Genomic DNA, 72,089 nt, shown 5'->3' on the forward strand with positions numbered 1-72,089 from the left:
GACAATAGAAGGACATGCGCTGGGCTGCATGGCTAGGATAGCAATAGAAAGGGTTGAAGCTTATGAGCCATCATCAAGTGGTTTGTGTTAGTCTTCCCAGGCTGCCGTAACAAAATGCCACAGACTAGGTGGGTTAAACAACAAATTTATTATCTCAGTTCTGGAAGTCCAAGCTCAAAGTGCCAGCAGATTCAGTTCCTTTTGAGGGCTCTTTTGCTGGCTTACAGAGTGTTGCCTTGCTGTTTTGTCCTCACTTGCTGTTTTTCTACGCATGGGGAGAAAGAGAGCTCCAGCGTCTCTTTCCTTGTTTTTAAGGACCAGTCATAGTGGATTAGGGTCTCGTCCTCTGACTTCATTTAACCACAATTATCTCCTTAAAGCCCCTATCTCCAAATACAGTTATATTAGGGGTGAGGATTTAAACATAATAATTTTGAGAGGAAACAATTTAGTCCACAACATTGTTGAATTGTAATACCAGATATGAATAGATGTGGCTCACTGATCTCATGAGTTATGTGTATATGTATATTTTGTATTTCCACATAGCTCAGTTCAGCTGAAATATCTAGTGTTTCTCACAGATGAAGTTGCATATGAGTCAACACAAAATTTTCATTATGCTCAAATTGCTTTCCATTCTATCAATGGAGTTGAAACAAATCAGTGTTTTCAAAACAACTGTTGTAGGAAAGCTAATTGCGCTCGTTCATTCAATCAATAAATATTACCTGAAATTATAAAACTACTGGAAGAAATGCTGCACAGCATAATCTTTATAGGATAAACCTGTGCTGGGCAAAATATTTTTAAGTAAGACCTCCAAAGCACAGCCAACAGAAGCAAAAATAGACAAATGGGATTACATCAAATGGAAATCTATGAGCTAGGAGAACATATTTGTAAACTATATTTCTGACAAGGAATTAATGCCCGGTATATAAAGGAAACTCAAACAACAACAAAAAACAAAACAACAAAAACAAACAAACAAAAAACCCCAAATAATCCAATTTAAAAATAGGCAAAAGACCATTTTTAGTAGACTTTGAAGACAAACAAATGGCCAACAGGTATGTGAAAAAAATGCTGAATGTCATTAATCATTTGTGCTAAATACAAATGAAAACCACAGCAAGATACCACCTCACTCTAGTTAGAATGGCCATTATCAGAAAAGAGGAAAGAAAACTGTTGGCAAGGATGTGAAGACAAGGGAACATTGATGCATGGTTTGGGGCACTGTAAATTAGTACAGCAGTTATGAAACACAGAAGGAAATTTCCTCAAAATATCAAAAACAAAACTACCCTATTGTCCAGCAATCTCCCTACTAGGGATATATCCAAAAGAAATACATGTGTTGAAGACATATTTGCACTCCCATGTTCATTGCAGCACTATTTACAATAGCTAAGATATGGAACCAAATAAGTGTCCAACAATGGATAAACATATAAAGAAAATGTGGTAAATATACGTAATGAAATACTTTTCAGCCATAAAGGAAAATGAAACCCTGTTATCTGGACACCATGAATGAACCTGGAGAATATAATGTTATGTGAAATAAGTCAAATACAGAAAGGCAAATAAGAAAAATTGATATTATAGAAGCAGGGAGTGGAACAGTAATAACCAGAGACTGGATAGGGAGGGGAGGGAGGAAGGAAAGATGAGGAGATGTAGATCAACAGGCACGAAGTTACAATTAGATAGAAGGAATAAGTTCTAATGTTTGTTGCACAATAGGGTACCTATGTTAACAATAATGTGTTGTATAATACAAAATATCTAGAAGAGAGGCTTTTGAATGTTGTCACCACAAAAAAGTCATAAATATATGAGATGATGGATATGCTACCTACCCTAATTTGATCATTATAAGACATATATTTGTATTGAAACATCAGATTGTATCCCATAAATATGTACAGTTGTGTGTCAATTACATTTTTTAATAGTAGAAACAGAAAAGTATAATATTCATATTACTTTTGGTGGATTATCCTAAAATTAATCAAAGAGTAGTTATATATTTGCATATTTGTTGATGAATGTCTCAGTTTTAGGCCATACAGATATTTATTAATATTAATATGCTATTTTGTGCTGAGCTCTTAACTGTTTATCATAAAGCAGATCCTTAGAGTCTTGACCACATCCAGCAAGGGCATAGAAAATTGTCTAGGGGAGCTTGCAAACATGGTGATACCACATTAGGGTTTAAGGATTTCCTAACCCTTCTACAAAATTTACCTTACTGAAGAATCAGTGAATCGTTGTGAGGTTTTTTATGTTTGGCCAGAGAATGAATTGCACTTTCAGACAAACTTAGTATTCCAGTTGGAGAGCTTATTAGAATTAAAGCTTGACCACTCATTCTGGCTAATTGTGTAGTTCACTTTCAACCCCCTAGCCTTTTCTAGAATAGAGAATGTTGTCATTCCAATAAATAAATAAATAAATAAATATCGAGTACCTCCTTTGTGGCAGGTCCACACCAGGCACCAGAAATCCTGCAGTGAAGAAGCCAAGCAAAGTGTCTTTACACAAGGTGTTTACAGCCTACTTGGGGGGAGGGGCGGGGAACAGACTACTTATATAACCCTGAGGAAGTCAGTGAACACAAAGTGTACAAGATAATTAAGGAGCATGAAAAATACGCTAAGAAAAATAGGAAGGGGATGAGATCGAGTAAGTGGGCGAAGACACTTCAAGCAGTCATCAGGGAAGCCATCTCTGAGGAGGGAAAGAGTAGAGTAGCTGAACAACTGGGGGAAAGGCGTTCCAGGCATTGGGTTAAAGCAGAGTTAGTGAGGTCAAAGAGACTGGGGAATTTAACAAGAGAGTGAGGAAAGGACTAGACCCATCTTAGTGGGCTGGGAAGCCACTGAAGAGTTCTGAGCAGGAAAAAGACGTGATTTCTGTTTTTAAAATTTCACTTCGTCTTCTCTGTAAAATCCACTACAGTGAGAAGATGAGAGACCAGTTGAGAGACTATAGCGACAGATCAAGCCAAAGATGGGGTATGGAGTAGAGACAGACAAAAGCGACAGAACTCAGAATTTGTTTAAAAGTTTAGCCAAAGGAGTTGCTGGTGTACTGGATGAGGGTTATGAGAGAAAGGAAAGGCACAAGAATGATTCTTAGATTTTTGGCTCGAGTCACTGGATAAATCATCGTGCTGTTTATTAAATGGTAGAAGTCTGGAAGCTTAACCGGTTTGGGAACAAGAGTGGAGTTTTGAACATGTTAAGCTTCAGATGCCTGTTAGATATCCTGTAGCCATATAGAATTGCTACAACAGGCAGTTGGCTACCGGAATGTGGAATTCTGGGAGAGGTTGAGACTAGCGATTTAAATGTGGAAGTCGTCAGCATACATCTGGTATGTAAGGCAGAGGTGAGATCATATGGGAAGTGAGTTTACAGAGTGAACACAAAAGAGGCAAAAACTGAGCCCTGGGGTCCTGCAAGGTTTACAGTTCAGGTAAAACAGGAGCTTGCCAAAAAGACCAAAAAGATACAGCTGCTGAGATAGCAGAAAGGCCAGGTGCATGTGGCACTTTGTAAAACAGGTAAAAAATGTGTTTTATGAAGAAAGGATGATCAGCTTTTTGAGACTTTCAGAAATATCAGTATTAAGTCGCAAATTGATCACATGCCTCGTATAATTTAGGAAAGACAGTCCATGTGCATTAGTATTATATGTACAAACACACACAGCTAATATTTTGGGAGGTTGAGCAAAGAATTAAGCCCTCAAGATCACGCTTTGAATAAAGAATATTTTAGGCTTCGTATGGCCACTGAAACTTTTGAAGTTTGCCTTGCTTATGCGTATAAACTTCTTTATGCCCATGAGAATCTTGAAATGTGCTCCCATCCCCAGTTATAGAAAGAGGATCCTCTCTTCTTATTCCCCTCACACTTTTCCTTGGCAGTCCAGGCCACTCTCTTGTGTTTCCTGACCACAGCACATTTTCCCGGAGAATGGATTGCCCTGCAACACTCTGAGGCTGAGAGTAGCACACAGCAGGTTCACAGGGAGTGACCATCAGAGTTACATTTGTGCATAGTAGCGCCAGACCTAGCAAATAAAAATACAGGATACCTATGCAATATTCGGAGTATATTTATACAAAAAAATTATTCATTGTTTATCTGGAATTCAAATTTAACTGAAAGTATTGTCCTATATCTGCATTGCTACACATAAGGAAGTAAAAAACGCAGGGTGGAGGGAGAAAATTATCCTCTCTATGTTGGCAACTGAGGCTTCAGCTGATTCTAGAGGTGCTTTGAAGCTGCTACGGCCCTTCATATTGATTAGAATCGTGGCAAGGAGGTCAGGCCATTGTATTTCTGAATCAGCTAGTTATTGGCCTCAGGGTACCCTGGGAGTGAATGTCACCTTGGCAGTTCCCTAAGGGTAAGGGGCACAGCTTTGACCAGCTGCATATTCAGCAGCTGAGTTATGAGCACTGAAGAGGGAATCTGGACCAAGCATCAGGTTATCCTAGGTTTAAATGCTAACATCTTCAAAACCATTCATTTCCTTTTAGGTGGTTTACTTCTATATCTAATTTGGCAAGGCAGCTAAATATATTCTGAATGCTCTAAGTGCTACATTAAAACTAAAAAGGGCTGTTCAAAAGTAAGATGGCAGTACTTATTACAATAGTCCAGCTCTTCCCCATGGGATATATAGAGCATATTTGTTTAATTGTTCATCCTCTCATCTAGGCTACAATCTTCTTGAGGAAAGAAACCGGGTCTTATTTATCTCTGCATCCTTCACTTAGTGGCATATTTGGCATATAGTCGGTACTCAAACAATGTGGAAAACAGACAGGGAATAACTAAGCAAGCCATCCAAATGATAATTTACAGGAGTTAGACCCATCCTCTGTGAGGACGGAGGGAAGTGATATTAGGCCCCCAAATCAACGTGTGACATCATTTTAATTTTTCCTTTTTTTTTCTTAAGCAAAGCAAACCTGGTTCTGTGCTCCCTGGCCTTTGGGTCTCTTTTATAAGCAACTAATAAATCTTGACCAATCTCTGAATCATTCCGTTCACTAGATGTTTACTCAGTCACTGAGTACATTATTGTTTGAATGTATGATTCATGACATGTTTTATAGAGTTAAAGAGACATGGATCTTTTCTCACTTGGGTCCGTTTTGGAACTTTAGGAAACTTCTGGAAACTTTGATGATCTCCTTTCTAAAGGGAAGAGAACATTCTACATTCTGGTGAGAAGAACAAGAGGCTTCTATTTCTCTCTTAACCTGAAACCTCACCTCTTATGAATGTTTCCTTCCATTAATCCTTGAGTGAGTCACACTGATCCTTGATGATAATCCTCTGGTGGACATGCTTTCTCTCTTAGAATGAGTGTTAATATAAAGTAGTCTCCAGATTCCCTAAAGCCAGACTAGTGATCCCAAATTTTAACCACACTGGGTCTTGCCTGCACATCCTGCCTCTGGCTGCACACCCACCTTTACGCCTACAGCATGAAGCTGTGACCACAGAGGCAGACACTTGCAGGGTGGTCTTCTGAGCACACCCTAGGGGAAAGAAACATGAAATATTTATTGACTGCAGGCCAATGTTACAGGAGGGCTGGCTGAAACTATTGCAAGGGTGCCTCTATAACAACCAAAGTAGACACAGCAACATTTGCCAACCCCCTTAAATGTCCTGGGGGAGGTTTGTTTGCACTAATCCTAGCACTCCAAAAAGGAGCAGCTGTTCTCAGAGGAAGTCTGATATATATAATCCTTTATTTAAGACCAACAGTGGGAGGTGGTGTTTAATAAAAAAGGTGCTAAATTGTTAACAATTTTCTTGCTTCCAGGAAACAGGTTGAAAAAGAGCTGAAATGTTAAGCAAGACTCAGGATTATCTTTAATAATACATCTTGATTTTTTTAATTTATGCAATTGTTTCTGTGCTATAGACATCCTTGTCTTGGGAAATAAATTTGAAAAGCACCGATCAGTTTTTTTCCAATTTCTGAGCAATCTTGAAATCAGATCATATTGGTTTTCCAATCCCAGCTGTAAGGTATGTTTGTTATAGCAGATGGAGTTAGAAAAGCCTACAGACAATTTTCTTTTGTTTTATTAAATATCTATCTTTAAATAAGCATAGAAACATCTTGCATCTTTGATAACATCCTATAAGTTATTAAACAATTCAAAAATGCTAAAAATTCCCAAAAGAAGCATAAAAAAACTTGGGATTTACTTCTAAAATGTGTAATGTAAAGTACAGCTTAAGCTTTGGGGTCTATCCTGCTCAACAGTGACCCAACATACTAAATTCCTTAGGCAAGAATAAATGTCATTTTTAACCAACCAAGAACTGGATATCATGTTCTAAAGCTATGGTTCACTTCCCTAATATTATAAGGAAGAATGTAAATTTCCCTCAAAACAATGTTTTTAATTATATTCCCACAACCCCAGCATAATGCCAGGTATAAGGGGTTAAATGAACACTGGATGCTTTATGAGAAAATTATCAGTCGTTTCTGCCATAAATTATTAGCAATCAAGAAATCATTATTCTTTTAGTTTGCTTGGCTCCTTTGGACCTTGGAGTTTTCCTACACTGAGTTGATTTTGTATCATTAAACATTAAACTCCCTTGACTAGTCGAGAGATCTTGTAGTTTGTGCTCTGCACCAGCAAGGTGGGATGTGCGTGTATTTTTCTCATTTGTTCACTCCATCACTAAATGGTAAATGCTGAGAATCTTAGGCACACGATATCTAAACTCTCTGCCAGAGGTGATCTTTGTTTTACACAGTGATACAACTAATGTGGCAACATAATTAAATGGGCATGACTTTTCCTCCTAATCATAATTTACAGGAACTTCAGATCACAGATAAAATTTATGGTAGTTATTGCCATCACTGTTACTCTTTCATTACTTAAACAGAAAACATATTTTTATCCCCTTTGAAATGCATCTTTTATGCAAAAAACACAAGAATTGACTGAAACATACACTTTAACATTACTTTATGGTTCCAGAATTGGAACTTATTCTCTCACATGCTCCATTAAGATGGTGACTGTTAGAGAAGTCTTTGTATATTCTCCTTGTATAATTAATATTCTAGTATACAGGTACACTTAATCACAGACATTCTTTATTGAGACGAATGTAGGACAGCTAGCTAACTTTTAAAAATGTAAATATATAACCTGTGTCTGAGTATAGAAACAAGTTATAGAATGCCCACATCCTACAAAGACAGCCCTATCATAAAATGGAGTACTGTTGGGGAAGCTCAGCCATAATTGCACTCCAGAAAGTAAAAGACATTGTATTGCCTCCTCAGCAGAATTTCGCCTCCCTGTATACGAAAATCTGATAAATTGTCCAGTTTCCCGCAGAGGGAACGACAGAGAATTTAATGAGAAACACACTGGAACTGGACCTGTCACTGTGTGATTATGCATTCACTAATCTCTCTGTAGGGTACAGAAAAATGTCAGTCTTTTCTGAGAGAGTTTATCTAGGGAAAGGGAAAAACACATCTAGAAATAAATTACCAAAAAGAAATGTCTTTACTTTCCCACTGATACCTACTGGCATCCAACTAGACTGCTTGTTTGGCCTACAAATAGCAAAAGCATTGAGATTTGCATAGTAACCTATTTTTATGATTGCTAATGAAATCGAAGTGTCATATGATGACATGCATTGATACTTAAATGCAGCTGCAAGTGCCTGATATGTTTAGTTTGGTCTAAAAATTTGTGTTTGAGAACTTCAAGTACACGAGGAGGGGCAGTGAATGTTCTTACTTTTATTGTAGAAGATATTTTATATTTAACATGGGGTTCTCTTACTCATCATCATCATTTTTGTCCAGTAAATTTTATTCAGCACCTATATACATTGTAAAAGCATTTCTGAGCAACTAACATATGCCAGGAACCTATAATTATAATTATACATTAAGTTTTATGAATAACTAGAATATCCAATAGCTCTACAAAGTGTTTAAATCAGAGGAACACATTATTCAAATTTGCTTTTAGCTAAAAGCATTTATTAAGTTATTTTTATTAGCCTGATCTTAGGGTGGGAAATGAGAAATGATCGCAGATATATTCCCTCCAGAAGTTCAAAATATGAGAGTACATTGATGTAAATATCCACAAAGAACTACTAAAGAAGCACTGAGCAAGTCGAAGAGTGTCTTACTAGCTGAGTGCCTTATGCAAGGAGGGATCTCAGAAAACACTTCCTCAATTTTTGGGAAAATGAGAGAATGGTGACATAAAATTGTGTCCTGAGCTATCCTTATTTGGAGGAGTGATGTCAATAAGAATTACTCACATTTCTTCAAGAATTTCCAGAAGGGTTCATGGAGAATGGGAAACTTTAATCACAAAAGAGGTGTTTTTAAAATTGCATGTTTAATTAAGTAGAGCTATTTATTATCAACAATGATACCACTCTGACCATTCCCCCTTCAGGTTAATTAAAATTTTTTACATCCTTTATAAAATGTTAAGCCCAGAATTGATCCCAGCTTTGTAAATGTCTTAATCAAATCTCATACACTTACTCAGTGGATTCGTTTTTGAAACTAAGAAAAGGTCTTTTAAAGAGATCTATGTTTGTAACTTCATTGACAGCTTTTTTTTTTTTTTTTTAATGTGGTTGTCCATTTTCATCTGGACATAGATTTAATTTCATCAGAGGAGGAACCATGTCCCTTTTATGATCTCACAGAACTTTCAACATTTTATGACTCCTACAATCCCTGGCGATAAATCTGGAAATCAAGTTAGAGATCAAATGGTGAAGGACAAAACAGGTGTGAGAGTGACTTGTGGTATTTATGTCTGAATAAAGACAAAAACAATTTAAAAAACTAAAACATAAATGAGAGTTCTTGATTTATAATCTAATATTATTTGTATTGCATAAAATTGCTGAAGTACTGATTGATAATGTGTAGCACAGTTGACAGATTCAATGTCATAAAGATTCTTAGATGTAAAGATGCCTCAACTCAGGTTGGGTTGGCTTCTTGTTCCCTTCTCTACCCTGAGGCTTTCAAACAGGGCAGAGTAAGATGGGGGAGGTAACTCTTTTTCTCTACTAATACCTAATCATATAATCTTATTTCAAAAACTGGCCAGTACAATTGGATTGACAGAAAAAAAAAAAATAGGCCTTGTCCATTTATTCAGAAGTTTCTTTCAAAACTATTTAAAAATTTTATTGGCTTAACATAGATTTTACTTTATCAGAATTTAGATGTAGCAATGAATTAAATCTTAAAGGAGCTGTAGAATTCCTTTAAGAAGTTATTGTTTGCTTTCCATTGCAGCAATGTCTGCAATATTACTTTTTTTTTTTTTAATGAGTTCTAGAGACAATTTGCTGAGACTGTAAAAATGATGCCAGAAGGCAAGTTTTTGGTTAGTGCAATAGTTTCATTTTGTTATTGAAAATGGGATAAGTCATGATTTATTCTCTGCCTCCTTTGGAAGGTAAAAAATATGCTAATGCTAAGAAAATCATTATGTTTTCTATTTCAAGATTGATTTCATAAGAAATTTATCTATCAGATTTATGATGTTTTATCTTTAGCCACAATAAATACAAGCTTAAAAATAAAATAAATAAAACTCTTAGTTTTATATATGTAACTTTTATAATATATATATATAAACTTAGGAATAACTTCTATCAGTATCCCTCATTATTGTCACATGATTTTGAACTTCTGGACCAATATAATTCAGCTGAAATAATCAAGAAAATCAATATACACTTATATTCTCAAATTTGTTTCTTTAGAAGGAAGTGAAAATAGACTCTGTGAAAGAAACATAACAGTGTTGCTAAATCTTATTGAAAACCTCTATTTATCTCTATAGATGTTCCATATAAAGAAATCTTAAATAATTAAACATAATATAATTGATAAAACTGACATGTTATTCTGGAGGTGTTTGTCACCTATAGGCAAAATAGGCTTTTAAATATTAATATAAAATTTATTGTGTTTAGATGAACATAACCATAATCAAATAATTTTATTCAGTATTGGGTGGTTCTAGTTATTTAAAATAATAAAAAGCTACATAAGCAAGAACCCTTTTAGAATGTTGTAAGCATTAGTATAGACATATATTTATACATAGTTTATTTAATTTTTTTTCTGTACATAGTTTATTTAATTAATTGATGTAGGTAACTTAATGCTTAACTGAGCAATAATTAAACATCATTGTGCCTGTAATCCCACCACTTTGGGAGGCCAATTCGGGTGGATCACAAGGTCGGGAGATAGAGACCATCCTAGCCAACATGATGAAACCCCGTCTCTACTAAAAATATAAAAAGTAGCTGGATGTGGGAGCGCGTGCTTGTAATCTCAGCTACTCGGGAGGCTGAGGCAAGAGAGTCTCTTGAATCACGAGTTGGAGGTTGCAGTGAGCTGAGATCGTGCCACTGCACTCCAGCCTGGCAACAGAGTGAGACTCTGGCTCAAAAAAAAAAAAAGAAAAATTCATTGTGTATGGTGAGTAAAGAGAAGTGTAATTTAATATATTTTTTTAAATTTTAGCTTGGCTTTAAATTTTGAAATTAATGATTCCTGACTTGCATAATATATTTGGTAGCTATCTTTCACATTCATATGCTAATCAAATCAAACTAGGAGTATAAGGTAAACGATTACTTTTTAGATTAATGTAGACTACAAGCAACATTTAGCCTATACAACTTATGCATTAATGTGGCTTGCTGTTGACCATCATAATCACCTCTCCCTTCCCTAGTTAGGAACTTATGTTTATTAGTTTCTGTTTTACAACTTAAATTTTTCATGTGCCCTAAGAACTTGGTATACAGTGTGCAATGCTTAACAATAGATTAGAATCAACTAGAGTCATATTTTTAGTTTTATACTGTGTAAACACATAAAATGCCATTTGGATGAGAGTTGGACATATCTTTGTTTTAAAAATTTCATTGTTTTGTTTGTCCCAGAAATAGTTTAAAGTATAAATTAATTCAATTTTTTGTAGCTTTTAACTTTATTCCATTTAAAAATCATACATTAAGTGCAAAGAATGTTTAATGAGATAATTGGCTTTATAACAAAACACTATACTAATGTATACATGTGTTTTAGTTGATGGATGAGTTTTTTAAATTTATTATATATATATATATATATATATATATATGCACTGTTTTTCCATCAAATTAAAGCAAACTGCTTATATGGTAGCTAGTTCAATTTTGATGTTTCCACTTTGTGTTTGTGCACTGAAATAAACCGTAGTTTGCTTTAAGAAAAAAACAGTTTGTAAGTATACTTTAAACATGTTTAAATGCAAACCATGAAATTTCTATGAACTCTTTCGCTCTTACTATGAAAGCCATACATTTACCCATTAGCTATATGGTTTTCTTTTTTTGCTACATTTCTGAATGTAAGATAAACATTTGCATTTTGCAGAACTTTATTAAAATGATTACCTGAGAATAAATTTTATAAATTTTCTAAAGTTAAATTTTCTGTGATTTATATGTCCAGCAGTCAGTATTTACATTGAAATTAAATGCCATTTTCAACACATTGAATTCCCAAATTAGTTACCTCAATCAAAAGGCCAGTTTTTAAAATAAACATCAGAAGTTTCCTTATAAAAGGGCACATCTATTCACTGGAATGGCTATCTTCAGGAAGGCAAGCTCAAAGAGTGTTTGACTGAGTAATAAGAATATGCCTGACAATGGGACTTGGCATGGATAACTGTTAAACCATTCATCTCCTTCAGTTCTCTGTCATTTCTCTCTAAGTGTTTGCTCCCTGTGGATCTATACAGTGGGATAACAGAGTCATAGAAGTATTTTTAAGCACTCCAATTTCATAGTGTAGACTTGACGGACAGAACAAAATTTATTCCTCCAGCTGTTCAAGAATGAGGGCAAGGGGTATATCAAAAGGGAAATGAAGGCAAGACAGACGTAGATCTCAATAAATGTTGCAAACTTAATGTACTTTTACCTCTAAATCCTTTTCCTTACCTCCCAAATTTAATTCCATCAAAATGTCCTTATATTTTATCCTTGCTTCTAACCCATCATATTCCAGCCACCAAAGGTGTAGGATTCCACATAATGTCATGAATTTACATACACATACACACAAATCCAAGCTGAGCCTTTGGTGCCATGAAAAAAGAATTTAAACATATTAAAATGTAAAAGTAAATATATTATCTGAGGTATGGCTAGAAAAAAAAAGTAAAAAAGTGCAGTGAATAGGAAAAATGTAAAAGAGTTCCACATTACAAATTAGCTATAAACACATTTGTAATTCATAAACAGCATAAAATGATTGCTTATGTCATATTAATTAAAATAATAAAAGTAAGAAAATAACGCTCAATGCAGAGGTACTTTTAAGGAAACAAAACAAAAAACAAAAGTTAACAAAATATTTTATCTGCATCAAAATATTCTTTGGAAACCAAAAATAAAAAATGTTTCATGTATGTTCTTTCAGGTTGATCTGTAAAAGTCAGAAAAATACATAGCCCATGTTATTTAACTTTCCAAAAATACAAAGTTCTAAATATCCCTTAAGCATAAAGCAAAAGGCTTTATGTCTTGCTGAACTGAAGCAATGTGCTCCCTGTATTAGACAAAGAATTCCAGTTTTCTTCCTATCAAAATACGTTTTGTTTCCGTCACACTGAAACAAATGATGTGACTTCAACACAGTGTAAGTATAGCCGAAGCTGTGTCCAGAAATGTTTCTTCAGAACTCTGAAGACACCTATAGAAACTCTTGAGGGGAAAGAATGATTTCTCACAAGGCCAAGAGGAATATTATCCAAAGCGAAACTTGAGTCTGTATTTCACTGTGTTGGGAGTTTTCCGAGGTGCAGAAAGGGGAACCTTTGGCTTGATAGGGCTAGGTGGCTTTTTTTTTTCAGGAACAGTCACCGTGAAAGAGAGTTCTGGCTGCTCGGAATGCTTGAATCTTGGCAGAAAATGGGTAGAGATGTGCTGGGGTTTCACCCGGGGGCTGCACCCTCGTTTGGCTTTTCCTCTTTTATTCAGGGCTACGTACCACTCCCGCCCTGTTTTTTCAGTTCTGTGTATTGCTGAGGCGTAAGTATTATAGCTGTTTTCTTGAAAACGCTCCCTGAACTTGCAGTCATCTGTGAACTTGGCCTAGGGAGGAGAAAAAAAAGGAAATTCAAGTTGTGGCAATATTTTCAGTATGTAATAAAATATAAGAGCTTGTAGAAAAAAAAAAGAATTTTGTTGATGTCAGTGCCTTCTACTCCATTTCCCTTTATAAAGATATATTTGCTTCTTTTAAAGTTGCTTTAAAATTACTACTTTTGTATCTATATTTCTACTTCATTTATCTTTGTATCACATTTCTGTTCACTACCTACTTGGTGACACTAATATCAATGAATATAAAAATAACCAGAACCCTTGATACATTTAAACCCGTTACTATTGTTTAAATACTTTGAAACTTATAGTCACAAATCTTTTAACATACTGTTTTTCTTCCTAACTCACCAAGAAAATAAATAGAACTATACTATTAAGAAACAATTGCCTGGTAAAATATAAATTCCTGTTCAGAGAAACAGGGTCAAAATGATTCCTTTGAAACAAGCATGCATTTCTTCAATATTATCAGTGTGATTCATGCCGCTGAGAGAGAAGTAGCAAACAGCCCCCATTAATATTGCCCGTGTTAGAGATGTTTAGGGAAAAAAAGGTATCTTTATTCAGGCAATACAGGAAAGTATATCTGACTCCAGGAAGGAAAAAAGTCATTGAAGTCACTAACAATACTTTGTCCAGATCTTACACACACACACACAAAAATCTGCCCTTGAAATACTTACAGAATAGTGGAAAAGCAGACAAGTAGACATCCGTCATGGTGCAGCTTGATAAATGGAATTATGACAGCGGTATGCAGAGGGTACAATGACAGCATAGAGGAAGGGCATCTAAGAGGGTGGAGGTGGCCAAGAAGAGGGCAGAAAAGTCTTCCTATAAAAGGTGACATTTGAGCTGAGTTTTCAAGTACAACTAGGCATTAGGGAGGCAGGCAAAATAAGAAAGGATTTTCAGGGAGAAGGAACAGTGTGTTCAAAGGTCAGCATGACACTTTCAAATACCTGTAAGTAGTTCAGCCTGACCTCTACTTGAGATGTATGTGAGAAGTAAGGAGATGAGCCTGCCAATGTAGGTCACCACCAGCTCTGAAAGGGCTTAGTTAGCCATGTTGTGAAATCTGAAGGAATTTGTGGGAGAATGGGGGAAGAGTGTGAACTTAGAGTCAGACATTCAATCAAAAACCATTTCTGCCAATTAAGCTCTTCGCCTTAGCTTCCTTATCCATAAACCTTATGCCAATAGAGCTATTATAATAATCCAGATATTTTTCTAGGGAGGAATCTGTAGCTTTCACCAAACTTGAAAGAGTCCATAACCCCCAAAGAAATAAGAATTCCCGTACTAGTTCAGACTACTAGGTTTTATAATTTCAAGGAGTACTATTTACACAGAATTCCTGTGTTTGAGAATATAAAATACTTTGTCCCCTATATATAAAAGCACTAAAAGCTACATACTTCTATGTCAAATCAAGAAGATTTATACGGAAATAAAATGGCCTTTTTCCCCTTGCTTTTTCAATAATGCCAAACTTTTCTTTGGAATACTGATCATAACACTGAAATCCAAATATCTGAATATTGCAAGGCAATCTACATAGATCCACTGTTTTAAGTCCACATGGAATTTTTGAGTAGTGCAAGGTACTGACAGTATTAGAAGTCAACCAATATCAGAGAATTTCCAACTGCACATTAACTTTATGTATAATAGTTTACTGGAGTTACTTATATTTAAGTGTAGTTCAGTCAACAAAGTTCTATTTGGGGGTTATGAAGCCGTATATGTAGATCTTCGACAAGTCTACTAGTGAATCTCTGGATAGGATCTCAAGCAGGCTGAAGACAGGTGTTTTTTGTTTGTTTGTTTTGTTCTGTTTTTGTTTTTTCTTAAGACAGAGTCTCACTCTGTGGGCCAGGCTGGAGTGCAGTGGCACAATCTCTGCTCACTGCAACCTCTGTCTCCTGGGCTCAAGCAATTCTCCTGCCTCAGCCTCTCAAGTAGCTGGGATTACAGGCACACACCACCATGCCCAGCTAATTTTTGTATTTTTAATAGAGACAGGGTTTTACCGTGTTGGCCAGGCTGGTCTCGAACTCCTGACCTCAGATAATCCACCTGCCTCGGCCTCCCAAAGTGCTGGGATTATAGCTGAAGGCAGGTATTTTAAAGAATCACCACCTAGGTGTGGCATCCCTCTCAACCTGTCTTACAATACACCTTGCCAGCCTGTGTTTAGGCCAGGACTGCTATGCTGACATCAGTTTTGAAGATCACACATTGACTACTCCTGTGTTTTATTAGAAAGACTTGCTTACAAATTCATTGTAGATTTGTCTACAGCTGCTTAGTTCTTAAAAGGTCTTTCCCATTTAAGTAGATAATCCCAATATATTGTTTTAAAATAAAAGCTATAGACATCTGGAATGTTTCTGGCTCTATAAAAGGATAAGAATTTAAGGAAGTTGTGAAACATTTCATTTAAAAAAGTATCATCAGGTATGTTTACCTTGTCTCAGGTTTGTTTTTTTTTTCTTAAAATGAAATTGAATGGCATTTTTGAAAATGCATAATACATTATGCCTTGACCTGACTTCTACCTCTGTTTCACAAAAACAGCGGTGATTGCTTTAGTCAATTTTGACAGTTAGGTTTTTAAAATGTACTACATTATTTAATATTTTCCCCCAACAGTGTTCAAGAAAATAAAGAAAGAACATGTCATTTTTTAATTGATGCAGATGACAGGCACACATAGGCATGCACAGGTGCATGTACAGACACACTCCACAGCATTTTCTTTAAAAGAAATCTATATCATTTCCATTTTCGAGTCTTTCATTTGAGTGAAACCAACTGCCCCACCCCCTAAAATTATTTCATCTGAAATCTTTCTGTTTTCCTCCTCAATATTCACATTCTAAAGTTCTTTCTCATGAGGAGCCCTTTAAGGAGATGGCTATTCGGACTTTAGATTTTTCAAAGGTCACCTAACTGTTACCCAGCGTAGAAATGTCTGGAGTTCTAAGAACCCACACACTACACACAGCCCGTCAGCCATCCAAATCCTACATTCTACATTAATATGGGAGTAAATGCAATCAGACTGGTTTGGCTTTCTAAATTGACTTTTAATTTAATGTTTTGTTTGAAAAATTCTTCCAGCTATGATGGAACACAGAATCATTTGAAACAAATATTTCAGTGAATTTATATATCTTGAAGGATTGACTATTTCTGTTAATATTCCAGGTCATACTCAGACAAGATGATGACCCTAAGCAGGTCATAGGTCTTAGCTACAGATAGTGAAATACATACCTTTACCGTTAGAAAATTTTGGATAATAAATTTTCCAGGCCGATTTTTATTTTTTAAATCTTCTTTTAACTATAAGAAATGCTTTAATAAAATATACACCTTTAAAATAATAGGAGCCAGGTGCGGTGGCTCACACATGTAATCCCAGCACTTTCACAGGCCAAGGCAGGCAGATCACAATGTCAAGATACTCAGACCATCCTGGCCAACACGGTGAAAACCGCATAAAATAATAGAACTGCATTACTTTTTTCAGAAAAAAAGAAAAAACTGAAGTTGACAAACAGACTTTTTCTATAGTTAAGAGTATGAAGCAGAGAGGTGAATCAAAATTCAGATAAGTTGCTGAAATCGAGATTCCTTCATTTAATTGTTTTACTACCATCAGCCACTACAATGAAAGCAATTGTTTAAATATTTGTTTTTTTTTAAATGCTATCTTTGTTTTATATTTATTTTTCACTAATTTATTCCACAGATGTTTATTGACTGTTTATCATTTGCTAGGCACTGTGCTAGGTGCCACTTTTACAGTGGAAATCAATATTGGCATGGCCCTGCCGATATCGTTAATGTAATTTAAGTTTTTGTTGACTTAAATTACATTAAAATTTCTTTCATTTCTCCTAGATCTGGCAAGAATAAAAACAAGTTACATTCAACAAGCCATAATTGCAAAACTAAAATGAAATGTTTATAATAGGCATTTTTTATAGTTTAGTACACTCCTAATTGACCAAAAAAAAAAAAAAAAAACCAACAACAACAACTTAAATCAAACTATTTTTTCTCGAATATCCAAATTATTACAAGGAGAGGAAACACACTACTATTGAGGGAAATAAGAACTTTCTGCTGGCCATGGTGGTTCACACCTGTAATCCCTGCACTTTGGGAGGCTGAGGTGAGAGAATCACTTGAGGTCAGGAGTTTGAGGCCACCCTGACCAACATGGTGAAACCTCATCTCTACTAAAAATATAAAATCAGCCAGGTGTGGTGGTGCATGTCTGCAATCCCAGCTACTTGGGAGGGAGAGGCAGGAGAATCGCTTGAACTTGGGAAGCGGAGGTTGCAATGAGCCAGAATTGTACCATTGCACTCCAGCCCAGGAAACAAGAGCAAACCCCGCCTTAAAAAAAAAAAAAAAGAAAGAAAGAAAAACAAAAAAACAAAAAAAACTTTTTTACTAGAAGGAAACTGTCTTGGCTTTACTCATGTCTTCTTAAGGTGAAGGATCCATTTTAAACAATGTATATTTTTTGAAAGGTCAAATTAAATTCAAAGAAAATACAACTCTGATTAACTACAATATTCCAGAAATGACTAATTCTACCAAGTTGGAATTAAACAGAAGTTCAATTAAACCAAATAAATTGTTTATAAAATGATATTAAAAAAAAAAAACTCCCTACATCTCTTCTTGTAGTTTTGTTCTTTAGTAAATATCACATTCTATGATGATTGAGCAGCTTGTATGGTATGAATTAAAGCTGTGCAAATACCAACTCTCATGTGCAACTACAGAAGTAAATATGCAGTATATGAGATGTAGAAACAGGAGTGATTTTGAACAGACACCAGTGTAAACTTTGGAATTTGTGTGTATTTAATCAATTTTAATAATTTATTTCATTTTGTTTCCTTTGATTTGCTTCTTTCTCCTGAAAAACCTTATAAAGTTAAGAAAAAAATAACCGAATCTAAATAATTAAAATGTTGTTATAGACTATAATATTATTAAACAATAAGGTTATCATAGACTATAATAAAAACAATTACAGACTGAATTGTGCTCTAAACTAAGTTTCCTTGTCACATACATCGCTTCTAGTTCTCCTACCTCCTTTTAGTGCTGCTTGGTTCCCATCCCTTCCCTCCACCAATGGAGCTGCCTAGGACGGGTGCCCTGAGCTCAGGTCATTTTGTATACTTTTGCCCTGGAGCAGGGTAGCATGCACCCAGAGGGGCTGCCTTTTACTCCTGATTATATGAGCTGTATGTGGGTCAGTTGCAGCCCTGCCATGCTATTTCCCAGGCATGGCCATATATCCTGCTTGATACTGGACATGCATTCCTTCTATATCTCAGTTCTTCATACTGAGCAACCAACAACAAAATACACTAGTTGATTTTAATATTAGCCAACCTGAGATAATGTAGTAAAGAATATCAACTACAGCATTTCTTTTTTTAATTTTATAATTTGTCTTAAAATTACACAGAGAGCAGGCTCAAATGCAGTTCTCCAATCCCTATCTCCAGATACTGTGTTTTTGTAAGTTGGAAGAGAGACTCTGGACTAAATGTATCATTAACCAGCATCTCGTGATTTTGATGCAGGTGAAGTAAGGACCACACGAGGAGAAACAAGGTGTAACATGGTTTTTTTTTCTGAGGCCCTTAATAACTCCATAAAGCTGGACTGTTGGAGACTACTGTGTGTCAGGTGATTTAAATATACAATTTAACTCACAGTAATTCCATGGCTGCTATTAGGATAGTATTGTCTGATTTTTCGCTGGGGAAGTAAAGAAAATAATACATCTATCACCCTGCATTTATTAAGTGCCAGAATAGACCTGTGACTTAAATGACATCTTCTGATTCCTAGACTAAAGCTCTTTCCATAACACTATACAAACCAAAGCTATCTCCTAGACTTTGCTTATATAGTCTTACTTGCTCTGAAGTTGTTTCTTGTTAAAATATTGAGGAATAACAAGTGTCATTCTCCAAATCATCAAAGAAATATACTACCATCTCTCATTTTTGGCTAATATTGATTTCTGAATCTACAAGGCAATTCACCACACCCAGATTTCCTCAATAAAATAGATCTTCTAACCAGACTTCCATAGTGCAAACTTGAGGGGAACCTTATATTTACTGCAAAGGCAGAGTCTGAACCCACTTTGTGCCTGAAGAGCCAAACATTAAATTTTACTGTATATTGAAAACCCTTAGAAGGCAATAAAAAATTCTATGCAAATGCCTTGATCTAGCTCATGCATGGTCTTGACCAGCAGAGTGGAGTACTTAGTAAGTTATTTTTTAATGATGAAAAGTATTGCTCAAGCTTCCATTTCCCCTTTCAGTAAACATGCTCAGCTTTAGGGCTGCCGACTACTCTTCACTCTGCTCGCAGTGCAGGAAGTCCAGTCTGGAGTCTCATCCCAGGCAAGCCAGCTGGCACCCTCTGAAACCAGGAAAGGAGGATGCTCTAGTCCTTGCTTAGGACTGATCAAGCACACATTCCATGCCCGTTTCGTAAACTCTGCAATTAGCTTTCCTTCCAAACATGATCCTCTAAAACACCGAGAAACAAAAATAATTCCACCACATGCTTCTCTCTGGATCTTTAAAATAAGCTAACATGTTTTTCCCCAATAGGCAATGAGCTTCTTGCATGCTTTAATGAAAATACAAGAATGCATGATAACCATCTTTTCCAAGATTTATATTTTTTAGGGATAAACGAAGATGGATGACATAGCCATGAAAAAAAATAACAAGATTATGATCATAGGAAATCCATGCCTCTTTAAGAGGTTGAGCTTGGACATTTTGCTTTGAAATTAAGTTCCTTGGAAAAAGGAAAACCTGGTAGATAAGGGACAACTATAAGCGCACAAAGCTTGGACCCAAGGAAGAAAAGATCAGTGATTAATTGGACTTGAGGCTGGTCTGAATAATTTAAGGGTCATAGCTGCCTGACCCCAGAATCAGAAAGAAAGAGATTAAGGATTGTCAAACAGCCCCCTGAGAGCAAATTTAGGAAAATCTGTTTAAACGTTAAGTGTAGAACGCTTTTCAGGCAGCGAAACAAGTGTTATATATGTATTATCTTGCTTAAAACACTTAGCTATCCCAAAAGAGTGTTACTTTAATTTTCCTTCTTTAATAGTTTATAAAACCAAGGAATAGAAAGATGAAGTAAAATGACACAGTTAGGAAGTGGTGGAGTGGGATTCAGCTGGGACTATCTAACTGTGTCTTTACCACCACACTCAAGGCCTTTTACTCCTAGTCTGAACCCACCTCAGATAAATCCAGAAAGGGATTTTCAGTAAGGATGCCAATCTGAGGAGGGAGGAGGGACAGACAGACAGAGAAAGGCAGAAAGAGAAGGGCGCTCAGTCTCAGAAGATATCTTAGCATGGGAATGAATGCGCTGAGAAAGAGCGTGCTGGCCACAGCTATGGCTTGGAGTAGCCCTTATGGCTCTTTGGAAAGCAATTATCGCCTTCTGCTCTCGATGATTCTTGATACATTTGTACAAGGAGAAGACCATACATCCTCATCCTTGTGAAGACTGCTGAAAAACATGCACAACAGAAGTTTGCTTGCATTGCATATTTAGTGTATACCAATAAAGGTTTGAAGGAGAGCTGCCTTTAAATCAGGGTCTTGAATGATTCCATGGAGCCCCATACATTTAGATGGCTGAAGTTCAACTAAGACTTCTCTGATGAGATTAACAAATTTAGCACAAAAACGGAATTAGCATCAATGCTAATTGATCTGCTCTGGACTGCCCTTTCAGTTTGCCATCTTTGTGTCCATGGACAGTAAAATATTTACTAAATGAAGATTTCTGTGAGCAAAACATCTCTTTTCTGTTTCAAAAGTTTATATTGGGAGGGAGGGGTTCCCTACGCAACTCATCACTGACATAGAATAACCAACATTTGTAAAATTCTATGATGAGTTCTGTGACAGACACATCCCTTCTTCTCTAGATTCTAAAATGAAGCACTAGAGACACAAGAGTAAATGGGGAATATGCCAATTCAAAAAAGTGATATGAATCAAAGAGAAAAGGAAGTACCTAGAATGGGAAAATTTGCAACTTTAACTACAAATCTCAAATTGCCTATTCATTTGCCTATTAAGTAAAATACTATAAATATTCTGATGATATGCCACAATATTCATTTTCGTATGTAATATGAAAATGTTTTCATACACATATTAATTCCTATAAATTAACAGATGAAAACAGTGTAATTGTTTCTCAACAAAACATAATATCCTCTTTCAGGCTAACTTTTATCTACCAAGCACTATGGCATTTAAAGAGAAAGAGAAAATTTTAAGAGGATATAGTTCTGGTTCAATCACTTGTTAACTGTGTAACCTTGGGAAAATAATTTAACATCTATGAGACTCTTTCATTACCTTATTATCTCATGAGATAATGTGAGTGAAAGAGCTTTTAGAGAACTAGGAAAGTACATTATCTCTGCCTAGTAACTAATTTTTAATACTTTGATTATTACTACAAAAACTGAGTTGAATATCTACAAGTATCCATGAATATTTCTCAGTACAGTGGGGGATTACATTTCCCAGAATTCTATTAATATTTTATATTTTTAGTTCACCTTTGCTTTGTAGATAGAACCCTAAAGGTACTCTTTAAGTGCCTCTGCAAAATTATTAATTTAAAGCAACTCATCAATTACAAGTCTAATCCTAAAATTCTATGAGTTTTTAACCTTTTTGGGGGATGATGTAAAGTTTTAAATATCGGAATTGTTAACTAAGTCAAATAGTCATATTTAGAGTTACAAGAGCAATTTCCCAACACATTTAACTAGAATCTGAAAACAGGAAAGAAACCAACTGGGCATAAAACTGATAATTGCTAGCATTAATAGTATTTCTAAATTCAACATCTTTAAAAAATAAATCACTTTATAATTTAATTAGGTTTTCACCTAGAGGAAAAGTGCTAATAAAAGCTCAGATAAGAGAAAGTGAGCTTGGATAATTGGTTTAAAAAGAATCTGCATAATCATAGGGCTTAATATTTTTATCTACAATTCAGCTCAAAGTCATCAGAATGACTTTTATATCAAAGAGCTTCAGTGAGTGACAAGAGCAAGACTTGCTTTGTACTGTTTTAAAGTCATTATTCTATGAAATAACTCTAGCCTGCCAAGATGAGAAAGAATAACAGATGCTGCTTTTGCATTATCTGCATTATTTCAACCAGCCATCTTTAGACATTTGGGTCAAATTTCTAGAAATTTGTTACTTGCATTTGACAGAGGAATCACGTATCTTAACCCCTTAGTTTGACCTTTCTAATTGGCTTCCATTTGTAATACGTTACTTTCTTTGGCAATTATCCTTAAGCTGTTCCAAGTGTGGACTATTTTTTGCATGTACTAGGGCATAAATCAGAATATTTTAAAAGTTAAGATTTTTACCCAAAACAAACCAGCAAGAGAAAGTTTCTTTGCATGCCTAGTATATTATTATGATGGTTAGATTTTGAAGGTGTTTTAATATTTCATAAACTTTAAGTAGACTGAGGAAAAGTTATTTTGTTCAGATGTGTGTAATCATTGTTTTCCATTCTGTATGTGGATTTTATATAATATTTTTAAATAAAATTAAATGCCCTGAGAATGATACATTGGACTTTGGAAACTCAGGGGTAAAGAGGGAGTGGGTGGGGATAAAAGACTACACATGGGGTACAGTACACATTACTCAGGTGATGGGTGCACCAAAATCTCAGAAATCACTACTAAAGAACTTTCTCATATAACCAAATACCACCTGCTCCTTAAAAGCCTATTGAAATAAAAAATAAATTTAAAAAATTAAATACCCTACTTTTTCACAGTGATGCAGAATCTTTGTCCCTAAATAAATGAAAAAAGTCTAAAAAATGTCTTTATGAATACTATGTTATAGCTTGATAGAATATAGTAACCAGCTCAAAAAATGAAATAGGTAAATTGTTTAACAGTTCTTGCAATGGGTGATTTCAGAGTTTAACAAAGGATTTCTATTCATGTTATTAAACTGAGATTTTTAGTAGTTTATTATATTCAGATTGTTATTCTATAATAATGGGCAATATTTATTGAGCACTTATAATACACCAAATAGTATTCTAAGCACATTGCATGCATTATCTCATTGAATCCTCAAATAACTATAGAAATTGCTCAAATTCTGTCTCTTCCAAAAGATATTAACAAACCACCTTTAGATGTTAAGAAAAGTAAAATTATAAAAGTCTTACATATTAAACCAAGTGGTATTCTCATTGAATTTTTTTAAAGATCTATGAAATAAAATTATAAATAGTAAGTTTCAATTGATAGCTATCAAAACTTTCTATAACTTTGAAAATTGAAAATGTGATATTCCAATAATTTATTTAATACTAAAAGGAATAAGGATTAAAGGACTAACTTTAAAGAATAATTGCTTTTAAAATATTTTAATGTGAAGAAAATGAGTATACCACAGAAAAAGCTTAAAGCACCTTTAAGTGTGGTGCATATATACTAATACAAATAGAATCTATAAGTGGGAAAACTAAGCTGAACATACTTTATTATCTTTAATACGTTTTACTACTTCCCAGGTAATGGGAACTTGCATAACAAAGCAAATAAATAATTTGTAAATTGATTACAATACGTAAAACTGATCTAAATAAATTTTTGAGAATGCAAAATTAGTTTTCATAGTATTAAGTTATTATTTTTGATGTGACAAAAAAACGAGATAAAAATTCTTCAAATTAATCAAATAAAATTTATCTATGAAAGTCAGAGTCTTCTAATTATTGGTTTCTTCTCTCCCTACTTGTTAATTTGAAAATATTTTACATTACTGAGACCCAATTTTTGGTATTATGAGTAGCTTGTAAAATTAATAACTTCATCTACTAAGCAAATGCACAATCGCTATAAACTTATATGTTATGAAATATATTATTGCCATAATATTTCTTCTTACGTGGGCTGCTTCTAAGAAATAAATGGATGGCTACCCCTTTGAGAGTGCTATTTCCAAATACACCTATGCTTAAACTTTTTGTAGACTCTGTAATATCTTTTCAAGCAAATATTTAAATGATTACTTTTAGAAGCACACAAAATTCTCTTGGTTAAATGTACATATACTTTAAAAAAAATTAAGTTCTTTGGGCAAATTGTCTTACCTACTAATTTGGAAAATTACTTTTTCTGTTTTACAAATGTGAAATCTTTATAGCACCTTTAACAAATATAAAGTGGTTCTACTTACACTTGCATGGAGTTTTCCTTTTTTTGACATCGCTAAAAATTTGTTGCTGAAAACTCCTCGTATTCCTACAATCCCCTGAGACACAGCAAATATTTCCAAAATACCTAGGATGACAGAAATCCCAAAATAAAACAGACTCTTCTTTATATTATTGTGAAGAATTAAATTTCTACATAGATTCTTTTCATTCTTTATTATTGTGATTTAAAAAAAGAACTTTGTATTTAACATCCTTATTTTTCATGACATTCACTATGTACAAAAATAAACCTAGGATTCAAGATGATTTCGAGACTTAAAAATTTAATTCTACCTCATCATAATTTTTTGGACAAATAATTTGCTTTTAGTAAACAGTGAGCATGAGATTTTCTAAGATTTTAAGGGGACTGAGAAGACATTAAAAAAATGTTTATAATTCTCATCCATTGTTTCTTCGTCAAAGATAGTACACCACTTTGAATATTAAAGCACATAAATTTCGTGCTCAAGACTAGTATAACCATTTGAAAGCCTGGAAAATAATACTTATTTACCTTAAATAAATTTCTCTGCTCTAATCATCATGGTTTTAATGGTAGTAACAAATAAACATATACCATACTCAGTCTTTTAGTGACTACATTTAAAGACTGCATATAAAATACTGAAAGCATTATAAATAACTTGAAATTATTGGTTTAATTAAATGTTTAATAGATTATGCTTTGAGAAATCTTGCATTTTAAATCATTTCCTGGAAAAAAATTAATTAGATAGTTTATTACATTATTGTTTATATTTTGTATTTTATAGTTAGCATTATGAAGTCAATGTCTCTCTGTCTTCTACAGTAATTTCAAAGTTCACATCCACTGGATCAAGAGAATTATACACCACAGTTCATAGAGTATTTCAATAAGATAAAACTCATAGTCTGCGTATAATTAGAAAGCTTGCTTATTTAACACAAATGTATGTATGTTATATGAACATGAAAAGAACATAATGTTTTTTATTAGTTGTCTATTTCAAATTTTTTTAAAAGAGGTTTTTAGTTCAATAGACCTAAAAAGGGACTTGTTTTAGAAAGGAAAACGGGAAGCCAGGTGCAGTAGCTCACACCTGTAATTGCAGCACTTTAGGAGTCTGAAGCTGAAGGATTGCCTGATGCCAGGAGTTCAAGACCATCTGGTCGAAATAGTGACACCTCATCTCTAGTTTTAAAAAGGAAAGGAAGGAAGGAAGATAAGAAGGAAATAAAGAAGGGGGGAAGGAGAAAAGAACATCTCAATACTTCGATCTATAATATACTGAGCATATATTCAAATTAGGATATCTCAATAGGACTCTGCCAAATAGAGAAATTCATCATATTTTCTTGAAATAGAAGTTTCTCCCTACAGTATTTGAGGTACATATAAAACTATTCTGCTTACCAAAAACAAAAAATATTTTATAAATATATGTGAGCAACTTGATTGAGCACTTATATTGTGCAATGTGAGCTAACATCTGTAATTGTAGCAAGCATTGCTGTTTATTTATTCAACTTGGTTTCTTAAAAAACTTGATCAGAAAATTTATTTGAAAAAGGGGATAACTGAACAAATTTAAAAAAAAATGTTTTCAGCCCATAGTAAATAAAACATACCTTAGGGAAACTTCAGGTACTCATTCATTAATAGATGTTTCTTTAAATTGAAAAACAAAAACTAAAAACTATTGGAAACTACTTTTGCTTTTAGGAGTAAACTACTAAAAAACAAACAAACAAAAAACACTACTGTCTTATAAATCCTTTCCTTCAAAATGTTTTTCAAATGCTATTTATTATAGAATTTACTATGAACATTATTTGAGTATGATACACATCCAAAGGTTTAGAAGCATTATCATTTTATCAAATATTAACAAAGCATACCAAGTGCTTTGTAAAGTTAAATACTCTACACAGATGTAACATGTTATAGTAATATTATTACTAAAGGGTGACTGGAATGCTGATAAAAAGTTAAATTTCTATCAGAATTACAGGATGATACTGAGAATAGCATCAATGCTTTTAGATATTTGGGAGATGGGGGATGTGACTGTAAATATTTATGTAAACATGTGCATTCAAAAATGAGAAAGAAAGTGAGAAATTGTATATGTGTGAAATGATAGACACAAAAGGGACAACATGGAGTTAGTAGAGGAGAGATTTGGTTGTATATTTCCTCCAAGTTACTAATGGTGCTAGATTGTCAGAGGCTTTTAATTCCATTCCCTGGAAATTTTTCTGGTTTTGAATGTGAGATATATTGTATATTAATGAAAAATATATGGTAGAATAACATATTAAAGTCTCATAAGTATATGTGTTTGTATGCTAACTTTGAAGATGTTGAGATAAAAAGGCTTTATAAATATTTGTTTTAATAGAAATAATACTGCTTTGCTTAAATAAATAGTTTCTGATAACTAACTTATTCTCTTTTTAAAGAAAGATCCACTTAGAATCATTTAACTTGTATTTCAATACAGTGTACATTTTGTGTGTATATATTATGTCCAATTTGCATGTAATGAATTTTAAATATGGGGAAGATGAAATAATATATGTGAAAAAGTGTTATTATTTGATTACATATTGCATGGTTTCTTCTTAAATTTTCCAGGATAAAAATGATGTATTGCCTGAGAATTAAAGGATTTTATAATTTTAAGAAAATTATCTTTAACTGAAAGCTTAAAAATACGCTTTAGATATATCATTTTATTTACTATTATAAGGAATGCAGGAGATGTAAGAGATAAGATTGGATGGATGAATTACTTTTCACATAGGCAACTTTGGTATTGATCTTCTAAATCTTACTATTATTATGACCTAATAGTAAGAACACTCTTATGATCATAATTTCCAAAGTAATGTCAGCAGTGATTTCACAATGTCTTGTTTTTTAAAACACTGGAGCAGATTCAACAAGTCACATGATTCAGTTTCCTGCCCTCCTCCCCAAGACATCACAGGCCTATTGATTTTACTATGACAAATCTCAGTAACTCATTTAGGAATTCTACGTAATTTTTTAAACCCATATACATTAAATCACACATATACAAATTTCAGAAAACATTTCTTCGACACTATTTTTTTTTTAATTTCAGTAATTTTCTGACCTTTATCATTGGTAGTCAGATATATTAAATTTGACAAAAACTTAACAATTTTCCTTATGAATGCCAAGACAGTATCTCTAAGCAAAATTGTGGAAGGCCAAGCTTGTCTCATAGATGGTAGATAGTCCATGACTGTTTGCTAAATTTGACTGTCTTCTTTGATTCTCTCACTACCTCTTTTCTCTTGTCAGGACACCCCATGTATACACAAGTATGGACAGGTGTCTTAGTACTCTCCTGATACTACGGCCTTTTCCTGCTTTAGAAGCCATGGGTGGGGGTGGTTCAGTGTGAATTAATTCACATTAAAGTGCTAGTGAACCTGTGCTTTTTTCTTAAGGTGTTCCCATTTAAGAGGGTCAAAAGAAGAGGAGAATGCTTAAGAGAAGGAATTATTATCTCTTTGTGGGATTTCAGCATTGGCACCTAGGCTGAAGAAGGCAAGAATTTCTTGGTCTCTCAGTTTACACACACAGTCTATTCCACTTATGCATTACGAAGTAGGTTTACTTCTGAAAAAAAAAATTTCTAGATTTTTGTCTTAGTCCTCTGCAGATGTTTTAATATAATCGGGCTCTATTGATAGTGGTTGGTATAATTATACAAATTTTTCCTTTTTCTCTCTTTTGTTATGAATAAAATATAGAAAAGCATAGATATCCCATGTATTCAGAAACTTTCAACAACCCATCTGAAAATCCCCAGAGAAAAATATTTTAAAACTGGAGTTTCTCTACTTGCATCCACAAAGTAACAGATATGCTGTGCCAAGTTATCAAATCTGAATCTTGAAATATTCAGTTTAGCAGCCTTCACTGATTAAATTAGTAACAGAAATTTTCCACTTGACTTTTTTCTACATAGTAGATACAGATTCTGATTTATTTAGGCTTGGGGGACTGTCTAATGATTCCACATGACACCAAAATTGGTAGTGAATTTAGATTTTTTAAAAAAGCAGTAACATTGGCGATTCTATCAGCCAAAATATGTGCTTGGAATTTTCATATTTCATGTAATCGCATTGAGTTTATGTAGCCACAGCCTTAAACTTTTCTTCCCTAAATTGATTACCTATTATTCAGTGGCCCAAGATAAGTAAACAGAAGCACTGTATTGAAACTAAACTTGAAGACATATATAAACAAAGCAAACCCTTTGTTTCCATGCAATAGTTGGGTCATCTATCTTGTCTTGTTCATCTTTCTTCATCTTTCCACATGTTTCCTCATAATAAGGATTTATATACAATGAGCTTGATTTCATTTTCTGTCTTCAAAACTTGGGATAACTATTGTATAAGAGAAGCTAAGAATATATTAATTGGTTCATGTAAACTAAACAGAGTATGTTTGAAAGTCCATGGCCAGAATGTACTTCTGATGATGAAACCAAAAAATATTTGCAATTTGCAAAAATATAGATATAAAAGTTTACTGTCAAATAATAGTTGTGAAACACATATGTTTATCTGTCTATAAGACAAATACTACAGAATGTTATTAGGTTTAAAATAACTTGTTAGAATGAAGTTTCATGGCAAAGATTTGACTTTTCTGAAGTATCAGGCTTGTAACAAAAGGAATATGTTTTCTATCATTGCTACCTCACAGACAGTAGAATTAGATGATGAGATCAAACTGATGTATCCTCTGTGGATACATCTTGATCCGGCCCTCTCAGCCTCTTTGAGATTTAAACACACTTCTTCACATACTCTAAGAAAGGTCATGGCCAACACCCTAGTTAACAGGAATGTCAGGAAACATCAAGTGCTGCATTCAAAGAGGTAAATGACCAATTATAATTAGCAAGCTTCTGTTTCTCTTTTACAGCTAGGTAATGGCAGAGATCCATGTTAAATTCACAAATTACATGCAAATTCTTCATTGATCAATGGTAGTAAAAATTTTATGAAGTAGTTAGTATTAGACACTCCAGACATCACAAAGCAGAAAATCACTATGATTTAAATATTTGTTATGCTTTCTTCTGGGGGGGGGGGAACTCTATGGAAGACAAACAACACAAAAGTAACCAAAATATCATGCTTAATGAGATAGGTGTCTTATATTGGGTACATGAATGAATGAATCAATATGTGAATGAAAGCAAGTCATGTGAAAGACACAGAAACTAAACTCTGAAAGGTTACTGTAAAGAGGAAAAAATTAGGAAAAAGTCTAAATTAAGTTTTATTTCGGCACAGTTTTGGGAAACATCCCTGTTCTCTTGTAGATAGCTTTCAACATGGATTTTAAAAGAAAATGTACGTTTTACATACTGGGTATTTGTAAATGTCTGGTTTAGCTGGATGTATCCTTTTTGATGTGCTCTTATTTTCCTCCCTTTGCTTTTCTACAACATCCGCTCTAGCAAGGCCTAAGCTGTAAAACTATCTTTGTCTCTTACAGTGTCTTCCTAGAGAAGACGATTAATATCCTGGGAATGAGCCTTGCTTTCCGAGATCTCCATTACAACTAAACCCTCCCCAGAGGCATTTTCTGAGCTCCCTGGGCTCCAACCTGCCTCTTGCTGCCTGCTAGTTTGGGATCTCCCTTGAGCTCACAGAAGTTATTTTCTGTTGCTGCTGATTCCTGGATAAATTACAGGAATAACGAAAGAAAGAAAGTTTCTTGGGAGAGAGAAGGAAAGGTTGACTGAAGTGGAGAATAAGCTGTGATGGCTAATGGAGTCAAGAGATGGTTGAGACAAAATGAGAAGGACGAATGGAAACAGACGTTACTGGTTATTTCTCAAATCTCAGAAAATTCCCCTTCACCCCAATAGATTTTGAACTTTATCCACTCCCAAAATAAGTTATTTGATGAATGAAATAAACTCTAAAATATGGACATAGTTTCCTCTTGGGAGCCTGAGGGAGGCCCTGGGACTCACTGGGGAGCGCTGTCTCCAACTGGCCGCTCCAGTCTCCCTCACCACGTGCGCCGCAGGCTGCTGAATCAGCGCCACCAAATAGACTAGACAGGCGCAGGGGGCGGGCATAGACCTGTTCCTCTCTCAGCATGAACCATCAGGACTTCCACACGAGGCCCCCTAAACTCGCGGGAGGAGGCTTGCCAACCTACCACCTAACCCACTTGCGCAGCTCCGATCCCGCTCCGGAGACTGCTGGCTGCCAAAATTTCAGCCTGCCGGTGGCGTCCAGGCTCCTCTTAGAGCCCGTGAAAGAAGAAGCCCAAAGGCCCGCGGAGTCGTTGGTCTGGGATGGAGCAAGGTAGGTACATCTAGGAGCAACCAGGCTGACATTGAAAGACAGGTGACTATGCGCGCTGCTGTCTCCTGGCTACATTTCCGCTCTCCCTGGGTACCTGACAGGCCCTGGCTGACCAACCCGTGCTGGAAGAGGGATCTGGACCTACTGAGCAAAAGCCCCACAGAGATCCTTCTAGTCCTACACAGTCCCAAACCATCTCTGCCCCCAGCTGCCTAGAGGCAGTGAAGGGAAACCAGAGGAGTGACTGCGATGGTCCGGAAACACAGATGGGGTGGAAGGGAAGAGAATATGAGAAAGGAGAACAGAGCTCCTGCTAAAAGAGAAAACTCAGAGGGAAAATGTAAAACTTTGTTTATAAAAAGTCCTACAAAATTTACACCCAAACCAAATTTAACCTCTGTGCTTCTTCTAAAATAAGAAACGTTCCCCTCACTGTTCTAGGGTATCAAAGGCTGGCCACTCTCCTAACAAGGTGTAGTCATGGTCTCAAGATACTAAACGTTTCTAAATCTAACTCTGGAGTTAGTAATTACAATGTTTATCACGTCTCCCTCTCTAAACGTGTCCAGTTTTCCAGAGCACAATCTTCTTCCAAGCAGAAATGTCTTTCTGATGTCCCCTAATTATCTATCTGTCTGTCTATCTATCTATCTATCTATATTTTGTGTCTATATATACCTATGTGTATGCATTGTATACATAAACATATATATGTATATGCATATATATATATACAATATTAATTTGACGTTTATGGTAGCAGTTGGAAGAGGGAAGTATTTAAGATTTGATTCTTCTTTTTAAAAAATAACTTCAGTTATGGATATGGAGAAGGGCTGCACTTTAATGCCTAATTAAAAATGCCAGGCTAGTTCATAAGCAGAAGGTAAACAAAATGAACGAGAAGGAATGAGATTTTTTGTTCTCTTCCCTCATGGCTGGAGATTCGTCTTTGAGGCTAGGGCAAACTGGAAACAAGGTACCCGTCTGGGCACCAGCCTCTAGGTAACACACACCTCAGAAATCGCCATTCCTCATGCACAGGAGAGGGGTGCGTGTGCGCACACCATATAGGTGCATCTCCACCCAACCTGCCCGGCTGTTTCTGAGTATCAGCTCGTCCCAATGACACGGGCTCAGGAAGGTGCGCCTGTGGCCCGGGGAATACCTGCTGTCCCTCCGGAATCTTCCGCCGCCCGCCTAGGACAGGGTTTGTAGGAGAGCGAGTAACTTACTTAACATATTGGCTTCGTGGGAGCCATTGACTTTGCCATCCGGGTAGATCTGCAGATGGAAACCGATGCCCACTCTGCAGTAGAGGCTGCCGGTCCGGCGCCCCGAGGGGCTCCACTGGAAACTGCTCTGCTCCAAGCCACTTCCTTGGCTGCCCAGAGAAGCTGCGGGGGAGGAGGAGGCAGAAGAGGAAGACATAGCGCTACTGCCGCTCTGTCTGTTGCTGGAGCCTCTAGGGTTCCTATCACTGGCAGTGGGTCCGGATTGCCCTTTGGGGGCAAGGCGCTTCTCCCCTTGAGCCCAGGCGCTGAGGATCAGGTGGCTGAAGAAGAGGAGGAGAAGGGAGGACAAGCTCATTCTTCCAGCCGCGGGGGTCCTAAGTGCATCTTGCAGGGCTGATTCTGGGCTCTGTAGCCCCTGTGCGGCTGCGTGCCTCTGGCGCTGCCCGCCTCGCCGCACCGGGTGGACATAGCCTCGGGGATGAGAAGGGGAGAGGGGGAGAGAGAGGCCCCCGAGCGGATCTCCGCGCTGGCACCGGGATATTTATAACGCCAGTGATCTCACTGCTCCGTGCACGCCTGCGAAGCTTCCCCTCACCCGCGGCTTTGTGTACTCACCGGCCGGCGCGGGGAGGGAGCCTCGCGGTCCCGGGGGCGGGGGGTGTGAAGGAGGGAGGAGATCCGAGCGAGTGAGTGGGAGGAGAAGCTGGGCTGAGAGAAGCTGCGCCCCGGACGCTGGGTGCGCCTATACCAGAGCCACGCACCCCAGCAGTTCTCATGCGCAGCGCGGCCACTCCGCTTCCCGGACTAGGGCCAGAGCCGCGCAGAAACCACCTCTGCTTGAGCAGCGGAGTCCTCCAGGGGCAGCGACAGAAACGGGGGGTTGAAATGTGGAAATGGGTCCTCGTCCTCTCCTACCTCTACCGCACACTTGCGACTGGTCGACGCACTCTTTCCACCCTATTACACGATTTCCAGATTCTCCTCTCTTTGCCAGTAAACCCCGTTATCTCGTCCCCTCCCCGGGAGCCCTTCGAGAACCGCTTCCCGCCAGGAGATCCCACTGCTTCTACGGCTTTCGGCGGCAGAAAACCAAATAGGGATTCGTAGCCCAACTTGGGAAGGCTTTGGTGTGGCGCGGTTGAGGGAGAAGGCTGTTTTTGTTTTTACCGATTTATTAAAGAGCTAAGGAAAGGGTTTATTCAGCGTTTAAACGACACCCTGAGTCATCATGCCACGACTGGAGCTGCTTTCTTGTTGGAAACTCTCGGCTGCGCTGAATAGTATGACGAATTTCTTTTTTCCTTCTGGGAAGCTCTCGGCTTGTGTTCCTGAGAGCCAGGACACACGCACTCCTGCGCTCGGATCGGGGCAAGAGGTGCAGGGGCTGGCCACCAGCACAAGTGACTGACCGCCCAGATGTCCTCTTTCGCCCCAGGATCCCCCTGGCAGGGTTAACTAACCGCTCAATTTAGCTTACTCAGACCTGCCATTGACTGAAGGACCGAACCTATGAATGAATAATGACGTGCACGCTGGATTTCAACCTCAGGAAACCTAGAAGGGAGAATTTACTTGAGAACGGAGAATTTCCCTGTACGCAGCATCTGAGAAACACCTGACTTGCATTCTTGGAATGTTTCTGTCTGAAAACATCTTTGAAACTTTAAACTAAGCTTTGATACATTATTCATTTGTTATTTTAATGTAACTGCCGGTAACATTGACTGATAAGGTCAATTCACATGAGCCAAGGTTGATGCTAACAAACAACCTTATCCATTATTGAGTACCCACTTAAGGTTTCCCATCTCAATAATGAAAAGCATATGAAACTAATGTAGATTTTTCAGGATTGGAATCTTCCACCCCCAGAGTACTTAACATCAAGGTACTTGTAAAACAGAAGGTCACCTGGAAAACGTAGTAAAAACACTGTGGTAAAGAAAAAGGACATCACATATAGATTTGCATAACGAGGGCACCCTTTATGATATACCGTCCAGGGCTGAACACACTCCCTCTCCACTGTTCTAAGCTCAAGTTATCTACTTCTCCCTTAACTAGGATGGGTAGGCAGATCCTTACAAGGCAACCGGAAAAGTAGACACTGAGAACAGTCACAGTATCTCTCAGAATGGTCCACTTGACTGAAATCACCTTTTTTTCTGGGGTGGGTGATTGTAGGATGCTGAACCTGGGTGCTGTTCCTCCTTCAGATGATGGCCTGAGGTCTGTGGCAAAGCTGTCAGGGTTTAAGCCACATTGATGCTGCTGAATGCCATTCGTAAGTTCCCCAATGCCACACCAATCCACAACCCATTCCTCAAGTGACAAAGATTCTCCAAAGCAAATCCAGTTGCTTGTTTCTCTCCCCTTTTTTTTAACTCAAGGAATCTGCTGAAAGAGGAGAAGAGTGGTTCCTGCCCCTGCTGCACTATCAGCCCCTTGTCTAAACCCAGAATGTCAAGGGGACTCTGGGCCCTGGTTTCTGCAACTGATAGCCTTTTGCCCTTGCTCCCTTCTCTCAGTTTCTGCAGCTCCGCCTGAGCTGAAATAACCATCTTTGTTTCCCTCTTGATTCCCGCAGGAGCCGAGCTGGGGATCAAATCCTTGCTTAGGAATGACTCAGGAAGGCAAAGACACCTGCTCAGGCTTTAGTCTACCTCAACCTGGAGGATGGCAAGATACACTCTTCCGGATTCCAAGGCCTTAGAAAGAGCCAGAGGCTCACTAAGAGGAGAGAAGTGACCAGCTGTTGTGGGAAAGCATTGAATTTGGCAAAGCAGAACTCAGCGCCCAACTGTCTTCCATACTGAGGTGGGAGGCTTAGGGGTTGGGCAGACAGCGGAATGTGCCCACAAGCGCAGGGCTTAAAAGGAAGTCTCCATTAGTGAGAATACTGGTGTAGGGTGGTTGTTATTAAACTTTTAAACATTTTTGTTTTAACAAGAGGGTTATGTATTGGGGCCATTAATAAAGACCTGCAAAAGCTGAACAGTGAAACATGAAAGGCAGCACCCCGCTTGTTCCGTGAGCTGAGTTGCCAAGCCCCCTTCCCCCGCAGCTCCGCTGAGGAAAAGGTTGCGCTGTGCGCCAGGGCTGCGCCAGCCCTGTCTACGCTCTGCCTTCCACGCCGAGCAGCCTGTCTTCGCGAGCCTGTGACCACAGCAAACCTGCAGTGGGGAGTGTGGGGCGGGGAGGAATCTCAATTCACTGTCTGGGCTACCTCGAGCCCTACTCCTGTGAACTTCACCACAAATTGCGCAAGCCTACACCACATTTTCTCTACTGCTGACATCTCTGCTTTCCCCAGTAAGCCTCGAAGGTCGGCCCACATCTCCTGGGCACGAGCGGATTTGGGCCCACAGCTCGCTTCTCCAATTGCTCCGTTCTCCCAGCCACGAAAGCAAGTTTGGGAAAAAGTGCATGCAGCTGGTTTCCTGCAGAGGTAAAACAAATGGGCCCCGAAGATTAGTTTCCACTCATCTGCCACCTGACAGAGGATGGAAAAACTACCCAATAGATTGATAAGTTCCACCAGTCACCTAGGCGCCAGGCCGTGAGTGCGTGGGCCTCGGCTTAGGTGTCCCCCTCACCCCTTGGGCTCACTTTCTGCAGTGTCTCACCTCGCTAGGCCTCACAATTCCTAGACCAGCCCCTTCAGGCTTACTTTTCCAGGAGCCCAGCATCTGAACTCTCTTTCCAGGCCTCCCCTATTTCTGTGTTGAAAACTGTTGGTGAATTTCCCCCTATCTCTTTTGTAACTACAAGTGTGATCTGGTTACTGGAGACAGAAATCAATCCAAAAGAAGGTAAAATTACCGGCAACCTCAGGCTGCAACCCAGAAGCCTAAGAAAAGAGAAGTCATGGTGAGTAAGTCAGTGACCAAGATTTCCTTCACCCGAGACAATCCCAATATTTACAACATTCCTCTGGGTTTAAACTGAGGCCAGGCCTCACTGAGAAGACGGTTCTGAAGGCAAGACTGTTCATCCTACAGTGTCTCATGCTGGGGTGGAAGGACTGATGAGAGATAGATGATGGAATAGAATGAACAATCCTGGCAATGCAAGCCACTGTCCTGGGAGGTTGTCTGACCCAGGACCCAGACTGCCACTGTGCCAGGCAGATCTTACACAGATTTCTGTTCCAAGAGCCTCAGTCACCCCAAAATCTCCAGTCCTGGAGGTGCAGGTACTATGAAAAATTTGCCTGCTCTTAGCTTAAAATGCCTGTGCAGTTTAAGCCAAGGCCAAGTTTTCTTTTATCCAAAGGACGTCTAAGGATTTTTAGAATGCTTTTCTGGGAGAGCTGTTTCAAACATGGCCTGAAAGGCCTCTGCACCCCGCCCCTACCTAACTCTCTATGCCTATCACCCTTTCATACTCTTAGGCTATACCGGGATAGTACCCTCTTTTGCTAATCATTTCCCTGGTAGCCCCACAGTGGCCTCTAATCTCATACACTTTTTAATAGAGACTGCTATGGACTGAATGTTTGAATCACCGAAAATTCATGGTAAAACCCTATTCTTTTATGTGACCATATTTGGATATGGGGCTTTGGAAGGTAATTAGGTCATGAGGTTGGAGTCCTTATGATGGGATTAGTGCATGCCCCTCCCCCTCTCCCTTATTAAAAGAGGCAGGAGAGAGCTTGCTTCTTCTCACAACCCCTTCCACATCCCTCAAATAAGGAAACAAGGAAGAGATCCCTCCATGCTGGCACCCTGATTGCAAACTTCCCAGCCTCCAGAACTATGAGAAATATGTTTGTTGTTTAAACCATTCAGACCGTGGTTGTCTTTTATGGCCCAAGCCAACTAAGGCAGAAGCACAGAGTGTTGCAGGACTCGGAAACTAACCTGGTGGGGGCCTGTAGTCCATGTTCTTGCCAGGACCCTCTATTTCCTCCAGGCCTGGCTTCTTACCAAACCAGTTGGCAGCAACTGCATCAACAAATAGCCTGTGGCTAAAGGAGCACTGAACTGGGAAGGGCTGGCTGTGTGAGGAGGAACTGAAGACGAAGAGGGACAGAAGAATGTGTGCAATGTCTACTTTAGGGTGATGAAGGTATAGTTAGAAATTGTGCAAGTCCTGAGGTTAGACTTCTTTCCCCAGGGTCTAGTACTTCCCTGTGAGGAGAAGCCTGTTTTGAAATGGCCATTGGCCACTGGGCATTATATCTATGAAGTCAGAAAATAAAGCAGCATTTGCTACTAAAAAGATGTATTTTGTGACCTAAGGGGACTGAATGCAATCAGTTTTTCTCCTAAAGCCCAGCTCCTGTGCTTTCCAATTATCCCAGTGACTATTTTTGTTTTAGCTCCTGGTACATCCATGCACTAAGCCCCAAAGCACTATAGACCCCCAGTTATCTTAGCTTGCATTATCCAATTGAAGGGAAATAATTGCTCTTAAGAACTGGAAGCCCCTTATCCTGTCTATGGCCATCCATAGAAGACAAAGGATACATTTCCTTGCTCCTTCATACTCATGTATGAAAATCATGATTTAAAATCACACCACCATCCCCTGCCCCCGAAATAAAGTCCTCTTTGCTCTTTGTAATGCGTTTTCTTACTGGCACAGTCTGTATCTAATAATGTCAAAGGTGATATTCTAAACATATGTGGAGGGGTGTAGTACTTCCAGTCTTTTTGTTTGTTTGTTTTTAATGGAACGGGGTCTTACTCTGTCTCCCAGGCTAGAGTGCAGTGACACAATCAGGGTTCACTACGGCCTCCATCTCCTGTGCTCAGGTGATCCTCCCACCTTAGCGTGCTGAGTACCTGGAACTACAGGTGCACACCACCACACCCGGCTAATTTTTGTATTTTTATAGAGATGGGGGATGGGAGGAGGAGTCTCGCTATATTGCCCAAGCTGGTCTTGAACTCCTAGGCTCAAGTGATCTGCCCACCTCAGCCTCCCAAAGTGCTGGGATTACAGGCATGGACCACCATGCCCAGCTTATACTTCCAGTCTTAATTCCTCAAAAGGAGTGCATTGGGTAGGGATCAGAGATTTTTCTTATCTATTAGAAAAGGAAAAAAAAAAGATAAATTAGCATATCTGCCATTTAAATAGCTTTAGCATTTGTTTTATATCCACAGAGACAGGCTATAAGCTAATGGGTACTCATTCAAGAAAAGTGGGAGTAGAGGATGGGGGGGAAATGTGTGTCCTCTTCTAGCACATCTTTCCTTTGCCAAATGGGAATGGCAGAAAGAGAACAGAAGTGAGACCAAGCCTGGTACCAGCAAGAAAACAGGCAGAAAGCTGCTGGAACTATGATGCACATACTATTCATTCACCAACCCACTCAAAGGCTGTTGGTTCAGAAAATAATTGGATCAAAGGTGACATTTCAGACTAAGTCTGAGAGCCAGAACACACAGACTATGTCTTATTTCCTTGTTTTTTCCCCCAAATAAGTTGCTTAGTTTTCTTCGTTGCTAAAGGGAAAGGGGGACAATAATTGGAGATACAACTGCTGGGGTGGGAGTGCACCTAAATTGAAAGACGTGCTCAACAATAGTGAGTGGATAATTTGCTTCAGTTCAGTTTTTTGGTGTGTTTCGTTGTTGTTTTCTCTTAGGAAAAGTTTAGGCATCACATTCTAGAGAAATATTCCTTGCATACTTTTCCTGAAACCAGACACTTTGTGTGAAATAAAAAAAAAATTTTTGATTTAAACAAAAGCTGTTAACAAAAAAAAGAAAGAAAGGAAAGAGAGAAGAGAAAGAATTCCTTTCCTGTGGCCTCTAAAAAGGGAATTATTTGTGAACTGCATGTTTTGTCACCTTTAATCATTTTTTTTCAAATTACAAATTAGCTAGCCCAACAATCTTGGACTATTTATTTAATAAGCACAGTACAGTAGCATTTGATAATCACGTTATAGAACAACTAAAATCGAACTTACTACAGGTCCCCACTTTAGCTCTCATGCAGTCATACACAAAATGAGATTTAAAATAGAATAGAGAGACATGACACACACAACTTAGTTTTAACGCTGTGATCATTTACTCATATTATGACGATCATGCTGATAAATTCTATGACTTCTCATATATCTACTGTGTCCACACCCTTGGTTCATTTGTTTTTCATTTCAGTAGCTGGCTCAGGTCAGAGCAATAAGAAGGTCCTAGCTTAGCTCCTGAAAACACAAAACCAAAAAACAAAACAAAACAAAACAAAACAGTGACTAGTCTTACATTTTAGAAAAATTACATTAAAAAAATATTTTTTAGTGTGTAGGTGTCTCTGTTTATTATGTTAATTCTTGATCTATATTTTGATAAGTCAAAATTTCTTAAAATTTGTCACTGAGTAAAATACATATTTAGGCTGAAATTCAGAGCAACTGCATTTTATCTATTTGTGGCTTTGTTCAGTCCTAGGTAAAATACAATTCCATATATGCATATTCTATTATGCTAGAATATATATACATATATTCTATTTTGAGAAACGTATACCAGTTTTACCTTATAACCTGTGGGATAACCCAGTCTATGTAACAGTTCTGTTTTATCCTATTGTTACATTTTGATCCCTTCTTCTTTCTTTTCCTTTTACTAGAATCCATCAATAGTAGTCTGTCAATATTATTTTCCTTGGTGCTTTTGCTCTATGAATATTTCTTAATCCTCAATCTTCAGATTCTTTTCTCTTGTGGACTTCAGACAAAGTCTTACTAAATATTGACTAAGTACTTGTTTTTGTAAAGGATTTATCTGTTTCCTGCTGTGCTCTTTCTGATTGTATTTTTCTTTCATAGGTGTACAAGTCAATTTTCTCAAGAGTCAGAAATGGTTTCAAATATCAGAACAACTTCCAAGGCTCTTAATCTTGGGCACATTTCATCTTTCTCCTGATGGTTTCCCTATTTATCCTTTTTCTCATTTATATTGTAATTTGTAGGTTCATTACTTGAAAATAGTTAGATATAATTTTACCTGTTATATCTCTGTAGAAAACAAATTAGACACCAACATTTTGCTCAGGAATGTTAAACCTCATTAAAAATACTTAGCATTGTAAAAACTGTTTTCGATCAATTTTAAACATGATAATATTCAGGAAAATAAAATCAGAATTATTTTATTTGTAATGTTAATTAACAATGTTATTGATTGAATTTGTGTATGTTCTAAAGTGTTTCTGTTTTAGGGAGAGAAGTGAAAATGATAGTAATTGTCTTACTCAAGTACAGGAAAATGTTGTGACATAAAATTATACAATCAAATAAATTCGTTTATAATAACAAAAAAAAAAAAGAAAAATTACATTAAAAAAAACCTTAGCTTTTTTTAACAAAAGAATTTACTTCATGCAAGTCACCCTGCTGTCTTCTCTATCTTTGAAACTCTTGTGTAATCCTTAAGGGAGGGATTTAGGAGCATACAGCATGTTATAATACTACTTTTCTTGGTTGTAAATGAGGCAATTTCATGCTGGGAGCTAAAGGAGCACACAGTGGAACTCCATGTTGTAACCAGGGTCACCATCAAACATATTGTGATTTGATTATTGCTTAGCTGTTTCACTTTTCTTATGATATATATGGTCTCAAGTAATCATAAGCTCCTCAAAGGAAATCTGTGAGCATACACTGCCTTGTAATCTCTCGAATGCACAATAATCGAAACCCTAAATGAAGATCCTTATAAGAAGTGGCTTCAAAAGATGGCTTAATAATTATTTAAATTTTCTCCCCCAAACAAGTAAGAACCTACAGCATTTAAAAGTGTATTGTAATGGTGAATGATTTTTTTTTGTCTGCTGTTCCCTTTTTCTAAGGGGGTGAGGATTTGATAGTGTGAGAGTGTGTGTGTGTGTGTGCATGTGTATGTGTGGTGTACATACAAGTGTTTTCATCATTTGCATCACCATGGCTCTTAATTACAGTAATCATTTTTGCAAATGGGCTTTGTTTTCTACTCTGAATCCCTGGCTTTTGGCAGGCTGCACTGGGCAAACACCTGTTGTCTGGTTGAACAGAGAAACACCTGTCAGTGAAGCCACTAAGTACTAACTTAGGAGCTGTCATGGGGGTCTAGGGAAACTTTGCAATTGTCAGAAGAAAGGAAGGAGCACCTGCTTAGGGCCCAGGAGGGTCAAATGACAGCTTATTGACTTCTGACAGAAGATGTCGATGAATACATTCCCTTTCCTCTGCCTACTCCTGAGAAATGCAGCCTGTGGCCATAACATCTGTTAATGAATGAATGAATGTAATCAGATTTGAGGAAAATTGCTTTTTAAAAGAAATTATAGTTTAAGAGATATGAGGGCTTCGAGACGTTGAAATCTAAATGGCTTTTACAGGTGAATATCCAGCCGATAAGCGTGAAAGGCAAGTAATAAGAAAAAGGAGAGGAAACAAAGAAATATTGACATGGGAAGGAAGCAAAGATGATTTTTTTCTATGTGATCATTTCTTTATGGAAGTGACCCTTTTGAGTGCATTGGTGGTACTGAGCTAGTTCTATGTATAGAAATAGTCATTTCCAGTATGATAGAGTTCACTGGAAAAGTCCTTATCAATTCCCTCGACAGTTTAGATGCTTAAATGCGGCTTATGCCTACACATGGAAATGGAGGAAAACAAAATGAAAAACAAAAGCTTTGGGAGGGAAAAAGAAAGAGGAAATAAAAAAAGCTCACATTTTTTCAAAGATAAATTTTAGTACCAGTGTTTATCTTTAGAAATCCTAGTCTTTTGTTGCTCATGTTTAAGATATATAGAAATCCATACTGGCTCAGGGAAATTTCTCTTTTTAAATTTATTTTTATTTTTTTAATTTTTGTCGGTAAATAATAAGTGTATATATTTATGGGGTATAGCTCAGGGAAACTTCCTGAACCTCGCTGATGCTGTGAAAGATGATCCACAGAGCTGGATGTTACAAGGATTGGGCACTTGAGCTTTTCCATCTGTATCTCTTTCCAGTTAGAATTACTCTCCACAATATTATGTGGGAAGAGCTGCCAGCCTGAATTCTTCCTCCAGATGGAGATTGGTTTTCTATTCTGCCCCATTGTTTCTCATAAAGACATTCTCCTTTCCTTATTATTTTCCTAGTCTTGGGGGGTCTCTTAGCATTGAAAACAAAGGGAAATGGGAGTGGATGAAAAAAAACTACAGGCAGGAAGGAGGGAAGACAGGAGAAATCATTAAGAGAAGTTTTAATCTTGGATTTATCCTTGATTTTTCTTTTTCTTGAACTCCCTGTATGCAGTCCATTAGAATCTCCATTTGGCTTTATCTTCCAAACAGGTCCAGAATCCAAATACTTCCTACTGTCTCCACTGCAACCGTCGGCACCTCTCACACGGATTATTGCAATAATTGGTCTCCTTGCTTTTGGCCTCTGAAACTTAAAATTTATTCTTAATGCAGCAATCAAAATAACCCTTTAAAAAATAAAAGTCAGTTTATGTCACTCCTCTTTTTTTTTTTTTTCAGACAGAATCTCCCTCTGTCACCCAGGCTAGAGTGCAGTGAGAGAATCACAGCTCAGTACAGCCTCAACCTCCCAAGTCAAGTGATCCTTGCACCTTAGCCTCCTGTGTAGCTCCCATTACCATTCCCAGGTTTTTTTTTTTTTTTTTCATTTCTCTGCACTACATGCTCCCTCCACCATTCCCAGTATATTTTTAATTTTTTTGTAGAGATAGGATCCTGCTATGTTGCCCAGGCAGGATTCCAACTCCTGGACTCAAGCAATCCTTCTACCTTAGCCTCCCAAAATGTTGGAGTTACAAGCATGAGCCACTGCACCCAGCCCACTCCTTTCTTAAAACCATCAATCAACTATCATTTTACTCAAAACTAAAGTCTTTCATCGACTTTGAAGTCTCTGCTTGCTCTCCTGGCTCACTCCTTTCAAAACATGCTGGCTTCTTTGCATTCTTCCAACTCAGCAGATACGCTCTCATCTTCCCACATTCACAAAGGCCATGTCCTCTTCTGGGACTGCTCATCCCCATTATATTTGGCTAACTCCTTCCCCTCCTTAAGTCTTTGCTCACTTGCTTTCCCCTCAAATGATACCTGTCCCCTCTAAACAGCCCCTAATATCCATACTGCTTATCTTTTAATTGTTTTCCACATTCCTTATTTTTTAAAAAGCAGTTATGGAGCTCTTACTATAAGCCAGATATCCTGGTACTATAGTCTTGCCTATTTTATAGGTCATAAGAAAATGAGGCACAGTGGGGGTACATAACTTAACTGAGTCACACAGTTAGGAAGTGGTGGGGCTAAGGTTTGAAATCAGATAGTCTGGCTCTAGGAGTAATGCTTTCCATGAGGGGAGAAATCTTTCTTTTGTTCACAAGTATTTACCAAACACCGAAAATGATGTGTGACACATTGTCAGTACCCAATAATTATTCTCTGAATAAATAATAAATTTGAAAATTGAGCGTTTGCTCTCCAGCTTGGGATACATTATTTCAGGTTCATTGTCAAGAACATTCACTGCTCAGGAACCTCAGCTTTACTCCATGTGGCTTCAGGCAGAGTAGAATGAGGAGAAACAGCATTCTAATCCAGACATTTTATTTCAGCCTATAATTTTTGAATACAGGAAATTTCCTAAGCGGTGCTGTTTTTATTTCCCTCTGCTTTGATTACGCTTATTTTACAACTCCACACATCCTCCCGTACCCCATGAATGAAGTAAAAAAAGGTGAGAGAAATTCAGGAAACAAAGAAAAAGTAGTAGGGCGTTCACCCTTTTTCTTACACACACCAAAACCACTTAACCTTTTAGCCTCATTTTCTATACGAATTTCATAGTAACAACATCAAACAGATAGAGAGTTTTGGAACCAGAATATTGGACCATGTGCCAGAAATGCCACTGGTTCTTTGTGGTACCCACAACTGAAAACCAAACAAAGAAAACTTTGTTATCTAGATCTCCTTAAAATGCCAGCAGGACTGAGTAGAAGCCTGTGGTGCTTTGAAACTTAGTTCACTTTGTAAAGACAGCACAGGGAATGATAGAAACTGCTAGTATAAACCAATATACATGAAGTCTAATTCTGTAGCCCACTCCCACATACAAACACACACACACACACACACACACACAGACACACACACACACACACACACACAGAGTAGCTACATAGCCATGATCAAACTCTAAAGCCTCATTTTTTTGTTCTCTATAAAAATGGGAGTTATAACTTTTGATCCGGTATTCTTTGTTGTGAGAAGAAAATAACACATGTGTGACTCTGAATGTGAAATCATTATACAAATATAATTATGTGGTATATAAAATAACGCACCTTAAGATACAAAAAAAGCCTAACATATGAGTATAAAAGTATTTTAATCAGTTCATTTTGTCTTAGGGACATGCAAACAGTAAAGCAAATAAAATTAATCAGCTTCTTTGTTTTTTTGTGACAGGAAGCTTGGTCCAGTAGCTTTTCACAATGTTGATATGATTATCTATTGGTATTTCAGCAGCTGAAAGGCAATTCCAGTGAACATTTGTGGATTATAGAATGAATGAAATTTATCTGCCTTATTTTGAAGGACAACAGTAAAGGAAAGAAAGGTAATTAAAGAAGTCCATCTGCATTTTCAAATATCTTCTTCAAATAGTATTTTTGTTGTTGTTGCCACACTATATAAAGATGGCAAGTGTCACCAATGCATCATCTCTTTTGACGCTGATCCATAGTGATAACCTGTCCACTCTCTAAAAGAAAGGGAATTCATTTCAGGTTTCCATGTCAGAATATCTTTGTAACAGATATCCTCATGCCATGATAGTTAAAGCTACGTATCTTAAAACAACCTCACGTTGATTGAGTTAAACTTTGCAGTGGCTAAGCTGCAACAGATTTTAACTCATTTTCACCTCAAATTCTCCATTATTAAAACCAAGATACAATCTTGTCAACTTTGTTTTCCTCATTTATGATTAATTTTTAAAGTTTTAAACTTTCTGACCTCTTACTGCATTGTTTCATCTATTATGGGCTTTGATTTGTTGGAGAAAGATAAGCAACACGACTGTATGTTTACTATAACAAGTCATATTAACAAAAGTTTTGAGCATGACTAAGATTAAGAATTTAAAAGATTACATGTTTTAAGAAAAAGAAGAATCATAAAGAGTCTATATCAGGCTGGGCATGGTGGCTTGTGCCTGTAATCCCAGAACTTTGGGAGGCCAAGGCGGGTGGATCACCTCAGGTCAGGAGTTGGAGAACAGCCTGGCCAACATGGTGAAATCCCATCTCTACTAAAAATACAAAAATTAGCTGGCCATGGTGGCATGCACCTGTAATCCCAGCTACTGAGGAGGTTGCAGTGAGCCGAGATCATGTCGCTGCACTGCAGTCTGGGCAATAGGGTGAGACTCTGTCTCAAAAAAAAAAAAAAAACAAACAAACAAAAAGTCTATGTCAATGTATCAGTGTGAAATATCACCACTGGTTTGTTACTAACATTTGAAATTGCTATTACAAATTTATGCCTGGATATGGTGGCTCATGCCTGTTGGGAGGCAGAGGCAAGAGGATCATGTGAATCTAGGAGTCAGAGACCAGCCTGAGCAACATAGTGAGACCTCATCTTACAAATTTTTTTTTAAAAATTAGCCAGGTATAGTGGCATGAACCTGCAGTCCCAGCTATCCGGGAAGCTGAGATGGGAGGATTATTTGAGCCCAAGTGTTCAAGGCTGAAGTAAGCTGTGACTGCACCAACTGCACTCCAGCCTAGGCAACAAAGCCAGACTTTTTCTCAAGAATAAAAAAAAATAATAAAAAAAAATAAAAAAAAAGATTTGTATTACTCTTTATTAATAAGGCAGAAGAAACTCTTATATTGTTCTTCTGCAATTGTTTCATAGTTAATATACTGCCATTGAAAGCAAGATTGTTAACTAAGCAAAACTCAGGGGACTCTTTGGTTAGAGCTCCTTAAAGGGAATCAAAAGAAGTTTATTACAGGGAAGCTTAATGCTGGGAAGCAGGAAATACTAAGGTCCAAATATGAATTGACATAAGATTCAAGCATTTGACAGGAAGAAATCAGCCCACATCTAAGCATCAGCACTGGCTGCTGCTTGGGTGAGCGATGCAGCGTTATTCCTCTCCAGTAGCACACCTGACCCAAGAAGATAAAGCATGGAAGCCTCCTTGACATGCACAGCTGTCAGAATACTTCCTGGTTCTGCCACCTGGAGCAAGTTTCTTGACCTTTCTGAACCTTAGTTTCCTCTTTTGTAAAATTGAAACAGCAATAACCTCTGCCTCAAGGAGTGCTGCTTCTCAGCTACAGTGGGAAATAATTTTTCAATTATTGTTGTGAAAATTAAGGCGCTAATCAGGACTGTCAGTTTCTGGGACATTGTAAACCTCACTACCATTAACTGTCAGAATCTCTATTTCTTCCCCTTTGGAGATTTTGGAGGAAATCATTTTGGAGGAGAGAGGGATTGACATTTCAGTGCAAGTCAACAAATATATCTAAATGGGCTTTCCTTTCCTAAGTCAGATTTCTTCAATCCATTGAATGATTAAAAAATGCTATTTATCCTGAGTGGTAAAAATCACAGGGCGTTTCCTTTGTCATAAATATCAGAGATAATGTCATCAGATGACATACAGGAAAATGGCAGGCCTCTAATTTAACAACAATGGGACACAAGTTTTTCAGGCTAGGAAATAATGATCTCTCATGTCTTGTCATTACTTGAGTGATGACTTTCTGCTACCTCCATTATGTGTTCTACCAGCAAGTGTAGCCATATCTCTTCTAGATAATAAAGGTGACTGTCAGATAGTGCCAGAATAAAGCCTTAAAATGACACTCCATTTGTCAAATCAGTATGTTACAAAACACATTTTTCTTTTGGGGATTTCCCTAGCCTGTTTACCTATTAAAGCCGTATTAAAGAGTCCCTCTTGTGATTGAAATGGAAAAAATCAGACAAATACAAACAAGAGCAAATATTTTATTTGCAAGGGGGAGATTAGAGTTTCTAGGAAACACACATAATCCTGTGTACACTTACATATTACTTGTTGCTTTACAGTATGAAGATGAAAAAGCAACTGGGCAACAGTAGTCAATGATGTAAACTTAATTTGTATTTTCTTTTATCTTGATTTTATTTCTTTTTTAAATTTACATATAGTAAAGGTCATTCTTTTGGTGTCCAGATCTGAGTTGGGGCAAATGCTTAGTCATGTAGGCTGTCATCACAATCAAGATCTTAATGTGGTTCCAATTGGCACTATGAAATACATAATTTGAATGACAAAGTGTGCTTGGCTCAGTCCTTGAAATGGAAAACAGGAAGAATGGAGAAAAATATCAGACAAAAGTTCTGTCTTCCAAGACGTACTTCTGTCTTCTGCAATGAATCATCCACTTCTCATGATTTTCTTCGATTGATTTCTTCTATTTATTTTTCTAATATTTCAGCTTAAAAGCCATCTTCTCACAAAAGCCTTCCCTAGCTCATCCCCTACCCCATATCTAGACTAATCCATACCTAAGTCCTTCCATAATGTGTTTTCAAAAGTATTCTCTTCTTCTTAAAGTGTCTCTGCTTACCAAAATTATATCTATATGAATTTATTTTAATATATACGGTGTTTTTTTTGTTTGTTTGTTTTTTGACAGAGTCTTACTCTGTCGCCCAGGCTGGAGTGCAGTGGCATGATCTTGGCTCACTGCAACCTCTGCCTCAAGCGATTCTCCTGCCTCAGCCTCCTGAGTAGCTGGGATTACAAGTGCTTGCCACCATGCCCGGCTAATTTTTGTATTTTTAGTAGAGACAGGGTTTCACCATGTTGATCAGGCTGGTCTTGAACTCCTGACCTTGTTATCTGCCTGCCTCAGCCTCCCAAAGTGCTGGGATTACAGGCGTGAGCCATCGCATCCAACTGTATATAGCTTTTATTGGACAATTTGTCTAATGTCTGTCTCCCACACTAATTCAGCTATAAAACGAGTTGAGTGTTGGTTGGTCCTTTAGTCTCTCTAAAGAATACTGTTTGTTTTAACAATTCTTTTAAGGTACTAGGTTAAAAGAAGCGTATTCTTTTCATTAAATTTTAAATTAATAACCCACCTACTTCTCTAGTAATTAGATAAAAGCTGTGAGAAGTAAGAGTCAGAGTGTATAACTGCAAATCAACAGTGTGATGTATAAAGCACGTAAATGTTAAATATGGAAACTTCTTTGTATGAACTTATTGCCCACTAACAAATAACAGAACATTTGCCTCTAGTCTCACTCTCTCTAGAATTAGATTCTACAGTCTGCTGCACTTTTTAGTAGTTTTTACTGAACAATATGCCCTAAGCTAGGCTGGTCTACAAAAGTTGGTCTGGGTTCAAAAACTGGCAGGAGAGGCAACTCAGAGAATAGCAAAGGTTTCTTTCATTTTGCTTTACTACAGTACCCACAAATAAGTAAAGGGCATGCATCACATGAATTTATGAGGGACTGTATATATAGACTGCTCATTTCTTCCTAAGTTCTTCATTTTGGCATGTGCAAAGTATGTTGATTTAGTCTTTCCTTTAAAGTGCTAATGGGGTAAGAGGAATCAAGAGAAATAAAAACGTAAGACTACTATCGTGTATGCTTTATAGGGGGAACAGGCCACATCAGCACTGAAGGTTCTATCAACTAGGAATTCTTGCTATTCCACAAGTAAATGCTCTTGAATTCTCTTGTTTTCATCATTATTGATATGTAGCAACCCAGTAATGGCCTTCATGCCATTGGAGACCCTATTTTGATTATTATTGAATTGAATCCCCATTACCCAGCATAATGCCTGCAACAGAGTATGCACTCAAAATATTTATTGCATGAGTAAGCAAATGCATGCATAAGTCAGTGCTAGTTCTGGCTCTGCCATTGATTAACCATATGATTTGACAAGTTACTTACCTCCTCCATGTGTCAATCTCATTTATAAAATGTAAAATATGTAAAATTTATTATTGTTATTATTATTGAGACAAAATCTTCCTCTGTTGCCCAGTCTGGAGTACAGTGGAGCCATCGTGGCACCCTGCAACCTCTGCCTGCTGGGCTCAAGCTATCCTCTCACCTCAGCCTCTTGAGTAGCAGGGACTACAGGCTCACACCACCATGCCCAACTGATTTTTGTATTTTTTGTAGAAACGGGTTTTCACCTGTTGTCCAGGCTGGTCTCAAACTCCTGCAGTCAGTGAGGGGTTCATCCACTTGACTCCCAAAGTTCTGGAATTATAGGCATGAGCCACCACACTCAGCTAAAACTTTTTAAAAACTAGATAGAGTCCAGGCACAGTAACTCACACCTATAATCCCAGCACTTTGGAAGGCCAAGGTAAGCAGATCATTTGAAGGCAGGAGTTTGAGACCAGCCTGGTCAACGTGGTGAAACCCTGTTTCTACTGAAAATTAAAAAATAAACTGAGTATGGTGGCCCACACCTGTGCTCTAGCTATTCAGGAGGCTGAGGCATGAGAATCCTTTGAACCAGGGAGGTGAAGGTTGCAGTGAGCCAAAATAGCATCACTGCACTCTGGCCTGGGCAACAGAGTGAGACTCCATCTGAGAAAAAAAATAAATAAAATAAAATAAAAAAATAAGTGAAAGTCATAAACATAGAATCAACAAAAAAAGTCACTTATGCCTCCTCTTAATCTCAGGGTTTACTGATCATATTAAATTGGTTCAATTAAATTAAACTATATTAAATGACAGAGAATGTTTTAGTTCTTGCAATGCTGATTATTGATATGTGGCTTTATATTATTTAAACTGCATGAACCTTCATTTTCTTATGTATAAACTTAGGAGAATAACAAAGATATTTCTGATATTTTTCAACATCAACATCAGATTATTCCAGTTTCTTATACTGGTTTTATTTAAAATTGTAAAAATTCTTTAATTAGGCCAGGCATGGTGCCTGAAATTCCATCAGTTTGGGAGGCCAAGGAAGATGGATCACTTGAGGTCAGAAGTTCAAGAACGGCCTGGGCAACATGGCAAAACCCCCGTCTCTACTAAAAACACAAAAATTAGCTGAGTGTGACGGCACAAGCTTATAACCCCAGCTACTTGGGAGGCTGAGGTGGGAGGATCACTTAAACCTGGGAGGCAGAGGTTGCCTTGAGCTGAGATTACACCACTGCACTCCAGTCTGGGCAACAGAGTGAGACCCTGTCTAAAAAAAAAAGAAAAAAAAAACTCTTGAATTAATATCTTTTAACTGTTCAATTTCTAAAGATCCTCTTTAAACTTAAGTCAAATTAATAAGTCCTCTAAACTTTATGATGAAGATTTAATTCATAGAAAAAAATTATTTCTGAAAAATACAATAGAGGTAGGTATAAAACTGGGAGAAGCAAAGCATAGTGGGGAAATGATATCCCAGGAAATAGGGATCACTGTGCTTGCAGGAAGATGGTTAGTACAAGGAAACATAGTCACAGCAGCTAATAAAACAAAAAGGAGAAGAGTACTCTAACTTACAAGAGTGGATTAATCATCATTTCATCTTCCAAACTTCTCGTTTTTGTTCTCTTTAAAACAATAACTTGGATTTAAGCAGAACAATTTTACTTCTCCCAGGACACAACAGCTTTCATTTCTGCAAACATTTCTTTTAGCCTTTGGAAAAGTGCCAAAGATCCAGGATTTTTTCCAGATTTCAACCACATTTATGACATTGTGCATCAGATAAGATATGACACATGGACAGAATGGGTTCCTACAGGTATTAAAAAATAAAAAGCAAGCAAGAAAGAAAACCTACCTCTTTAAGAGTAAACCTCTCTTAGACTGACAAGTCCGCACTGAGCCAAAATATCTTTAAGTTTTTTCACATTATATTTAAAGGATATTGTTTTGTTTTGTTTTTTCATTTGATGAAATAAAGTTGCAGAGAAGGTAGAGAACGTACCTATATTCAGAGCAATTTGATTAAGAAACAAATTAGGTATGATCCTATGGCCAAAAACTCAAGAAGAACAGAAGAGTCTCTGAAAAGAAACTAGAGCTATATATAGTCACAAAAGGTCCATTTGAGGAAGAGCAAGGTGAGACATTTTAGATAAACTTTCTATTCAGTGAACTTTCTTAAGCTCGCTGACTTTAAAAAACAAAACAAAAAAAAGCACTAGTAAAATAGGAGAAGGAGCACAGAAACAATGACAGACGTAAATGAGTAGCAGAAAACAGTTTCTGGAAAATGAAGAGGACGGATCAAGAAATGGAAAAGACGGAGAACTGAAAGCCGCTGTGTGACGTGCGCTAAGTGGAAGCTGGCCCCCTTTTCCGTGGCGCTGGGAAGGCGTATAGCTGCTTCAAGATGAAGCTGAACATCTCTTCCCAGCCACTGGGTGCCAGAAACTCATCGAAGTGGACGATGAACGCAAACTTCGTACTTTTTATGAGAAGCGTATGGCGACAGAAGTTGCTGCTGACGCTCTGGGTGAAGAATGGAAGGGTTATGTGGTCCGAATCAGTGGTGGGAACGACAAACAAGGTTTCCCCATGGAGCAGGGTGTCTTGACTCATGGCTGTGTCCGCCTGCTACTGAGTAAGGGGCATTCCTGTTACAGACCAAGGAGAACTGGAGAAAGAAAGGGAAAATCAGTTCGTGGTAGCATTGTGGATGTAATCTGAGCGTTCTCAACTTGGTTATTGTAAAAAAAAGGGAGAGAAGGATATTCCTGGACTAACTGATACTATGGTGCATCAACGCCTGGGGCCCAAAAGAGCTAGCAGAATCCGCAAACTTTTCAATCTCTCTAAAGAAGATGATGTCCGCTAGTATGTTGTAAGAAAGCCCTTAGAAAAAGAAGGTAAGAAACCTAGGACTAAAGCACCCAAGATTCAGCGTCTCGTTACTCCACGTGTCTTGCAGCACAAACGGCGGGGTATTGCTCTGAAGAAGCAGCGTACTAAGAAAAACAAGGAAGAGGCCACAGAATATGCTAAACTTTTGGCCAAGAGAATGAAGGAGGCTAAACAGAAGCGCCAGGAACAAATTGCGAAGAGATGCAGACTTTTGTCTCTGTGAGCGTCTACTTCTAAATCTGAATCTAGTCAGAAATAAGATTTTTTGAGTAACAAATAAATAAGATCAGTCTCAAAAAAAAAAAGAGAAATGGAAAAGACAATTACTTTTGAGGTAACACTAATTAATTTCTTTCTTTTTAAATTTAAATTTTTTATTTTTTGAGACAGGATCTTGCTCTGTCACCCAGGCTGGTGTAGAGTAGCTTGTTTATATGTCACTGCAGGCCTCAAACTCCTGGACCCAAGTCATCCTCCTGCCTCAGCCTCTCAAGTAGCTAGAACTACAAGTGTGAGCCACCACATCAGTTAATTATATTATATTTATTTATTTGTTTTTGTAGAGACAGGGTCTCACTATGTTGCTTGGGCTGGTCTAGAACTCCTAAGCTCAAGTGATCCTCCTACCTTGGCCTCCCTGGGACTTCAGGCATAAGCCACCATTCCCAGCCAATTTCTAACTTTCTAGTGAACATCTTCAACTAAATTTCCCAAAGGTTCCTAACACTTTGCGTGTCCTAAATATTTCATTTATTTTTTTTGTTTTTTAACTTTTACTTTAAAATAAGGGGTACATGTGCAGATTTATTACATAGGTTTGTGTCATGGGGCTTTGTTATACAGATTATTTCATGGGTATTAAACCTAGTACCCAATAGTAATTTTTCCTAATTCTCTCCTTCTTCCCACTCTCCACTCTTCAAGAGGCTCCTGTGTGTGTTGTTTCCCTCTATGTGTACATGTGTTCTTGGCATTTAGCTCCCACTCATAAGTGAGAACATGTGGCATTTGATTTTCTGTTTCTGCATTAATTTGCTAAAGATAATGGCCTCCAGGTCCATCCATGTCCCTGCAAAGGACTTGACCTTATCCTTTTACATGGCAGCATAGTGTTCTATGGTGTATATGTACCACATTTTGTTTATCAAGTCTATCATTGATGGGCATTTGGGCTGACATTCTGGTCTTTACTATTGTGAATAGTGTTGCAATGAACAAATATGTGCATTTGTCTTTATAATAGAACAATTTATATTTATAGCCCTTTGAGTATATACCCAGTAATGAGATTGCTTGATTGAATGGTAGTTCTGTCTTTGGGTCTTTGAGGAATTGCCACACAGTCTTTCACAATGGTTGAACGAATTTACACTCCCCCCAACAGTGTATAAGCATTCTTTTTCTCCACAACTTTGCCAGCATCTGTTATTTTTCAACTTTTTAGTAATAGCCATTCTGACTGGTGTGAGATGGTATCTCACTGTAGTTTTTAGATTTGCATTTATCTAATGATCAGTGATGTTGAGCTTTTTCATCATGCGATTGTTGGCTGCATGTATGTCTTCTTTTGAAAACTGTCTATAGTTTTGATGAAAGCCTGAGTCAAACATTGGGTGTATTAATATATATTTTATTTGGAAGATTACTCTAAGAATCAGGGAAAAAAAGAGCATTCAGAGAATAAAACCAGAAATTGAAAAAAAAAGACAAAAAAAGTAAGAGGAGGGTACATTGTTAAACTGGTTACCAGCATCAGCAACTGTGGCTCAGATCCACTGAGGACATATTAGGCATCCTGTAGAAATTGCCTTAAAACAATATCCCAGCAGGATGGGAAAGTAGGAGCATCGATCCATTGATTCCTCTTTCTCCCACTTCCAGGCTGCATCTGTGTGTTGGTTTGGAGTATTCGTGCCTTAGGAGAAAGCCCTGAAGTAGAAAAGCAATGGTGCAAACCTTCTTATTAAGATAGGACGCTAACAGTATGCATGAGACTGCTTACCAGAGCAGTACTGAAATCACTTGGGCAAAGAAGAGATAGTGCAAAGCACCACAGTGTCTATTATATTTACTCAGATTGCTCCTCCCCATGTATATTCATCTTTTTTCTGTGTGTTTTGTTGTTGTTGTTGAGATGGAGTCTTGCTCTCTGTCACACAGGCTGGAGTGCAGTGGTGCAATCTCAGCTCACTGCAAGCTCTGCCTCCTGAGTTCAAGTGATTCTCCTGCCTCAGCCTCTCAGGTAGCTGAGATTACAGGCATGCACCACCACACCTGACTAATTTTTATATTTTTCGTAGAGACAGGGTTTCACCATGTTAGCCAAGCTGGTTTCAAACTCCTGGCCTCAAATGATCTGCTAACCTCAGCCTTCCAAAGTACAGGTATTACAGACGTGAGCCACCATGCCCGGGCTCACCTTTCTATTAATGCAATCACCATCTATCAAGTTGCCTAAGGCAGAATGCTTTGAGTTATTGTGTACAACCTCATTCCTCAGTCCTTCACATCTATATCAATAAGTTTTGCTCTTTCTGCTTTTTAAAATTGTAGTAAATAACATGCAACATAAAATTTCTCATATTATCTGTTTTTAAGTGTATAGCTTGGTAGTGTTAAGTACATTCCGATTGTTGTGAAGAGGATATCCAGAGCTTTTTCATCTTGCAAAACTGAAACTTTGTACTCATTAAACAACTCCCATTCTCCCCTTTCCTCAGTTTCTGGTAACCACCATTCTACTTTCTGTTTTTGTGAGTTTGACTATTTTAAATCACCGTATGCAAGTAGAACCACACGGTATTTGTCTTTCTGTGACTAGCTTATTGCATTTGCCTAATGTCCTCAAGGTTCATCCATGTTGTGGATATGACAGGATTTCCTTTCTATTTAAAGTCCAATAATATTCTACTGTATGTTCATTTTGTATATCCAGTCATCCATTGATTGACATTTGGATTGCTTCCACCTCTTTGCTATTGTGAATAGCACCACTGTAAGCCTGATTTATTTGAACAGGTAGGTATATTTTTCATGTAGTGGTTACCATACTGTATGCACAGTATAGTTCTTTTCTAATTTTAGCATAGTGAACATCATCAAATTGAAAATGAATAACGGTAAAGTCCTGCATTTATGCTAAAAAAATGTTTCTCAAACACAAAATAGATAATAGAGAACTCAACATAGCGATGTTAAAACATTCACAACTACAATAAACCACACATTTGCTATACTATCAGTGTAAATCTCCATTGAGATAAGTCTTCTAAAAATCAGTTGCAATATTGAAATACTTTAAGAAAGATATAGATAAATGTTTCCAAAGCAGAATAACATATCTTAAACCAAAACGAGAGAATGACAATCAACATGATGTAAAGGATCTGGGAATGTTTTCTTTGTTTGAAAGATGTTTAGGCTAGAAAATAAAATATTTGTGGGAACCATACCTTTTCCTTCAGGTATAACCTTTTGATATTTTTACTTAGATGTATCCCCACTTTTGATCCAAATACAAAAGTGTGTACTTTTAAAATAACAGAGGTCTTTTTGTCACAACTTTATTAAAGTTGAGCAACTTTACTGAAATTGAATAACTATTAACAAGATCTTTAGTGATTCATGTCTGAAAACCAGGAGTTTTTTTGGGTATAAGTTTGTCTGTGACTAGAAAATAAGCATACAATTTCCAAACCAGAAGAAATTTTAGAAGTAAATATATTTTCATGTAGTTATGAAATAGCATAGATTGTGCTTTATCTTTTTAATAAGTTGCATTTTTAGATATTAGACAATTTAATTTTAAAAGAAATGAAAACTTATTCAAACAAAAGAGATGTATATTTTAAAAGCATAATGAACAGTTAACAATGTATACTATGTTCTTCCATGCCTTTTCTATGCTATTATCCCTAAATATATATTTGGATAGTTAGTTCTAAGAAATTGGATTTTATAATACACATGGTTGTTCTTTCTTCACATAAAAATATACTAAGGGCAAAATAGATCAATACATATGGATATAGTTCTCTTTTTTAAATATTTGCTTTATGTTTAATAGAGTTACATCAAATAAATATATACATTTTATAATTATTCAAGTTGTTCCCAGTAATTTTTTACCATTTGTTTACAATGCATTAATATACATTGGTACATTCAAATGTACCAGCAATTGTATTTATGTGACATAGATTCCTAAAACTGGAATAGCTGGGTTAAAGTTTATGTGTATTTTATATTACGATATGTATTGCCAGATTACTTTTCTAAAAGCTCTCCACAAACCCCTTGAGCAATGCATGAAACTCTTTTGACTCCTCACTTCTAAGGAAACATGGCTGTTCTAGATTTTACAATTTCATAAAAGTGTCTTCAATTATTTAATATGCTTTGCAAGTGAGAGTAGGCTACTTTGTGTCACTTAAAACATAGAGCTAGTATAAAGGAAAGTAGCTTTTGGCTTAGTGTAATTTTTCTAGCATTAGAGCTACTCATTAGTGACAGAGACTGCCTTATTAAGAAGTTAATTTACTATTTTGGAAGCTGTGCTTTGGAAATAGCCTTTCTATTAATCATCTTCATATTTGCACTGTAATTTGCTGTTTATATAGAACATTAACATGTTTTGATTTCTATTTATCTGTGTATCTTCACTAATCTGTTATTTTATAGATATACATTTTACAAACAATTTTGTTTTATTTTGATATAGATAAAAAATTTATATTAATATTCTCTCATTTTCTCTCTCTCTCTTTCACACACATACCTCCAGTCTTCTCCTTGGCACTTTGGAAAAACAGAGTACTATGGAACACATTATTTATCTAGAAGTATGTAATATAGTTACGAATATCCTAATTAATTATCTTTTACAGATCATTTACCAACTCAATATTCATGTTAAAATGTAAATGTTTAATTCAAGTATATCTGTAAACATAATAGAGGGCTCTTTGTTTTGACTTATTTCTATGACCCTAGTTAATGTCAGTGATGCCGCAACCAAACTTTTAATCACTACATATTCCTCCCTCCCCCCATAACTAAATTTTGATATGACAATCAAAGGAGAAGACTCTGAAAACAAGACAATGGAGTAGTTTAAACTAATGGTTAGAATTTATTTTAATAGAGTCTGCAAGTATTAGTTAGTAAAAGAAGGTATTAGAACAGTAAACGCCACAGACCCCAGAATTTGCTGGTAAAATATCTTGGCAACAATAAGAGTAGTACACCATCTCAAGGACAGATGACTTGATATTTCCCAGATGTCACTGTTTAGTGTGTCACTGTCCAGCAGCAGCCACTGATTAGAAAAAGTCCTTTCTCCTCCTGAAGGAGCGTGGCCAGCATTGAAGGCAGTAGGGGAGATGTTGGCAAGGTACTGGAGCAGGTGGCAGCAGCAGGTGTGATAGGCTAGAGATGACAAGGGCACAGAGTGTGCTGTTGGCAAGCTGTCGGTAACCAGAGTTCAGGAACTAGTGATAGCAGAGAAATTGCAGAGACAGTGGCATGGGATAAAGAAGAAGGGCAGAACAGACTGTCATAGCAGGATGATAGGTACTCCCCAAACAAGCAAAAACAGGGAACATGATAATAGTGGAAGTGGTGGCCTGCAGCCCCAGATTGGCTTGGGAGGATCACACCATGATGACAGGGAAGCCTGCAGTACTCCAGCAGAACCGAGAGTCACCCAGAGCTTACATGCCAGAAGGCAGGTGATACACTGCAGCCACCATGGAGAGTGGAAAACAAAGAGAAGTGAATCTTAGCGATATTTTGTTTTTCATTTATTGTTGATGCTTTGTTCTTTTTCCACTCAGGGAACAATAATCCGAGAGGAGCAGTTGGGCATCCGCAAATACTCTAAAAACCCAGAGTTCTTAGCCTAGAAATCAGCGATTGAACATCTTGTTAGAGCCCCAATTCTATAGCCATGTTAAGACCATGTATCAAGATGGGTAATTATAGATGATTGTAAAGTACTTCTGTCATATGATTCAATTGAGTAAATATTTACTGATGCCAGATTGCTGCATTAAAGTTCTAAAAAATAGCAAGTCACTGAGGACTCCTGCAATGCTGGATTTGGGTTCCGCCCTGATACTGTGTAACAGTACAATGTGCAGACGTTTTAATTCGATGTGAAGGAATTCCATCAATATTTTATTATGTTTGCCTTGACAAATTGTCTCACACAAGAAAGTAGTCCTCTAGGAGGATAGTATTCCAAAAGTGTCAGTCCTGCTCAGAGGAGGGTTGAGATACAGAGCAGAGTTTAATTTCGGTACCTTATGATATGTTTTCTGAGACACTTAATAATTTTAAAAGTGACATTTTTAAAATGACAACTTGTAATGACAAAATTTTACAACGTATTAAAAGTGTTTACTAAATAATAGCACCCAGGTACAGTTCTGGGTGCTAGAGATGTGATAATAAATAATAATAAAAACAAAACAAACATGACCTTTATGAACTGCAATCCAATAGAGTGAGGCAAATGATAAATAAACCACTTAAAAAATAAAATATTTTAGCCTGGCATAGTGGCTCACATCTGTAATCTCAGCCCTTTGAGAGGCCCAAGCAGGAGGATCGCTTGCATACAGGAGTTCAAGACCAGCCTAGGCAACGTGGCAAGATCCTGTCTCTACAAAAAAGGGAAAAAAATTAGCCAGGCATAGTACTATATGCCTGTAGTCTCAGCTACTTGAGAGGCTGAAGTGGAAGGCTGCTTGACCCAGGAGGCTGAGGCTGCAGTGATCAGTGACTGTGCCACTGAACTCAGCCTGGGTGACACAGCAAGACCCTGTTTCAGAAGAGAAGAATAGTTTTTCATAGTAAGCAGGATGGCGATATTAGGTGGGAGGTGCAAGTGTTGTTAAATAACAACTGGTGGTCAAGGGAGGCATTTTTGACTATTCACCATTGAACAGAGACATGGAAAGTGAGGAAGCAAGTTGCACAGCTATGGAGAGAAAAAAATGTTCTGAAAAAATCATGCTTGATGTAGTCCAGGAAGAGCAAGGAAGCCAGTGTGATTGACAAAGAGTGAGAGAGAGTAAGACTGGTAAAAGAAGAGGTCAAAGGAAACAGTGATCATTATCATGTGTGAGCTTATAGATAATGGCAAGAATTGCAAATTTTAATCTGAAAGATAAGAGAAACCAGTGAAGGGTTCTGAGCAAAATAACATGGTCTTAATTAATTTTCAAAATGATCTCTTGGGAGTTGGGTAAAGGATAGACTATAAGGGACACAAGGGTGAAAGCTGGAAGTTAAATTAGGAGACTATTGAAATAATTCAGTCCTAAGATAATGCAGCTTTTACTGATGTATTTGCATTAGAGGGGATTTAAGGGTTGGATGTTGGAAACATTCTGAAGATAGAGCAACAGGAGTTGCTGATAGATAGAAAGGGTACAGCACAAAGGAAACAGGAAGATAGGAATGACACCAAGTTTTTTGAATTAAGCAGTTTTGCAGAATGGGAATGCCACTAACTTAGAAGGGAAAGACTGCTGGAAGAATAGGTCTGGGGGATAAAATTCGGAGCTCTGTTTTGGCTATCTAATTAGGTAAACACGTGACAATGTTGAATAGGTGTTGATTATAAAAGTCTGGAGTTAGAGAGAAATTGATCTTAGAGATATAAATTCAGAAGCCATCAGCAGATAGATAAAATTTAAAGCCATGAGGCTAGATGATGTCATCCAGGAAACTACTATAGTTAGAAAAGAGATCAAAGGATTTTAAAGTTAAGCCATGAATAAAATGAAAGCAAGACACTGAATATCCCCAGCCAATGAGGTAAGAGACAAACTGAGATAGGCGGCCAGCAACCAAGAGAAGACATTCTTTCAAGAAGCAGGAAGTGATCAATCATGCTAAATGTTAATAGTTGTCAGATAAGAATAACTGACATTTGACAACATGATACACTATTATCTTGAGTGATGAGAGAGTTTGGTTGAACTCTCTGAGCTCAAGAGAGAGAATAGGAAGAAAAGATTTGGTGATTTCAGTAGCAGAAAATTATCTCACTCATTTATGAATTTTGTTGTTTATGGGGATCAGAGAAATGGAGAGGTAGCTAGAAGGAAATATGGCAATGAGAAAAATCTTATTAAAATATGAAATATCAACAGTATGTTTGTATGAAGGTAGAAATGATCAGATAAGAAGAAAACTTGGCAATGTAAAAGAGGGAGAGGAGAAGTGCTGGGGAGGGGCATGTTTCAGTGCATTATCGCTAGACAGGGCTTCTTTGCCTTGGCACTACTGACCTCCTGGACCCTGGACCAGACAATTCTTTGTTGTGGGGGCTCTTCTGTATATTGTAGGGTGTTTAGCAGCATCTCAGCCCTCTACCTACTAGATGCCAGAATCACCTGCTCCCTCTCATTGGGTTGTAACAACCAAAAATGTATCCAGACATTTTTCCCATGGGGGACAAAATCACTCCTGGTTGAGAAACATTTGTGTACTACTTGCTCTTAGGTAAAAGCACAGAGAGTCTGTCTGTCATATCAGGAGGAAAAGCAGGAAAAATGGTCATGGATACTGGTAACCTTGAAGATGTAATAATGGGATTATATGATATTACTTCTGATTGTTTCTGTTTCATTTGAGAATAAGAATGGAAAAAATGCATTGGAGATTGGAGAGGAGAAAAGCAGCATCGAGGAGAGTGGAGGGGTGGATAGTACAGGGATTAGATTGCCAGGGAGCAAAAGGCAGTGGTAATGAATTTAAAGTAAAAACCAGTCAGCATGCTTAAGGCATTATATCTATGGTTGTGGGTGGAGGGCAAGATCATCAGAGAAAAGAAGACTGAAAAAATGAGAGGCAATGGGATTGAAGGACATACAGTATGGGTATGGAAATAATTATGAAGAGAAAGAACAGAAATAACGAGGGAGCAAGAGAACCAGGAAATAATATTTATAAGAAATAAGAAGATCTGAGTATCTGTAGATGTCCCCAACAAGTAGGACAGCAAGTGGCGTAATCTGATGGCAACAGGTCTAAAGTCAGGGATTTTAGAAAGAAGTGAGGGACAGTGGTCTGGAAGAGTACTCACCCCACTTCTGGCCTAAATTGCATAGGGAGCATGAGAGAAACAGCTGCGACTTGAGAGGGCTGTACGGGAAGCAAGATCATGAGGGAGAGCAAAGATTAAGTTAGGACAAGATGATAAAGGGGCATTTTTAAATGCCATTGAAGATATAATGGATTTTTCTCATGAGGAAACATGAGTTCCAGATGGCACCATGGAAAATGAGAGGAAAGAAAGGGGGGAAAAACGGTTAGATGAGAAATTGCTGAGAATTATATGAAGATAATAGACTTCTTATGATGATTTAGTAAACTGGAATGTAGGGCATGATGGGATGAGTACTAATTGTTTCCTGAAACAGTGTCTTCAAAACATTTTGCTTTAAGCAGTACATTTTATGTGGCTTCTGGTACACACTCTCACCAAGCAATTATTAAGCTAGGCATGTATCATACATTTGACATACTCTGTTTTCTTTTTTCATCTGAACTATTCTCTTTAAAATGTAAGTTACTGATTTGATTTCGCAACTCACTAATAGACCATGATTAGCAGGTTGAAAAATACAATTTTAAACAGATTATGCACAGGTGAAATTGTGAATGGTAGAGGAAATATGCTTTTTCCTTAAACACTTTTCAGTGCTGGGGAACTAAGTACTACTCTGTTGTTAAGAAACATGAATTTCCAAATCTACAGGTATGAGCAATGTAATTTTTAAAATTTTACAATTGAGTAAACCTGGGGGAAGGGATGGAAAGTTCAAGAGTGACTCATTAATACAATTTTTGCTAATCCATCATAGTGAAGAATCAGAGAAGTAAACTCAATTGTTTACTGTCCTCTAATTCTTCATTACGTCAAATTGGCAAAATATCAATGAGTCACTGTTGCGTTTTCCATCCTGCCCTCCAGGTTTGGAGCAAGCTTAGGGTAATTTAGGGGACCTCGATTATTAGCCATTTGTTAATATTGATTGCCATTGGAATGATCATTGTTGCCCTAAACTACTCCTTAATAATTATTAAAGCTCAGCTATATGTATGTTGTATTTGCAGTATGAATCTGCCAGACACTTTTCTCTATGTCTTTTTCCTGTCTGACAAAGCTACCAGAGTTTTACAGCCCCAAGTTATTTCTTTCCTCATATGTTTGCCTCCTGAACAAATGCTCCTACAATGTTGGAGGTTCTTTCAGTTTGTGGGTGGAAGTTAGTTTGTGAGTGTTCTTTTAGTTTCTGCTGTTGAGTCTGTAAGATACCCTGCTGATGTATGTGAATCCCCTTGTCCCTTTGTCTTCATCCACAAAGCCTCTAACTTCTCCTAAGTGTTACATTTTTTTGTTTGTTTGTTTGTTTGTTTGTTTGTTTGTTTTTGAGACGGAGTTTCACTCTTGTTACCCAGGCTGGAGTGCAATGGTGCGATCTCGGCTCGGCACAATCTCGGCTCACCGCAACCTCCGCGTCCTGGGTTCAGGCAATTCTCCTGCCTCAGCCTCCTGAGTAGCTGGGATTACAGGCACACGCCACCATGCCCAGCTAATTTTTTTTTGTATTTTTAGTAGAGACGGGGTTTCACCATGTTGACCAGGATGGTCTCGATCTCTTGACCTCGTGATCCACCCGCCTCGGCCTCCCACAGTGCTGGGATTACAGGCTTGAGCCACTGCGCCCGGCCAGAATCATTTATTTTTAAGTTATTTAATTGTGATTATAGATTGTGGCTAGCTGCAGTTGGCTACAAACTCAACTGGCTGTGATGACTCCAAAATGACCATTTTATTTCTTTACCATGAAGGCTTGATAGTCCCCTTTAGAGGCTTTTAGAAAAGAGACTAATGGATAATTTCCAAAGAAGTTCTAATAAAAGTTTAAACCTTAAGATGGAAGAAATAAACATGTTAATATGCTATTTAATGTATTATTTATTAATTGTAAGACTAACAAATATTTGTAGGTCAGTCCCAGGGTTGCCATGAAGATCAAATTTTAAAATGTATGTGAAATGTTTTGGTAACCATAAAACACTAAAGAAATTTAAACTCTATTATTATTCATATTTCTCCTGAAATTAGTCATTGTAGATGTTCATTACTGATACTTCAACTAAGCAAGATGTTAAATGATAAAATACATCTGAAGAAAGACAATTCAGTCCTGCACATTTAGGGAGAAACATGAAGTTTAGTGAACACCATGAAAGCACTATGAAAGGGAAAGCCAAAAAAACAAGAGACAAAACATTTACTACTGTTACTTTTATAAGGAGACAATCACCCCCACAACATGAAAATGTATTAGGTTTAACCTAGGGAAAAAAATTGTGCAGAAATAGCTTGCATTTGTAGGACATATTTCAGAAAGAATAATAAAAAATAGTCAAGCAATAGTTTTGTCATAATGTACAATGTTAATAAATACCTTTGAAAAGATTGGAAAGTTTGATACACTACTTCAGATCTTTCATATGACTGGTGAATAACAGTGCGAAAGAGAAATTAAGTTAAAACACAACAATATAAAATAAAAGATCAGTAAGCAGAGGAAACTGGCAGTAGAAAGTTAGTGTCAGGTGTGAAAGAAGAATTTCTAGAAAAAAGCTTCTTGAAAGAATAAGGGAAGAAAAGAAGAGGTGACCGGGCGCGGTGGATCATGAGGTGGATCACACCTGTAATCCTAGCACTTTGGGAGGCCGAGGTGGGCGGATCACGAGGTCAAGAGATTGAGACAATCCTGGCCTATATGGTGAAACCCTGTCTCTACTAAAAATACAAAAATTAGCTGGGTGTGGTGGCGCATGGCTGTAGTCCCAGCTACCTGGGAGGCTGAGGCAGGAGACTTGATTGAACCAGGAAGTCGGAGGTTGCAGTGAGCCGAGATAGCCCGCCACTGCACTACACAGCCTGGCGACAGAACGAGACCCTGTCTAAAAAAAAGAAAAAAAACGAAGAAGAGAAGAGGTAACACAAAGCAGAACAGGTTTGTTCCTCTGCATAGGCGAGCGAAGTATTGGCCTGATTCTTTGATTTCAAGAACCTTTAAAGTAGGTTCAGTTTCATGAGCATGCAATCGGTGCAGTGTCACAGGGTCCTACGCTCAGAAAGACTGCATGTTAGGTTTAAAGCTCTGCCATTGCCATCTTGAAATTTTAAATAAATTTATCCCTAAATTATGTTTTGCAAATGAAATCTAATGGGACAATGGAGCCTATGAGTGTGCACAGGAGATAGAGGCCTCAATATGAGTGTCCACCACTGTTCCTTGCTGCCACATTTATATATAGCATTTGTGATGCCCCATAAGCATAGAATTCCAGTGGACTCATAGGGGGTGTAGTAGTTCAGTGAGACATAAAGCCACTATGAGGTCATTTTGTTACAACTAAGATTGACTAAGGGTGGGGTGGGGATGTAGGGGGACTTGCTCAGGCCCTGGGAGGCCACCCTTTGAGTTTCAACTGGAACTTGTTTGGAATGCAGAAAGAAGGCAATGGTGCTGAGCTGCTTTTTACGTATTAGCCAACCACTTATGCTGAAAATAAGGACAGAAGAAAAGGGAAAGATAGGACAGTCCATAATGCCTTTGGCTTTCCTTCCTTACTTATCAGTAAGTCAAAAGTAGAATGTATTGGTAGAATGTGTATCCTTCAAGAAAGGAAATATAAAAACATGTTAGCTTTGTGTCGATTTCTACTGTTCTGGTAACAACAGAATACATACAAGATACAAAATAGAATTGTCTAATTTTGGTGATTCTGCATACAGGTTAAATGGTCTTATATTTACATCTAAAACTGGCATGGCACAATATGAAGACAAGGAGTAAAATTTGTGCTAATGATTTTAAATTTAAAAGATTTTCTACTTGGAACAAAATTAAATGCTAATAAAAACAGTATAAATTGAAAAAGAAGGAAAAATAGAAGAAAAATCTTTATATTTGAATACCTTTAATGGTACTCTTTTTCTATTTTTTTTTTTGAAAAAGATATCTCACACTTTTATTTTGCACTGTGCCCTGAAAATTAGGTAGCCAGACCAGTCTGAGATGTCTGCACCATTTCCCAGCTGTAACCCAAAATACCTTTTCACTTACTGGGACCCAAGTTCTGTTAAGATAACACAAAGCTTATCATTCAACAATTACCAAGAAGCTTAAAATGCTAAAAGAGATGTAATACAAACAGCAGTGGACCTGATTTTTAAAAGAGTGATTAAATTCTGGCACTGTCACCATGTGTATTTGAGAAAATTATGTACATTTTTTTATCCCTTCATTACCTTAACTGTAAAATGGGCTAGATTATCTATCTGTAAGTCCTTTTCAAACTCAATGGAATCTGAAACTAAATCTTTATTAAGCACGTATAAATGGCTAAAGTATAGAACTCTTTACAGATTTTGAGATTATTAGAGAAAAAGACTCTTGATATCTGAAGGGAAAAGAATTGGGGTTGCAGGAGATGAATTGTTTCACTTTTTCACAAGACCAGTTCTACAATTAAAATCCTTAAGTAAAAGCTTAAAAAAGAAGTAAACAGACGATAGAAAACACTACTGTGAACTGGTTTCATCCTCCGCCTTTCTCTTCCTTCGCTGATGCCTCCTGGCTCTTGTCAGCCTCCAGCCAGCCTCTCTTTAACACCAAATACCATGTCTTCAAGTTGCAGAGTTCTGATGGAGAGATATTTGAAGTTGATGTGGAAATTACCAAACAATCTGTGACTATCAAGACCATGTTAGAAGATTTGGGAATGAAGATGATGACCCAGTTTCTCTACCAAATGTTAATGCAGCAATATTATTTAAAAAGTTATTTAGTGGTGTACCCACCACAAAGATGACCCTCCTCCTCTTGAGGATGATGAGAACAAAGAAAAGCGAACGGACGATATACCTGTTTGGGACCAAGAATTCCTGAAAGATGACCAAGGAACAATTTTTGAACTCATTCTGGCTGCAAACTACTTAGACCTCAAAGGTTTGCTTAATGTTACATGCAAAACTGTTGCCAATATGATCAAGGGGAAAACTCCTGAGGAGATTCGCAAGACCTTCAGTATCAAAAATGACTCTACTGAAGAGGAGGAAACCCAGTTACACAAAGAGAACCAGTGGTGTGAAGAGAAGTGAAATGTTGTGCCTGACACTGTAACACTGTCAGGATTGTTCTGAATACTAGTTGCACTGCTATGCTTATAATTGTTAATATTAGACAAACAGCAGCAAGTCAATTGTATTAGCAGAATATTGTCCTCAATGCACGTGTAGTTTGAGTACAGATTCCAAACCTATGGCTGAGTTTCTTCTAGTATGTTTGAAAGTTTCTTTTTTCTTCTCTCTGAATAAAACTGAACTGTGGGTTCTCTGTAAGTGGCATTTTGGGCTTTCCCTCTGTTTTGTAAAGCAATGTCTACCTAGTTTATTGTCCAGTTAACCTTAGTGACCTTTTAAAAGTTGGCATTGTAAATAAAACAACTTGCAAAAAAGTTTTCTGGAATAAAATAAAAGAAAAAAAAGAAAACACTACTGTGTACAAAACACCTGTTAAGTGCTGGACACTGTTCATGTTATTCCTCTAATGTCTCACAATCAGCTTATGAGATATATGTAAAAATCATCATTTTAAGAACATGAAAAATAAAGCTTACAGATTAAGTAAATTTCCTGAAGCCACATTGTTAATAAAGTGGTAGGATTTTGAATCTCAGCTTGGATGGCAGCAAAGATGATACTCTTTCCACTATAACAGAGAAAAAAAATGTTTTTTAGAGAGACTTAATGAAAGTATATGAAATAAAAAGTTCAAAAGTTAAGTAAACAAGTAACATGGAGAAGGAAACTCATATGCTCATTTCATTTTAGCTTTCTCAGGTGATAAATTAGGAGTCACAAAACTACAGGCTATTAACTGCATTATCGATTATATAACTACATAATTTTGAATGTTTTGAATAACAATTGAAATGAAAATATACAAAAATCGAAGTAAAAAGAAAACGTAAAATCCGTATATAGTTTTTGTTATTTTATAATACTCATTTTGGGTGTACATTCATGTTACCTCAGAAATGTTTTAAAACTTACAGTTAATAGAAAAATGACTGTAGTCATTTTGAGCTCATTGAGTGATATTAAAATAGCCTGATTGTGTTGTTGCTTTTTTTAAAATTGAATAAATGATCTCATTCTGAAATGTTTTCATTTATATTTCTAAAATCTGTTCTTAGTAAACCAGCCCAAACCAATTATGTTAATTTTCTTAGAACATTGGTTAATTGGGTTTCCTTCTAGCCTTTCAATCCTATAATCAATGCAACATATAACTGGAAAAGTTAAAACATCTATAATTTTTAAAAAACATCCACAATTTCTTCATTTATGGGCCAGTGGAAAAATAAGGCAGAGGGAACTGCTTGCCTAAATTCTCAAACTGAGTCAGGAGCAGACTTCTAAGTTTGATGCTTCTTATGTTACGCTGATAATTATTTCTGCTTGCTCATTCACATCCCAGCTATATATCCTGCGGCCCACTCCTGGCTGGTTGACATTCAGAATATTCAGGTGAGCCAAATTAGTCATGATTAAGTGATGTTGCACATACATATCCTTTGACTCATCCATTCTTTGCATCCTCAGCAACACAACTGTGAACGCTGCCAATGCAATAGTTATTTATGGCTAAGTTACACAGTCTTAGTTTGCTGCTATAATACTTGATGAAAGTTAACGTTTTTAAAACTTTAAAAAAATATTTTAGGCTTCCTTATTTGTAATATACAGCAATGTTACTTAACTAAATTAATTCATTGTGTTGTTCTGAGCTTTGAATGAGATAGTATGTGAAGGCATTTGTAAACTCTAAAAGAAGCATTTTAATACAAAGCAATGGCATGGAAAACCAACAAAATTACATAGCTTACAGCTATATTTAAAATTATTAGCTTTCTAGAAACTATAAAGTTTATATATTCCATTGGTTTATAAGGATGAAGTGAAATTTGGTATTTTCTGACAGTTTTAAGAAAAATAAGCTTAGATACACATCCTATTGTACTATTTCCTGTGGTCAACAAATAGTCTCTATTGGTCGGCTATGTTCTTTCTCTGTGTATTTAAGCCAAAATCTCTTGATCCAGAAATTTAAAAAGTTATTTTGAAATCTTCTATTGACTACAGTGTCTTGTCAGGCTAGCATCTCTTTCTCTCTTTTCTTTCCCCTTCTGAGTCCACTGTCTCCACTTCCTTCCTAACCGTTCACTTCTCTCCTTGCAACTCTTCTCTCAAAACTCAGTGATGACTTCCTAATTGCCAGATCTGAGCATTTTAAATCCAGCCTCGATGTGATCAAGTTATGTTGACTATTCAATCTTTCTGGAAATGTTCTCCATCCTTGTTTGCCAAGGCACTCTCTCATAATACTCCTTGAAGAAGACACTTCACATCTTCCAGAAATTCTTGCTTGACTCCTCTGCTTCTTCCCACATCCAAGAGCAATTGTTTTCTGAAGCCCTATCTTAGTTCTCTTCTCTCCTTCATTAACCTTGTTATAATATAGTGAGAAGAGCTGAATTCTGTATAACATTAAATTTTCCTCTCTATGAGCATGATATATTTCTTCATTTATTTAGGTTTTCTCTTCTATTTCTTGATAATGTTTTATAATTTTCCTATTAGAGGTCTTGCATAAATACTTTTATTTCCAGATATTTGATATTCCTTGATGTTCACTTTGATTCTTATAAAAATGTCTTTTTGTTCATTATATTTTCTAGATTTTGCTGCTGGTGTGTAGGAACACAATTGACTTTCTGTATATTGATCTGAAATCCAGTCATTTTGCTAAACACTTCTATTCGTTCTAGTCATTTATTTGTGGACTCTTTTGGATTTTCTATGTAAATGTCTATAGCTGACTAATACATTAAGAATATTTAAGATACTTCTGAAGAATAAGGAAGAGGAATTTGCTCTACTAGATAGTGGGATTTACTGTTAAGTCATAGTAATAAAGACTGTGCAGTACTGGCCCAGCCATAGATAAATGAATCAATGAAACAGAATAGAGAGAACAGCAGCACGTATGCTTATAGAGCTTATGCTCAATTCGATTCTACTTTCATTCCTAAAATACCACTCAAACTGCTTGTAAGATGCCTAATGATGTCAACTTGCTAAATATAAGGAACAAGTCTCAGTCCTGGTTTTTCTTCCCTTTTCAGCAGCATTGACACAATTGATCATGACCCACACATAGAAGCACCTTCTTCACTTGGCTTCCAGGATACCACATTGGCTTGCTTCCTGTCACAAGACACTCCTTTCCTGTCCTCTTGTCTGGTACCAACTTCTTTCACCATCCTCTTAATTTTGTCGTAAGAACTATCTGAAGTCGCAATCATTGGACCTCGTCTTGTCTCTAATTAAATATTCTTTGTTGATGAGTTCAACAACTCTCATGGTTCCCGATATTTACCTATATGCCCATGAATCCAATCCATGCTCCTACATCCAATTGTCTATCCACACTTGAATTTTTAATAGAATTATAAATTCACCATGTACAAATCTTACCTCCAGTTTCACTTCCCAAACCTGCTTGACCTGAAAACTATCCCCTATTACTCGATGGCAGCTCTATTCTTCCAGTTGGACAAAAGAAAAATGTTGGAGCCCTCTTTTATTACACTTATTTTTGCTCATGCTCCACGTCCAATCAGGAAATCCTTTGGTATTTACATTTAAAATATATCCATCTATGGTGTTTGGAAAATAATCTCTAAATACCATTCCTTATTAATAGAGCCAGGGCTCCTTAGAGACACGGCTGATTCAAGATCTGGAGCAGAAATACTGCTGTTTTGTTAAACTAGAGTGCAAAGAAGTTGTCAAAGACCATTAAAGACTTAGGAGCCAACTTGAAGGCATAGCTATTGACCACGCTTGCAGTAATTTCTCGTCAATAATAATTATATACATAGTGGACTTAAACCTACCAAATATGTTTTATTATCAGTTCATTATGGTACCTCAAAGAAGTGCACACTACACGGTAACACACCTTGGCTCATCATCTGTAGAGGATGCTAGCAAACCAAGTTACTATTGTGAAAACTGGTAAAAATAAGAATGTGAGATCGAGTGTGATTTTCCTGTATCTCAAAATGATCAAACAGTTAAATGAAGAAATTTTCTTTTCAAGTAAATTTTTTGTACTGCCTCATAACCTCTTGCTATATTTTCTCTTCCGGCTATTACTTAGGACTGCTTCATGTAGCTGTAACCTAAAAACACATTGCCTCAGCTGTACCACCAGTCTCATTCTGTTTGCTCTGGGAAGACTCAATCACTTCAGGGTGGAACGCTTGCTGAAACCTTCCTGGCACTCAATACATACACAACCTAGAAGAAAAAAAAGTTAATATCCTGTAAATTGGCCACTGGCTAATGGAGAACCAGAGCCAGAGGATAAATTTGCCTCTTCTGTCCTCAGTGTATCATTCCATTGACTTTCTCTCCTTTCCTCTTTTATTCTTCCCTACCTTGTTTCCTGGAATCACTTTTTATAAAAAATTATTAGCATCCAAGTCTTTGTCTCAGGCTCTACTTTCTGGATTAAGTGAGGATAAAATAAAAAAATTCCAGGTAATAATGGAAAAAAAAATGTTAGAAGTAGAAAATACCCATTTTAAAATATCTAATGAAATACTGAGTCAAGGCAGTGACAAGCAATGGTCATTATCATACCTAAAAGAGACAACCAAACATGTGACTACTGATAGGTGTTCACAAAAACCACCTACGAAGAATTCTGGTCAAGTCTCTAAAGATTTAACAGCCAATTAACAGAAAGTAAAGGTAGCAGAGGAACATGATTTAATGACATTGTAATACTGTAATCAGAAAAAATCCAGGATATAGAAAATTTCACAGGACAAATAACTCAGTTTCTTTATAAAATAAATGGCAAGAAAATAACTAAAAAGAGGATTTGTAGATTTTTGAAGAATTAAGAGCCTTATAAATCAATTATAATTTAGTTATTAATTCATTCTAATTAAAAAGTTAGTACAGTATAAGGCAATAAAGGAAATTTGATCACTGATTTAATACTTGATGATGTTAAGAATTTAATCTTAACTGAAAAATGTGATAATGCCTATTTTTGTTTTAGAAATGTTCCCTATCTTTTGAGATTACATACTGAAATATTTATGAATGAAATGATTTGCTGTCTGGAACTTGCTTCAAAATAATCTCGTAAAGCAAGGAGTGGAAAGTTGTAGATAAAAAAAGAATTGGCCATGAGTAAATCACTATTGAAGTTGGAAGGTGGGTGCATGTGGGTTTATTATTCTATTCTTTGTACTTTTGTATGTGTTTGAAATTTCCAATAATAAAAAGCATCCAGAATTTAATCATCTATTGACACTGCTTTCACTATCACTAGCCCAGGTGGAACTACAATTATCACTCACCAGAATTATTGCAATTGATCGAACTGATTTTACCCTTGCTCCCTTCTATAGCCTATTCTCAGCACAGCTAAATTTAAATCAGATCAAGTCACTGAAGGAAGAATAGGATGGCAGCAGGGAGAAAAATTAGAAGTTTATTATAATAATGTAGGCTTGAGATCATCATGGCTTGGACCAGACAGCCTGGTAATGGCAAAGATGGTGAGATGTAGGCAATATTCTGATACATTTTGAAGTAGAATCAACAGAATTTATTGATAGATTATACATAGAGTGGGAAAGAAATAGAGGAATCCAGAGTAATTTCAAGGTTTGGGCATAAGAAATTGTGAGAATATAATTTATGTTTATTGTGATGAGGAGAAGTATTGGCAGAGTGTGTTCGATTGAGAAAGCTGTGAATTAAGAATTATGTTTGAATCATGTTAAATATAGTTGTCTATTAGA

General features: G+C 37.0%; 1 protein-coding gene and 2 pseudogenes across 4 annotated transcripts; 2 read left to right on the top strand and 1 right to left on the bottom strand.

Annotated features, from left to right (window-relative positions):
* Positions 1 to 7,013: 7,013 nt before the first annotated feature.
* FGF5 (fibroblast growth factor 5) lies at positions 7,014 to 32,890 on the bottom strand. 3 transcript variants are annotated; one of them, XM_032239814.1, is made up of 3 exons: positions 32,225 to 32,886; positions 24,605 to 24,708; positions 7,014 to 13,247 (listed from the first exon to the last, which is right to left on the bottom strand). In XM_032239814.1, the coding sequence occupies exons 1-3, from the start codon at positions 32,577 to 32,579 to the stop codon at positions 12,900 to 12,902; spliced, it is 807 nt and encodes a 268-aa protein (XP_032095705.1). In that variant the 5' UTR covers positions 32,580 to 32,886; the 3' UTR covers positions 7,014 to 12,899. The 3 variants fall into 3 exon arrangements, with proteins under 3 accessions (XP_032095705.1, XP_032095707.1, XP_032095706.1); XM_032239816.1 differs by lacking the exon at positions 24,605 to 24,708 and having other exon boundaries at positions 32,225 to 32,890; XM_032239815.1 differs by lacking the exons at positions 24,605 to 24,708; positions 32,225 to 32,886 and adding an exon at positions 13,946 to 15,127 and having other exon boundaries at positions 11,069 to 13,247.
* Positions 32,891 to 51,603: 18,713 nt separating this feature from the next.
* LOC116524560 lies at positions 51,604 to 52,353 on the top strand (annotated as a pseudogene). Its single transcript, XR_004257389.1, has one exon. The product of XR_004257389.1 is annotated as a 40S ribosomal protein S6 pseudogene (transcript).
* Positions 52,354 to 57,658: 5,305 nt separating this feature from the next.
* Positions 57,659 to 66,666, top strand: LOC116524377 (annotated as a pseudogene).
* Positions 66,667 to 72,089: the final 5,423 nt, after the last annotated feature.

Source organism: Sapajus apella, unplaced genomic scaffold (assembly GCF_009761245.1).
Source record: "Sapajus apella isolate SASKATOON/1434 unplaced genomic scaffold, GSC_monkey_1.0 scaffold45, whole genome shotgun sequence".
Lineage (NCBI taxonomy): Eukaryota > Metazoa > Chordata > Mammalia > Primates > Cebidae > Sapajus > Sapajus apella.

Bases quoted from the DNA above. Each gene is read 5' to 3' on its own strand.
- FGF5 (XM_032239814.1), bottom strand. From the start codon at position 32,579: ATGAGCTTGTCCTCCCTTCTCCTCCTCTTCTTCAGCCACCTGATCCTC. The intron at 24,709-32,224 runs GTAAGTTACTCG...CTGTCATCCTAG, and splicing joins CCACGAAGCCAATATGTTAA to GTATTTTGGAAATATTTGCT. The intron at 13,248-24,604 runs GTAAGTAGAACC...TCTCCTCCCTAG, and splicing joins AAGGAAAACTCCATGCAAGT to GCCAAGTTCACAGATGACTG.